Source organism: Streptopelia decaocto (assembly GCF_964273445.1).
Source record: "Streptopelia decaocto genome assembly, chromosome: 2".
NCBI lineage: Eukaryota > Metazoa > Chordata > Aves > Columbiformes > Columbidae > Streptopelia > Streptopelia decaocto.
Window position 1 is genome coordinate 23,753,326 of NC_138655.1, and position 71,662 is coordinate 23,824,987.

Here is a 71,662-nt window from a genome sequence, read left to right on the forward strand (position 1 = left end):
AATTCTTAAGAGTAGCAGAAAACTCAGCTGTAGCAGGTGGTAGAATAACTGCCTGCTGAGTTTTCTGCTACACTAATTGTCAGGACTTTGGACATTTTCAAGCCCAGCTGCCCAACAGGATAAACTAATACAACCCAATACTTCCAAGGTACAGTACAAGCTCTCTGGATTATAAGCAGTTATCTTGTCCAGAGCCTGAAAATGCAGTGGCTTAGTTCTTCCTTTCTATGCTTCTCTAGAAGACTATTTTCCTCTCCCATGTAATAATGCCAAGCTCCTACCTTGCTAGCTCCTACTTTCCCTTTTAAGGAGCTTTTCTAGTTGTTATTTTCCCCAGAGAGCTTAAGTGATCAAATGAAAACTAACAGAATGAATGGATAAAGCTGCAGCTTCGGAACAGACCCATGGCCTGAAATCTCTGCAAAAAGCGATTTAGGAAATACTTCCAGCTCTTTCAACCTAGCAGTGATGAATTAATAATTGACCATTAGCTTTTGGCACTGATTTGAAAGAGTTAAATTCCCAGGCTGCCTTTTCAGAGCAGGGTGGGGCATTGGGGAAGTCAGAGAGAGGAAAAAAAGGCACCTGAATGCCCTGAGAGGGAGCAGCAAAACCTTCTGCCAAGATCCCCTTGCTCTTCTACGCTGCAAACACTCCCCAGCTGAGGGTGTCCCGGTGCCTACAGAAGACACAACCCCCCGGCCACACACACCTGACGTGGGCTGACCAGCCCTGGCAGCTGTTCCCCCACTAGGAAGCGAGTGCCACGTCCCGGTTCTGCTCACATCTCCTCACAGCCACCCATCCCCACTGGTGTGACAGCACATGGCATGGCCAGTGACCAAGGCGTGAAGCCAGGGACATGGACATCCTCCCTGATTCAGAGTGGGCATCCTGGAATACATCCTTTGGGGGTTCGGGCACTGGGAGTGGGACCCTCTCTGGCCCCTGGTACAGAACACACAAGGTAAGTGCTTGCTTGCAGCACCATGTAGGGGCCCAAGAACTCCCCAGGGCTCAGGGAGAGTGGGGTCATCATTTCAGCCTCTCCCCACCCTCCTCTGAAGAGCTGCCTTCCAGCACCTGTTTGCTGCTGGCTCCTGATCCCTCTTCACCCTGTTGTTCAGCCTGCACTGCCCCAGCTTCCCCCACCAAGCTGTCCTTTCTGAGGAGGAACCGGGCAGAGAGCTGTACTGTTCTCTGCTAGAGCATTGCTGTTTTTTGTCAGCGGTGTTTCTGTCTCTGTCAGTGCTGACAATGTATTTGGGCAGCTGCAAAAGAGAGACTGAAGTGGCCCTTGAGAACTAGCAAGTTGAAGCATCTGCTAACAATAAAAATGAATTGGAGGTTGATTAAACCCTTTACCTTTTCCCTGCTTTTTGCTTCACAAACTAGGAGGCATGGGAGAATATTCAACATTCTTGGTTTTTGCTGCATAAGAGGCAAACCACTTTTTTACGATGCAAAGTATTGGTATAAATTGTGCATAAAATGGCTTGCAACTAACTGCTCTGCCTTGTCTGTGAGCAGCTCAGTAGCAGGTCATAGCCCTGGGAAGGTCCCAAAAACTTTCCCCTCTGGCTTCTGCATTTGCTACTGGGTGGATATCCGGATGAGAGGAGGCATGTCGCAGCCCCATGTTCTCAGAGGGAACGAAAACTCTGAATTCCTGTGCTCAGGTCCCTGGAGCAGCAGGACTCCTGACTGATGGTGCTTCTCAGGACCAGAGTTGGAACCTCTTATGGGAGACAGGAGTGTGGAGCCAGGGGTTGTTGTGGGTTTGGGAGTTAGGGCCCTGGGGCTGGAAATGATGGCAGGGCTGCTGGGGAAAGGCAGGAGCAGAGACCTCCCTCAGCATGGGGACACTCACCTGCCCGTCATGGTGGAGTTATCTGTTTGCAAAACATCCCAGCCCTGCTCCTGTACTTCTTGGGGTGGTTGCATGAGGATTATTGTGTTTTAAGCATGGTAGTTTTCTGGGAAGACCTGAATATTTTTTTTTTTGTGTTGCTTAAGTATCAGTGGGCAAGACTGGTTTTCTGTGCTTGCATTTACTTGTAGATTTAAGGCTTTGGAGCAGGTAATGGGTAACTATGGGTTGTGTTGCTGCCCACCTTCATTTTCCCTGTGCACTTTCATTTTCACATTTTTTAAAAACTATCAGAAACCATTTCCTCCAGTAAACAGGCTGTCTTGGCTGTGATTCAGCGTATCAGCCCAGTTTCAGCACTTCATGTGGAGGCTCCTTCCCTTTGCCTTTTCTTGAGGCCGTTTCATCCTCTCTGTTAGGTTTTGAAGAGGAGGTCTTTCTTTTTCACCTCTGCAAGGGACTATAACTGCACCAGTTCTCATTTGTCTGGAAACATCGAAGGAAAGCTGACTTGAATTGCTTTTGGGGAAGTATTTTTTGGCTCTTTCAGGCCCCACAACCCACAAGGATGTGAAAGAGTGAGATCCACTTTCAAGAGCCCCTGAAGATGAGGGGCTCAGCACAGCTGCCAATCACAGCTGCCTAATGCATGTGGGCATTGGAGACATTCACGTGGGACCTGCAGACCTGACACATACAGCATTAGGGAAATGTGTGGCACTAGAGTAAGCCTTAAATGATATCTGTAAACATGCAGCTCCCTGGAAGAAGTTAAAGTGTCTGTGTCCACATGGCCATGTGGTATAATGCCTCCTTGTGCTGGCATGACATTTCTTTGAGTTTTTTTGGTTGGGGTTATTCTCCTGCCAGGTCCCTGATTGGGCTAATTGGTGCTAGCTGTTGGTATGAGGGTAGCAGGGGAATGTGTGGTCATAGGAAAAAAAGGGTGGAGGTAGGACTTCTCCTTGGCATCTTGGTTGATGCTGTTTGGGGAACTGCAACTCTAAAATCAGCAGCACAAGATCCTCTGCTCCCACAGCCTTCCCTGTCTCAGTGTTGTGTTGTGTGTCATGGGACACAGGCGTGTTTAATGGTGCAATAAAATATGATTAAATACATACTTAGTTACCTGAAGTATTTCTTGACAATCTAAAATTATTGTAATATTTTTGGGTCTGCAGGAGTAATGAATGTAAGAAACCACCACATGTGGATTTGGTCTGCTTGATAGGAAGTGTCTGTAATTGCTTCGGTTTAATCCTTTTTTATTTCCCTCAGCACTTCTCAAAGGTTGTTTATTTATTTCCAATATTATTGTTGACGGACAAAAACATTTTGCTAGATTAGTTGAGAATATTAATGACAATATTGATCTTGGTTTGACTTCGTATTGGTGAAGGAAAAAAGAGCTGGGTGGAAAGTCAATGAAAGCTTGGGTGTAATACTGCTTCTATAACTCAGTAGTTCACATGGCTGTTGTGTGTAGTCACTGTGTGTAGTTGTTCAAGCGAGGAAGCTGAGCTGGAAGTTTGTTTCACTTCTGCTTCTTTTTCCTCCTTTGCCTTTCTCTTAATAAACTCGGAGTTGTTACTGGCTGCCCAAACACTCACCTCAAGAGATTGTTTTATTTCGTGGGCTGTGGTAATAAATCATTTCAGCTCTATATTTGAGGTTTAAAATGCTGACAGCTCCTTCAGATGGATTCGTGGCCTCTTGTCCCGTGACAATACATCACAGCCTGTCATAGGCCATACATGCAGGTGGTGAGTATGTGCAGCCAGGAAACCTGATACTTCGTGTGCTCTAATCAGGCTGCTATCAGGTGCAATGAGAAATCCCACAGATTAAACACATCACTGTGAGGTCTTTCTACACTGCCTTATATCATATACATGAATTCTAGATTTTGTGTGAAGTGCCAAAATGAAGGTTTTTAGCTTATTCTGTTCACGTTCATTCAGTGCTTCAACTCAACCCACCTTGCTAAAGGGTTGATGTCTAGTGTCACTGAGCCTCAGCAGGGTGAGGGCATGGTTTGGTCCCAGTTCCTTCCAGTGTCAGCACAGTCTCTGTTGGTATTTCTGCTGCCATGGGGACTGCTGTCCCTGTGCTGTGAGAGACCCAGCACAAGAGGGCAGGGAGCTGCCAGCATGGAGAGGGAGATTCTTTCTCCATTTCCCTTGGTTGAGGAAGCACCCCAGAAAGACTGAGGGTCTCTTCATCTGGCACTGCCACCAAAGAGTTGTCATGGTACATCCTACAAACATTCATCAGGAGATTTTAAGCACTTAAATAATTAAATTTCCAACCATGGTTTTCAGTCAGGAAAATCTCTATAGCAAGCCAAGGTCTCCACCATGCAAGTGCAGGTGGGAGCCCAAAGGGCAACATGGCCACAGCACATGTGGGTTTCAACTGGGCAGCCTTCCCCTGCAAGAAGCAACTACCAGATATTTTCAGGCTGTTAAACGCAAAGACAAACCCCCCTTTTTTCTTTTTCCACTTTGAGTGTTTCATAGGGTTCTTTTAATGCTATTTTCTTAGTCTCTGTGGGGTATCTCATACTACAGTCTGCTCCCTGATGGACTGCAGATGTTAACTGTTTCAGGTTAATTGGTAAACCAGTCCCCGAGCATGGGGAGAGTAGAGACAGACAAGCCTTCACCCAGCTCTCTGCTGCTCTACTGATTTGTGAAGACTATGGTGAAAAATTTTTCCTCTTTCCCTCTCAGCTCCTTATTCTAAAACTGTTCACTGAAAGCAAACAAGGATATCAAAACACTGTCTCTGTTTAATTGTGTTGTTTCACATATTTTTAGTTTCTTTTATCTTATGGGGAAATGTGCGTGGGAGAAAATGCATACTGTTTTCTTAGGGAGGAAATGTATGTTCTTTTCAGAGCTTATAAATCAAAAGTTAGGAAGAGGATTTTGTTCACGCTTTCAAGTACATTTTTTTGAATAGGTCATAGGGAATCCAAAGGTCAAAGCTAATCATGAAGAAGCATGGGTAATAGTTGCCGCTAGCACCGATGCACACTCTTCTGGTGTTGTCCCACAATCAGAAATCCAGCATCATTTCCATGTCTTAGTCACCATTTAATTAAACTCTACTAGGAAAGGATGTGTGGCTTTGGATCATAAATGCAGGACCGTCAGCTGGGCCACCTCTGCACCCAAGCTTTCAGGCTCTGCCACATCTGTAGGTCTGATCTGCTGGGAGTTGTGCTCTGATTAGCTTTAGTGTGAGCAAGAAGCTGACATGAGAAAGCAAAATAGAGCACTGGTTAGAAAGGGTCACTCATATCTTTTTTACAGCCTCATACATCCATTCTGCCTAGTGAAACATCAACTGTCCTGCAGATGTAAAGACCATGACATGTCTAGTGTGAGATGAGAACACAGTTTACATCAGCTGCTGTGTGGGAACTTATTAATTACTCAAAAGTATGGGATATAAGTACAGGAGAGCCTTACCCTTTGCATGCCCCCCATAAACACACCATAAGCATGTTTGTCTCATTTCAGCTCCTTATGAAATTTCCTTAGGGAAATGTAGCTTTTTACTTTCAGTCACTGCAAGCAGAGTGGATACCTCTGAATATAGTGGAGCTAGGGGATGGGGCAGCAACGCTGGAGCAGATGCCTGGGATGGGAAAGCAGCCCAAAGTTTGGAGTCAGCATGCTGCTCTCCTAGCCAGGCTAAAGACTGACCTGCTTATCTGGTTTCCACCAGGCGCTACTCTGGGTTCCAGAACAGCCTGATTTCCTAGTGCTGTGCTATTGTCAGGTGAGCAAAGCCCTTTTATTTAGGCTGATGATTCGCAGTTCATTTTGACCAAAGCAGACATGGTGGCTCTTCCTGGGTACCTCAGCCGGGACAACTGCCCTTGCAGGGCTGGGGCCGTGCTGAGCACCAGGTACAGCTCTGCCAAGTCTCTGTTCCCTGATTCTCACTGGGCTATTTTTCCCAAATCTCAGATTATTTTCAATGCTTCTCCTTCCAACAACTGCGATGGTAAAATGAGTTTTCAGTTTTTCTGAAGACATTAATGAACATATGCATTTGATTTGTTTTTAAATGATTAAGGTGACAGTGAGTTAAACAATAGCTTTGTAATTATGCTAATCTGTTTTAAGAGGTTTGAAAATGTTAATTTGGAAATTTCTGGGCAATAAGGAACATTACAATTCTTGTCATTTATCAGAAAGTAGGGTGCAGAAGACAAATGCAAGGAAACTTGAGTCACAAGTTATACATATCCTACCTAGTTCAGAAATTAGTTTTGCTTTGGACTTCTTCAAAATGGTATTTTACAGAAAGATTGGGGGCATAGTGCAGACTCAGATATCCAGTTCAGCCATTGACTACAGAACTTAAAACATAGGCGCTGCTCTTCAACACCATGATCCATAGCAGCAGAATCAGATTTAGTCTGGACCCAGCAGAGCAGGGTGAGTGCTAGTATTCCCTTAGTCAGCACTGAGTGGGAAAGACTGGGCTTGGGACAAGACTGAATCTCTACTCTGCTTTGGAGGTGCCTGGCTCAGTGCAGTACTTTTCGCCTCCCTGCCCCTAACTTGTAGACTGCTCTACAAATAATGGACTTTAAACTAAATTGGCCATGGCTACTGTGTTGGTTTTGGTGTTTCACAGCCATGCCTGGGAGTTGCAAGGTGATACAGGGTGAAAATCTGGCTGCTCAGGCAAACACCCATCTTGTCCTGAGATTTCATGAGGTTGCTGTGTGGACCTAGGACATCACCACCATCCAAAGAGGTGGTGTTGCTCCCATCTTGAAGCCGTGCTTCTGCTGCTTCATTTGCTGTAGCACTCATTTGTCTCTTTGATGAGGCAGTTTGTTTGGATAAATCAACAGGAAAATACCCATTGATATATTTTTTTAAACAAATGTTTCCCTTCTCATAAAATCTCAGCTGTGACACTATGGCCCCTTATGATTTTGTGACCCAAAGAAGACTTTATTGCTCTTCGAAGCTGAAGTATGACCTTTCTCTTCCTATGCTCTTGAAGTCTGCTTTGGGCATAAAAATAATGCATCTTACCCTTGCATGGCTCCAACAGTCTGCTGGATCTGAGTAACTCCTGTTTGAAGGAATCAAAAGAATCCAAATGACTCAAGTAGAAATTTGACCCAAATCAAAACCAAGGCTTTAGAAAGATGAGCAAACAGCAGACTGTGTGCTTCAGTTGTAAGGGAGATGAAGACCTTTGGCTCACCTAGTAACTGGAGGCTGCAATTATTCCATTTGGAGCTTTCATGACGTGTATAAACTGTTATGCTCATGTTTATAATGTCACCAGATTGTCCCAAAAGAATGGCATTCGTTAATGTGAACAGTTGGGAGATATGCTTTCCATTCCGTGACTAATCTGGACTTTGAAACATACTGCCAGCAACTTGGAAAGACAGCCAGTTGGTGTGCGAGCCAACGCCAGGCCTGGAGCAGCAATCCTAAGAAATGTGGCAGTGATATTTGCAGAGTGTGTTCTAAAGTAAATAGTCAATATCAAACTAAACAGATGTGTACTGCTTGATTTGAGGTCATAACAGTATAACCCCATTTTCCTCCTTGGTGTCCATGGTTGATTGACATCATCTAGGCTAGAAGCTTCAGTCTTGTTTGGTGATATGAACCGTTTTGCTCATAATGGGCAAATGAAGAGAGATTATGTAACTGTGATACAGAGAAATTGTGGGATTGCTGGAGTTTAACTCCTGGATGAGGGACGTAGTGACTCTCTGGCTATATGCCCTTCATATCCTGCTGTGTTCTGCAGAAACAACCCTGTGATGCAGAGGTCTATGGTGAATGCAAGGATTGGAGGAAACCCCTTAATGTGTGGGAACAACAACTCATAGCAAAGCAAATGTTGGCTCCTTGGACATGGCTTCTTCATTCTGACTGAGGTGAAGAAGTAACACAGAAGTACATCTCTACTTGTGGGCAAGCCCAGCTCTTGCTGAGACTTAATCCCCTAGATCCAAACCAGTTTCATGGGAGATAAAATCTCCACCAGAGTTTTAGACAACATATCCAATGACTTAACTGTCATCCTATTCAAAATAAAGTCATTTACCAGCTGATATGGGTTGCACTTGAAGCCTTTTTCTTCAACAACCAAGGATATCTCCACTGGGAGGACGTTCCTGTGAAAAACAACCAAAATATGGCATCTGTGTACGTAACAGATTTCTATCCAGATAGTTAACTCCCATTTAAAACCTATTTTAACTTTTTGGGGCTCCAACTTGGGAGTAAATTTATCATGACTTTATTTACTTGGTTTTATGACTCTAACCTACCATTCCTTAAAATTTCCCTTCTATTCTTGTGAGGGTTTTAGTTTTGGGGTTTTTGTTTGTTTTCTGCTTGGGCGTTGTCACAAGGTATTTTCACAAGGCATTTGTATTTATTGACTTCTAATGTCATTAATCTCTTTGCTTTGTTTCTCTCTCTTCTGGTGACAATCTTTTGCTCCCTGCGGTGACTAAAGCACCATGAATATTATCATTCAGTGTCTGTGTCATCATGCAGCAGTGACTCAGTCATCATGTCAAGATGATGGAGAGCAAAGCTTGTAGTGTCTGCAGAAGCTTCAGTCAAACAAATAATAGCAGCTTTTATCTGATCAAGACTAGCTCCATCTCTTGACTATTGTACTGGTTTTGGCTGGAGTTAATTTTCTTCATAGTAGCTTGTATGGTGCTATGTTTTGAATCTGTAATGAAAACAGTGTTGACAACAAGGGAATGTTTTAGTTGCTGCTGAACAGGGCTTGCACAGCATTGAGACATTTCTTGTTTCTCATGCTGACCCCCCAGCAAGTAGGCTGGGGGTGCACAAGAAGTTGGGAGGGGGCACAGCTGGGACAGCTGATCCCAAATGACCAAAGGAATATTCCACACCATATGATGTCATGCTCAGCATTCAAAGCTGGGGGAAGAAAGCAGAAGAGGGGACGTTTGGAGTTATGGCATTTCTATTCCCAAGTAACCATTATGGGTGATGGAGCGTGGTTTTCCTGGGGATGGCTGAACACCTGCCTGCCAATAAGAAGCAGTGAATGAATTCCTTGTTTTTCTTTGTTTGCATGTGTGTGTCTTTTGCTTTACCTATTAAACTCTCTTTATTTCAGCTCATGAGTTTTCATGCTTTTACCCTTCCGATTCTTTACCCCATGTTGCTGAGAGGAGTGAGTGAGCAACCGTGTGGGGCTGAGCTGCTGACTGGAGTTAAACCATAAAAACTACAGACCAGAGGCTACTTGGACAAACTAAAAAGCAATGTGTGACTTATAAAAGCATAGACATGATAGCATCTGACTCAGGAAAAGGGTGCTCAGTTCTCCTTAACTTTTTTTAATTCCTGAAAGGGAGTAGACAGAATTTATCTACATGATGGCATCTCTATATGAATCCCTGTCAAGAAGAAACTTCCTAACTATTATATCCTATACTAACTCTAAAATACCAGAAAAAAAGACACTAAGTTCTATATGGGAGAATCCACATAAGGTACAGTTGTTGAAAGATCAATAATACTCAAAACTGGGGAAAAAACTTGCCACCTTGTTACCTTTTTAAGTGTGACAGAGAACACAAAAAAGTGATAAAGGTACCTAAAAGGGATCATCCAGGTAAACTGATTTCAATTTTCTGCAACAAAAGGCAACTATATAGTAGATGGTTTGGATTCTTGTGAACTAGTCACCTCCTCTTTATGTCAACACCCACTATGAACTAGAAAATGATAACCAATATTGCAATTCAGGCTACAATTAGTAGTAAAAGATAAAAATGTACAACTGCAATGTGTCAGAGGGAGACAGCTGAGAAAACATGTACCTATTGCCTGTATCTCAGGCCTCTGCAAGAAATTTGCATATGACATCACTTATTTAAAGAGTTTATTTGCTGTCCCCAGATTTGTGTCTTACAGTTTTGATGAGAAACATCTGCAAAATAAATGCATCCAGTTGTGTGTTTGTCTATGTGCATCCATGTACATACATGTGAATATTTCAGAGAGTCCAAGACCTCCTGTTTTTAAATCATCACTGATAATCTAGCAGTTGTTTGTATTTAAAGGAATAGTGTTGCTAACCAGAAGGTTCTGCCTTCTGTAGTCCAGTCATTTTTTTGCATTAGGAACTATCTGTAAACGATTAACACTCTCTGTGGAAATGGAAGTAGGAGAGGCAAGTGTGTGAGGTGCAGGAAGGAAAGCAAGGAACTGATGTGCAGCACCCCTCCTCTGCAGGAAATGCAGACTGGAAGGGCCTTTGGGCTGCCCATTTCCCTACCATAAAATCAAGTACTTATTTTAACAGATGGATCAAACTTCATTCTAAATGCAGTCAGATCTTTCATTTTTTGCCTCCCCTCTTGTTGCTTCTGTTAGAAGTTGTTCTGAAATGCCACTGGCTTGGAAGTGTCCTCATTTCCAGCCTGTGTTTTCCCTTGCCTGCATGTGTGACACTGGGATTCAACAACTGAGCGTGTACACTCAGGTTGTGATGTGGAGAAGCGTTTTGTGTGCACATCAAAGTAAGGGTTAGTTATAGCTAACAGAGAATTAATTGAGACTGGATGGGAGACAAGCCTGCCTTTGTTGGAAAGTGATGCTGGAGAGGTACATGCTGGAGGAGGCACGTCATTCCTCTCATGAGCTCCTCTCAGCTGGAAAAGGGAGATTTTAATATAAAAGTTCTTTTTAGGATTTGGTGAACAATGTATTAAACTGGCTACATTGCTGTCAGGGTTTTGTGTATCTGATTTAAGTGGAATTAGAAATAGCTCTTGTGTACTCCAGCAAGACTTGTACTGCAATAACAAGAGGGAATGAGCTTGGTTTGGAGGCACGTTTGTGTGTCCATGCAGAGTGAGCCATTTCTCCAACAGTACTCTCTGAGCTTTGCCCTGCAACCTGTTGTAACATTTAACAGCACCGTGTACTCACTTGTTCAGATAGCTCCCTTTTGAGCTAGCCTGCCCTTCTGAGCACGGGCAGAGCTAGCTCCATCTCACAGGGCATGAACTGGTACGCTCCAGCTCCCCGTGAGCCCCATGTCCTATCCTCAGCTCTCGATTTAGGTGTCCAGGGAGCCACATGAAACAGGGAGAGGAGCAGCACAACCTCTCACTGTGTGCCAGGTTGTATCTTCTGGGAATTAGTACACCCAGGCTTTAAGTGGTCTGGCTTGAACCTTACTTTGTACACCAGGAGCTAGGTAGGCTCAAACAGGACCATCCAGAATATTTATCTGCTCCTGGACAGCAACAGAGGAATATTCCCAAGCCAACTGGCCGTTTTGTGGGAGAAGCTGTTCAGGCAGTGCTGACTTGACTCCTTGTATCTCCTGTAGGACCTGGAAACTGGTCAAAGTTTATAATCCTATTCTTGCTTTTCTGGGTATGTCATTTCAGTAGTTGCCATGGAGATGTTATGTGATGGTCCTTGAGAAAATCTTTCTATTAAGATGTTATCAGCTATGATTGAAATTTTTAGAGACTCTGTTATACAGTCATTGGGAATATTTTTTATTTGCAATCTAAATGGCAGTATTAAAACCATAAAATTATATTTGATTATGCAGCAAATATCCCAGGCTATTCACTGAGGAACAATGTAAAAATCCTTTCTGCCATTTCCACATTCTCCCATTTATTATTAATTTTGGGGTCTCATTGCCAGGGATAAGAAATTGGAATGTAGGGGTTTGGATATTTGGTTGTAACTTTTCAAAAAGGAAAAAATAAATACTGTTTATCATGCTTGTTAACATTATAGTGGATGGATAAGTTTGGATACAGCCTTAGCAAGCATATCAAAACTTACCTTAGTGTATTTTACAATTAATATTTTTTTGTATCAGTTTTCTATCTATTATGGACATTAATCAATCAGACTGATGGATATAAATAAGATCTCATGAAAACAATTAAAGCATGGAGCTGAACAGAAGTGGCCCACTTCTGTAGTTGCTTTATCTTGTCAAGTTCCCACATCTTCTGATAACTTATCAGGCTCTCCTTCCAGCCTTTACAAACTGCCCCTTTTCTGGAAAAAGATTTATTTTACATTTGTGAGGTAATGAAAGGTAAAACCTAGTAAAGGTAAGGATAGTGTAATATTCATGAGATAGGAACTTTATCAGCTGTGGTTTATAATCCAGCCTGGTGGTCTATGTAAAACCTACAAACTGTCTTGTCTCCTCTCAAACTTATCCTGATATAGCTACCAAGTTCTCTTTTCCTTCTGTTCCTAACAAAGGTAGTGCCAAATGTTTTAAGTCTCTCCTACTTGTATATTGAACAATGTCCTTTGTCTTTTACATCACAACAAACAAATAAAATGTATTTTCATTACATGTTCCAACAATGGCAATTGACCTTTTACTCTTATTTCATGTCTCCTTCAGTACTTCATATGGGCCTGAACCCATGTATGAGTGTGTGAATTGCACTACGAAAACCATTGAAACAAGGACCTTGTTTTCTTTACATATCTGTAAAGCGCTGAGTAAAGCCAGAGCTCTGTTAGTAATAATAGCTAAATGATAAGCCTCTTCTAATGCCACATGGTGGCTCTTTGAAATATATGGTTTTTGTTAAGGACTCTGAATTCCCCTTGCTTCAGTGTTAACTCAGAATTGGAAGCTTAGGAGACATTCTACCCTTTTTTTTTTTTAATAAGATCCACTGAGATCTGACAAAATCCTAATTACTGGAAATGACATGTAGTTTTTGAAGCAATACACATAATTATGTTCGTAGAGGACACCTTTAGATCACAAATAAATGCAGAAATAAAGAAAAATAGGAGGAAGAGTTTCACTAGCCTTGATGAGTGAGCTGACAACATATATTTGAAGTGGTTTCTTTCTGCTCATCATTTCAATTTATAGGCATAGCAAGTTTCCGTAGTGGCCATATACCTTTTAGTCAATGCAAGTTAGCTTAATTTTTCTAGGTTTTCATTTCACAGACCTGGCAACAGCAGTTCAATGTGCATTAGGAAAACACATATATAATATGGGTAAATTGCATCTCACTGTGTAACTGAGTCTCCAATGCAGATTTTAGTCTGCAAAGGATAAACTTATTAGAATTAGTGGCAAAGATTTAGATTTCAGCCTGGCTTTCATTTGCCATAAACCGCTTACTTTACTTTGACAGTAAAAAGAGACCTTGCATGTAAAATAACCCTTTAAAACACTGCCAGAATGATGTGAAAAGGTGCTAGGGTAAATAAACATCATGTCCTGCATGAGTGCTCGAAGAAGGACTGTACGCAGAATATGTCATACTGCTACTAATTTATTTTGAAAAGCAATATGTTGTTGGCAAATGGATGTCTCCTGATCCATCCTTCAAACCTCCCTTCCCCATGCCTGGGCTTGTCCGAGACCCTCACGTGGCTGGAATGGGGGATGCCAGTGAGTGCTGGGGGTGCCTTGCTTGGGAGGAATTTGCCACATTTTTAACTCATTCGCCCCAGCACCCTCTGTGCACGCCACTGTCACCACCAGCAAACCCTGCAAGGTCACTATTTAAAAACCCTTGCTGTAGCTTGTGAATTTTGATCCACCTTATTGTTAAACATTGGCAGGTGGCTTATAAAGAACATGACGCTAATGGAGTGTATTTTGGGAGGGTTCCTTCAAACCTGGAACTGTGCCTTGCCAGCCTCACAAATAGTTGTTTTAACGTGAACAAGGCAGTGAGGGAAGGGGGGCCAGAGGAAGGCATTCCTCAAGCTGACTTTGCCACTGAGGAAGATATTGGACGTCCACAGCTTCAGTCTGTGGTCTGTGTGCTCAGGGACTGTCTAGAAAGGACTGCAAAGCCAGGAAGTGACTTTCATGGGTTGTTTCAAACCATACTAAGATGGAGGAAATAAGTTTTCCAGAAAGTAAAAAAATAAACAAAAACAACCACTACAGAAATTTTAAGGCCAAGCTGTTTCTGTGACAAACCTCATGCATTTGAAAGCACTGGAAGAGTGCATCAACAGTTTGAAACCTCACGTCTGACCAAATGGCCTGTACATTTAGACAGATGTTTTGGTGATGAAGGGACTTGTAATTTATGCCTATAGTTCTGAATATTTAAGGCTTTTTTTCCTGTAGAAGTCCTTAGTTGAATGAAGCAGCACCATGGCTCTGAAGTTGTGTCTGCAACTGAATTCCCGCATGGAGATTTGTCTCAAGACACATGTGTGGGAAGTTCTGGAGTGCTGCAGATGATATCACAACTGGATATCACAACTGGAAATTCTGTGTTCAGAGAATATAATGTTTATTACTTATAAAACTGACTGTTCCACCAGTCCTCTAACCTCTAACGGATGTCGAATGGCAGACACAGCACAAATAATAAAGCCTTTTACATGACAAGAAAGGGAACAGAAGGGTTGTGGTAGCCTTCAGGGCAATACAACAAACATTTTGGATTGACAGGGTGATCTGTCTTCTGTTGCAGGTCATCTTTCACTCATGCATGGTTTGATTAGTCTGAGATATGGTATCCTATTTTTTTCTCTCCTGTTTTGAATTCTGCTGTATGTGATAGCTTTTGTGCATTAGAAATAACCAGCTGATTTAAGATGCGCTCTGATTTGCGAAATTTGCAATCCAGTTTTCCTCTTTATTGCATTTTTGTTCCCTATTGTTTTCTTTAATATTGGCGTGTCTGTGTCTGAACCTGTACAAGACAGTTTTGCCATGCTATAGCTGCATGGCGTTGCTATACTTTCATCTCATCTCCCTGAACAGATCCATGTGATATTTGACCTCCTTAGGGCATTGTACTCTGCTTTTAATCTTTAGGGGTTTGTCCAGCCCTGGGTTTGGAAGAATGGTGCTATCATCATATTAACCAGAGCTCATTAACACGTCAGTCTGGAGCAGGCAGTGCAGTATATATGCCAACAGCAGCACTCAGGTGAAACATGTGGCCATTACAATAAAATAACCTGAGCAATAAGGGTAAGTTTTGAGCCCAGACTGCCACTACAGATTTGCCTTGATCATACACACACAATGTTTTTCCTCATGTGCAGACACAGGAGTCTGACTAAGTTAGGCACAAGGGAGTGTCACCTCAACAGCTTTGTGTGTGTTTGTTGGGGCCCAGAAGGCACCCACAGCCATGCCTGTCCCTGCCCACCCCCAGGGCTCCCCACCCTGCCCCATGTCAGCTCCTGGGGCCATCAGTCTCTGCCCCAATGGTGCACCAGCAGGGCTGGTCTCCATCTCTCACAGCCCTGCCCTGCCCAGCCCTGGGTCCTGCTGAGACAAGCCCACTGCAGGCCCATGTCCCAGCCCAACCTCAGCTGAGGGAAATACTGATTTCAGTATTTGACAGGGAAGTACTGATACAATGGTCACATCTCAGCATTTCCCAGAAAATTAGGAGAAGACTGAGAAGTTTTTGACCCGTTTTCAGTTCCTGGCAACCTCTAACAGGAGGATTGACTTTTAGGAGATGGTTCCTGCTCAGACACAGGGTGGTCATTATGTTAGAAATTTCATATGTCCCACAAAGGAATCCCAGCCAAGCTCACAGGTACCTGGTGAAGCAACCATAGCAGTAGGAAAGCAGTCACTACTCTGGAGAGGACACCATTGGTGAAGGGCATTGGAAAACTTCCTGCTGGAGTCCCTGTCCATGCAGTGTGTAAAGCCATCAAAGGGGCATTTGATTCACAGTCTCTGGAGGCAGGTACTCAGGTCACCATCAATACCCATATATGGATCTGATTATGCATGGTTTTTTAGATGACAGATGGAACACATAGCCTCATCCTCTGCCCACCAGCTGCAGGCAAGTTTTATCTCCAGAGCTGGATGGAGATCCTCCTTTGGGCTGGCTCAAGACCAACCATATTTCCTCTCTGAGGTGCTGGTTTCCGCTCTGGGGTGCTGATTGCCTCCTGAGTCCTGCACAGTGTCTATGACCCCCGGCTGAAAGCTGGGAGTAAGGAGGTGCAAGGGACTATCCAGAGATGCAGCCACAGGGGTAGGGTCAGCCGGTGAAATGGAAAGAGTCCCAAAGACCGGGCTCTTCTCTGCTGGGAGCAGTGTAGATGTATCACAATTACTTATGTGAAGGCAATAAAATGATGGGGTAAAGGAGATGGCAGTTTCTGTTTTCTATTCCCTGCTGTCTCCTTCTTAAACCCTTCATGATGAGATTGACAAGGTCAGTTCTTCACCCCCTCACATGGAAGCTTGTCATTTAAAAAGAACAAGTCTTTAGGAGCAAGAAAACAATTTTGAATTAACTGCTGTTTTATTGAAGTTGCTGTGTGTGCAGAGGATGAGGAGAGTGCAATAATCCACTTGTGAAGCGGTCAGACTTTGTGCAAGATGTAGCACCACCAGCATCAAAGCCTCAGGAAAGAAAATCCACCCCTCTGCTCCTGCAGGGCCCTGGTGGGGGCCATTTGACAGCATTTTCCCCAGCGCATAATGAGGCTGCAAGGCTGTTCATGTCCCTGAAACAGTGCCTAATATCAGCAGAGACATCTGTGCCGAGGTGTGCTGAGATGTCTTGTCACACACTCCCCATTGCTCCAAGTGAGGGGTGTTCCCAGAGTATGGAATATATGCTGTGTGAGAACGTCCAGGACATGCTGAAGCAACCTCTGGAGGTTACTGGGGTGCAGGAGGACGCAAGATGTGCAAGACATCCAGTGGCCAGGCACCAGAGTGTATGGGCAAAACTCTTGAGTAATGCGTCTTCTTGGATGATTCTTGCACACAGGCCGTGGCACTGGTGCTTTATTACTTAGTACAGAGGGTGTATGAGCAAAGGGAGCCCACTCACCTCCTCCATTCCCCCCTCTGCATCCCCTTGTACCCATCAGTCAGATCCTGGTGACACCTGGCAGTTGGCCAAGCTCTTCACCCAGAGTGATTCTGTTGTCTACATCTTCTGCATCTAGGCCACTACAGAAATGCGTGAGCTGGAGAGAGTTTGATTCAGCTGTGTCCCTTAAATAAGAATATTGTCATCCCTATGTAATAAGGCTGTTGTTTTTCACACTTTTGGGGATGCTCTTTCCTAGCCCGGGAATTCTCTAGCCACAATGATAATTTCTCTTTATTATAATCTCCAAGGACTTGCTGGACCATATATTGCCTCTTTATAAATGTTGAGGGGCAACTGTCTCTGTGGCTGGCAGGCACTGCATGTTTGTAGGTGCCCAGGGACCTTATTGGAGAAGAGTCACAAAAGCTGAGGCTGTGAGTGCTGAGTTGGATGCCACTTTAGAGCTTGCAAGCAATAGTTATGCTGGGTTATATTACTGTGACCTTGTTTATAAAAACTCACTGACAGTATGTTTGTCTTCTCTACAAGCTAATGGGGGTCCTCACAGGATTATATGAGTGACCTTGAGTGGGTCTTGAATACACTTATGACAACATACACAGTGTTACAACATTTTGAAAGTAGAGACAGATTTACCATGTACCTGGTATTTGAGCTTGCTGAAACGGCATCTTTAAATGGCTGCTTTTCAAAATAATGAATCCTGCTTGAATGCTTTAAATTTCGGAGCCTCATAGAAAGTTTGCAATTCTTACTGAAAATTAGACAGACTGAGTAGAAAAGGATCTGTTGAAATGACACAATCCATTAACAAAACTGTCAGGAGACCTATGTTCCTGGCTGCCCTGTCAAATAGTAGATATGTTAACACATAAGATAATCGTGTTCCAATATGAACAGTTCGATTGCTGTTGATATTCCTTCTGGATTAGGTAATAAAACAGGTCCTTTTTTTTTGGAAAAGAAGAATACACATGTGTAGTGTTCAACTAAGACCTGTCTATTTTCTTTCATGAGATTTGAGAAGGTGTTCTACTGAAGGACAGCAAAACCACCTTCTGCACTGGGGATACCTTTCCATTCCCAGTTGTTTACTACTGAAACCCTAGTCAGCTGTACAGATATTGGTTTTTTTAATCAGTTTACTTAGTGCAGCGCGAACTCGGTGACAGCAGAATACAATAATTTGTTTTTGACTGGGTTACAATGTATTATCAGAAAACTACTGCTACATTGTTCTTCTTAAACTAATAAGAGATATTTTTGTATTTCATTGTTTTGTTATCTTACAGACTCAGCTCTTAGGAGTTGTACTTGCTGCTGCTGCAAATTTTCTGATTAGTGTCTCTTTGAACATACAGGTATGACATTATTTCTCTTTATTGTTGTTTATATTTAGCAAGTAATTTATATTACAATTTGTTTTTATGGTGAAATTCAAAATACAAGTTTTGTTGTATTTAATAAACATTCCCTCTCTTTATCCTGCTGTAGTTGTTGGCAGTAAGCTAGCTCTCAACCTGTTCTGTGCTATGATTCCCAAATGGGAACACCATAAAAACTCCTAAGTCCTTCCCCTCCTTGTAATGTGCCATGAGGAAATACCAGCTGTGACTGTACTAGAACAGGCTGCATTTCATTGGAAAAACTCTTGTTGGTCAAGTGGAAATTGTCTAGCCCATAACAATGAGGTTGTTCAGACTTCATATCTTTTGTCTGCTGAGGGCAGTGAGTGCCAAAGTCAATGCTTTGCCAAGGAATGTACAGACGCATGCAGGCGGACTTCTGCTGACTTGTAATCATTAACAGCATTTACCAGATTCGAGCTTTTAAAATGCTGTTTAGGAAAACCCAACAACTCTGCATTGCCATTTGACAGACAGTTTCAACTGCAATTTTTATTTATCCTTTAAAATAGGTTTTCCTCCATTTAGTAACAATATCTTATCAATATGAGTAATGACTTTCCCTAGATCTCAGTGTTTACTTACTCTCCTATGAAATGGACAGGTCAAATTTTATTATTCTCTCTCCCTTTCCCACCATGCAGTCAGTCTTCCCTCTAGCTAGATGTTAGCCCACCATTGGCGATGTATTTCAGCTGGATTATAAACAGCCTCCAGCTAAATACCATCCATACACATCATTACTATGCAAAGAAGGCAGATATCTGGAGAAAGAAATTGTAGGGGAATCACTGAGCTCACCCTCCTGTGTTTGTTGCGCATGTTTTCAATCACATGGTGCCCTCAAGGGTTACTCCTACAAGAATGTGGGAAGAAACCAGAGCTCAGAATTCAGTCAAGACCTTGTGCTATTTGGTTTTCAGTAGAAATTTGGATTCTTGATTTCACAATATTACTTAATATCCATTTCTCTTTGGGGCTTTTGTTTGTTTATAAAAACAAAACATGCAAAATCCAGGATGTTACTATGAATTGCTGGTCTGTGGCTCAGGGAAGTTCAATCTCCTTATGCTCCCTTTCTCCTTGGAGGCCTAATCTTCTTCATAGGATTTAATCCCCTGAACATGTTCCACAGCATGAAGCTGCAATAATGTGCTGTGTCCTCTCAACAAAAGGAACGACTGAGACTAAGGTATATCACTGATGTTACTCTTTGGCCCATACTGTCTAGTGTAGCCTACAGAGTAGGATGGGAGTGTAAGGAAAGTTGTTCACAACTTCCCTGGGGCTCTATAGGGATACTTCCAAAATGAAATATCAGGTGTTGGAGAAAGAGAGAAGAAAGAAAGAGAGAAAGAAAGAGAGAAAGAAAGAGAGAAAGAAAGAGAGAAAGAAAGAGAGAAAGAAAGAGAGAAAGAGAGAAGGAAGGAAAGGAAGGAAAGGAAGGAAAGGAAGGAAAGGAAGGAAAGGAAGGAAAGGAAGGAAGGAAGGAAAGGAAGGAAAGGAAGGAAAGGAAGGAAAGGAAGGAAGGAAGGAAGGAAGGAAGGAAGGAAGGAAGGAAGGAAGGAAGGAAGGAAGGAAGGAAGGAAGGAAGGAAGGAAGGAAGGAAGGAAGGAAGGAAGGAAGGAAGGAAGGAAGGAAGGAAGGAAGGAAGAAAGAAGAAAGAAAGAAAAGTATTTTACAACCACTTATACTACAAAAGTCATATCGTCTGGTTTTCAACTTTTTTGACCTATTTCCCTGTGCAGAGAGACTAGTGAGGAATCTGAGAAAGGAAACAATATTCTGCAGAACTAATGTGGTAAACATTACATCCTTCCCAATCATGACACCATCCTGACGGAGGCTGCCTTCTGTTTCAGAAGACCAAAGTGATCAAAGTCAAATTATCTTGTTAAATACAGGTTCTGGCTGTACAGCCAGACACTGACACACAACATATGTCAGTGTTAGCTTCTACATTTAAGAAACATTGACAAAGTACTACTTGAGTATGTATTATGCCTGTTGACACAGGTATAGCTTATTTTCCTTCCAAAAAATAAGGCTTTACCTGAGATATTCTTCTAAGGTCAAACAGAAGGTTGTAGGCAAATCCTGAATTCTACCTAAATTATTTAGAGTCCTCCCTACACCACATGGGATTAAGTGCTGGCTTTTTAATTTTGAAATTCTATTTCTGGCAAGGATATGTATGATGGAGCAGGAACACTGTGGTGTCTGGTCCACCTCTCCCAGTTCATTGCCACAGTTCTGATTCTGCCCCATCTGCCCCATCTCCTGCCTTTAAGTATTTCCAGATTCACAGCACAACTGCCGAGCTTTGCTTTGAGAGAAGAACAGGGCTATGTAGGGATGGTTAGGAAGCACTAGCTAGTATTCATGTAATATTTTTCAGATTTATTCAGCCATTTAATTTTTCAGTTATTTCCACTGTGGCTAAGGAAGCACGCATCTAAAGCAGCACTGAGTTAACACAAAGCAATGTGTCTCCAACAACAAGCTGAAAGCCATGTTTGAAAAGAAAACCTTGACGCACCTGGAATTTGAAGCTGACAGCCCCCTTAATTATTCCACTTCTGTCAAATAAGAGAACACAAAGGAAGTCTTTCTTTTCATGCCTGTTCCTAATAATTAATTTTCTAGAAATGCGCTCATCTCCGATTGGCTTGCCAAGCAGAGCCGAAGCCCTACTACATGAGCAGACTGTGGTGGTGTGGAATTACCCTCCTGGGGCTCGGAGAGGTGGGCAATTTCACAGCCTATGGATTTGCTCCCATTTCCCTTGTTGCTCCACTGGGATGTGTATCTGTCATAGGTGAGGAGGTTTGCCATTTCTTGCTTGGGTACGTATTTTAATTGAATGCTTGCTTGTGACCGGAGGAATAATAGCACAGGAAATGCAGCGGGAACACAAGGGAAAAAATGTTAATGTTGTGGCTTGAAAAGAAATTATTCATATAATTACTGGAGCTGACAGTTTAACACAAACCCTCTACTTAACTCTGAGACTCTTTTTGTATCTTTCTCCTTCCACACTTATTTCTATTGTGGCCTCTGGTCACTCTGTGCTGTGCTAGTTCTGCCAGTCAGTGACCCACTGCCATACTAGCCTTACCAGCTCTGTGAGCCCCTGAACCTGGGACTTCACATCCTGCTTACTGCACAGAGTTGTGGTCTGATCCTGAGTACCTACAATGTTTTCTATGTTACCATCACACCAAGTGGTTTCTGTTGGCTGTGCCTCTGATCCATGCTGGGCAAACTTGCTGGATGCTCTGTCCCCCCGTTGCTGGCAGATACCCACACACACTAGCATGCTCTTCAAGGTCTCCGTGGTGGCAGGGTTTGGCCTGGGCTACGTGCTGGAGTCACTTCCGCAGAATCATGTTCTTAGTAGATCCACAGCAATTTTTCTGTCATCCAATCATTATCTTCCCATTCACAGAGATTTTAGGAACCACACTCGGAGCAGATAATCTTTTCTGCTGATCCTGGTAGTTGTGTGTGTCCAAAAGGGTCTAGAAATTTCCTGAAATCTTTACTTTATTCATGAACCTTATCAAAGTTGTTAATTTCTTCTTTGATGTGCAGATTAATTTGACTTTAGCAGAAGTTCTATCCTTAGGACTCATTTGATGTGACCTTACTCTTTACTTCATAAGAGTTTTTTTGTAATTAAGGTATTTAGAGGACTACTTCAGATATGACATGTCTGTATCTTTACTAAACATACATTCTAAAATATGTTATGTTGTGCTAATGCAAAGCAGAGTGGACAGGGCGGTACTGTATGAAGACTGTGAAAACAGGAATACAGGTTACAGCTGTATCCCTTAATCCTGTCGCTTCATACCCACAGCTGAAACCTCCAGGGCCAAGATATCACAACGGTTCTGCATAGGCTGGAGCTCATTTGTTTTCTATTGACAAGTAACAACATTTCATGGTCTGTCTCTAGCTACCAGTTTCACACTTGAAAGTGACATTGCAGAGAGCAATTTTGCATGGGAAGGTAGAAAAGATTAATTATCTTCCGGGTGGCCTCCCGTCTGTAGGAAGGAGGCAGCCAGCCACATGTGGGTGTAATTTAGCAAAGAGATAGCGGGGGAAGGAAACTGCAGGCAATTTACTGTAACCTTTATTGTTAAACTACTGCAGAATTTTGGAGAATGAGATATAAAGCCACAGTAGTTCACCGCTGTGGGAAAGACTTCTCAAAGAAAGGGATGAGATATTACCTGAGATGAAAATGTAGATTAATATGACATATCCCAGTGTGATTTTGGTGGCAGTAGTTATATTTTTAACAACTGTAGACATTTCCAGATGTCTCTGAACATAAAGGCACATTGACCAATCTAATTTGTTGTCCAAACTGAATAAAATGCAAATATAGAGAACTAGAAAGAAAAAATGAAAAGCATTGGGAAGGGAAAAAATTAAATTGGTTATTAAACTGCTACAAAGAAGAGGTCACATCTAGTGTTGTTTTTTATCTGGGACGATTTGTTCTTTACCTTTGCAATATGTGAAGAAATGTTGCATCATCTGTTTACTCCATTCTCCCTTACTTGTAACAAATACCAAGAAACCTTTTTCCCAACTGTTGTATCTTATTTAAATTCTCATCCACTTCTTTTTTTTCTCTCTCTTTTTTTTTTTTTTTTTTTTTTTTTAACTGACCCAAAATACTTATCCTGGAAGACCCCAGAAATCACTTTAAGATCTTATATTCCATTCCCATATATATATCAGCTGACAGTATCCATTTCATAGCCCAAACAATAGAGAGATCTGAAATTTTATTTAGTCTAGCAAACATTCCCTTAAGGAAGGGAAAGTAAAAATGGTGTAGCCAGCCAATTACAACAATAACTTCCCAGTAACACTTCCTACTGCTAGATACTTTCCTGTCTTCTGCAATTAAAGCCAGAGATAGAGAGCACCTTTTAGTTTTAGAAGACTTCATCATTTAGGGCAGTGACAAACTGACCAAGACACCTGCATATCATCTGCTAACAACTTGGCAAAGCATAGTTTAGGCAGCAGGTCTTCCAGTTTAAAAGATTAAGAAATACATTTCTCATTAAGTTGTGACCTCTTTTAGGTGGTAGAGGGTGGCCTTTGCACAGTTTCTTGAGGTATTGTTGAATGTGTGTCTTTCATAAGTTAATTTTTTAAACGAAGAAATGAAGCAATTATTAACAAACTCCAATTATGTATCTGAACCCTAAATCCACTCTTCTGATAAACATTTTTTTCAAATTTGGTGTCAACACATCCCACCTGATAAGAGCCGACTCCCACTGGCATTGGGTACTCAGTACCTATGGTGTACTGAGAGGAAATGTGCTTCATGTTATGCCCAGTCACCCTGTCATTTAGGCATCTCTGAAGATCCATATCGCTCTGGGTCTGCATGGAAAGTTTCCTTTGCTTGGAACCCAGGGTTTTGGAGGAGGATCAGGCAGACTGGAATTTCTGCCCAGAATGGATTTGGGCTGTACCCATCATATATCTCCAGACCTCTGAGACGGGAAGCATCTCGGGTCTTAAAATAGATGGAGCCAACGTCTGTTATGCTCTGCTACCACATTTAACTGCATCCAACCGAATTTTGCACTTAACCCGGTATCAATTAACTAGTGAAAATTTTGTGCCTTATGCTCTTGAGCTGGCTGCTTCTGATGGCTGTTTTAGAAAGAATCCAGCACCACAGACCATGAATTGGCAGTAGACTTTACTTTTTTTTTTCTTAGAATTAAGCTACAAATACTATATTTTTCTTCTTACACAGTGGAAGTATTTCTGTGTGTGGTTGCAATGATGCAAGCTCTACATCTGTTCAGGGTTTAAAATAGTTTGAGAAGACAGCAGTTGTTTTCTTCAAGAAGAGAAATGGGAAATTTTTTAATTTAAAAATGGAGACGTAATACACATTTAATGTAATCATTAAAAAGCATTTTATACGTAAAAAATAAAAATCATGTGTTACATGTAGCTTGGGTAATTTTAGGCTGCTGTGGCTTTTAGCTCATTGTCTTGCTTTTGCCTGCACAAGTAACTTGGCAGGGCTGAAGGGATGAGGAGAGACCAGTGGTATCAGAGATCATTTCTTCTGCAGTTTTCATCATTCTGTGGAGAGTTGTTTTACACTTAACTCACTTAGACTGACACTGTTGAGATCCCTTTGCATTTTTATATGCTCCTTTTAAGTAGCTGTGGGGCAAGAAATTGCTTTAGGCTTTGAAAATTGATATCCCTGACAGTGCTTTAGGAAAAAGATTCTCAGATGTTCTTGCAGAAATGGATTTCTCTCACTCACTGTAATGTAACTTCTTTGTGGCCCAAGAAATTAGGATTTTGAGAACTTTGTTTCTAATGAGAACTGAGAAACATTCCCCAGACTATTCTTTAAAATCTGTATTTGTCTAGAAGATGCAACAAAAGGATCTTCAGGGTTCATCCTTCTCTCTGCAGTGTGTATGTCCTATAATCCAGTTTCCAGAGTTAAGCTTACCTTAATGGTCTCTCTTTTGAGCAATTCGCCTTATATTTGGCTTCCTTGTTTATTAGGATATTGGTATTAAGGATGGGGAAAAAAGCTTTTGTCCACCCCTTTTTCAAATTTACTAATACTAAGTACTAGTACTAAGTACTAATATTTAATCATGTTAGAAATGTTACATGTTCAGTGTGCAGGATAGCTATCAAGAGGTCATGCACCAACTGACTAAATACTATAGTATCTTCATACAGAGCTCTGGCCCTGAAGGAGACCCAAGTCCCATGAGGTCCAAAAGCACCCATCCTCCTCGTACCTGAATTCTCTCTTCTGCCTACCCCAAAATGACCCACAGTAGCTCAGCACACTGGTTTTCCTCAACCTCCTGCCCTCCCCTTGAGCAAGACCATACATCTGAGATGTAGGCAGGGTGAGATGAAGGAGGTTTCAAGCTAATAGTCTCGGGGAAGGGGTTCGCAGCCACGAATTGTCTATATGCAGACTCCACCATGGAGATTGTACTACAGGCACACAAAAACAGCTGTGATTTTTCTGTCGGTGCCTGCAGAGTGCACATGGACACACTCATCCCTATGCTTTGTGCATGGGCAGTCTGTGCTTCCTGTCCTTCTGTCCTCTCAGTAGCCCTTTGCATGGGAGAGAGATATTTTAGTCTGCCACAGGGCAAAGGGCACAGCTCCTTTCTCCAAACCAGCTCCTTTCCTTTTGAATGGGCTTAATAAAAATGCTTGGGCACTTAAAAAAATAAATAAATAAAAATCACACTATCCTTCAGCTAAACCACATTCCTCTCACAATCGTCAGCCTCATCAGTTCAGCCTTTTTTCTTGTCCTGCTCTTAGTGTGCAGCCTCTGGATTCCCAGTGGAAATACTGGTACTTGCCCAGGAAGACCTGCTGCCATTCTCTGCCCTCATTACCTCCTGCTCATTGGAGCTGCAGCGATCAAATGTGCTACCTGCATCATCTTCTCTCCAGATCTTCCTGACTCTGTGGCAGGCTACAATAGCTTGAGTTTGGGAATGGATTAAAGCATCTCCAAGTGCTTCTGTATTGGGATGGTCCTGAATCCCTTTGGTTTGGGAGGTAGACTGAGGGTCTGTCTGTATAAACATACTTTAAGATGTCATTTAAAATGTGACTGGCAGGAACTGCATCCTCATGGCTTGAGCACTGCTCAACAGATTTAGTGGAAAATCAACTGGGTGAGCTTAAACTGTTTCATTAGACAGAGGCAAACTCTAAAGTTGCATAGAACAGGTAAATGCTAGATCTCAAAGTGATTTTTTTTCTTGTTGCACAATCTGGGAGAGGTGCAAACATTAAACGGTAGTCTTTGAATAATGGCTAGTAGTCCTCCTTTGGTATTTCATCCAGACCACCAGTAAAATGGATACAGAAGTATTCTGCAGAATAAGTGGTTTTAAATGCCTTTACCTGACTGAATCAGTTAAGCTTATCAGAATGAAGATTTGAGTCAAATATTAAATTTTGTGGTTTTATTGGAAAACTATTGGATGAGACAGAAGCAGTAAAAGCAGTCTGTGCATTTATGAGGATAGCACTCATCTATTTAAAATAGTACATAAAGCTCACATAAGAACTTAAAAAGAGGGGAAGAAAGGATATGCTAACATTTGAAGTTATGAACTGTTATGAAAGGAATTATTTAACATAAAACCTGACAATAAAAATAGAGGTAAAAAGAGGAGATTCATAAATAACTTCAGTACCAGGAAAACAGCTTAATAATAAATTATACTTACTTGTGAAATAATTTTCGGTAGGAAAAATAAGTGATGGACATTCATTTGAGTTTTTTAAGGTTGGATTTGACAAAATACAGAAAATACACTCTACAGATCAGTATGTATTTTCTGTCTTTAACTTCTCCTGTTGTATATTATCCCTTTCTTAAAGAAACAAACAAGAAACAATCCTAACTGAAGTTTTCATGTGTAGGAGGCAGAGGAGTTGTTTTGTGAGATGGGTTCTCACCATTCAGTGTCTGCTAGTGGCAGAACCCACATGTCACACTACTCTTTATTTCTATCTGTGCTGGAGAAAACCTACATATGGAGGTAATCACACACGATCACTCTCCTAGGAGAATCAGCACCTGACTAAGCTATGTGTAGCAGCATCACGGCCCCCTCCCTTAAGGCACTTAATTGCATATCATGCAGAAAATGGACATTTTCTACCATTTTTTTCAGTTTACATTTAAAATCATATGCTTCAGTGAATACATATTCATTCAATAATGAATACAAACCAGACTATTTTATGCTAATGTATGAAAAGACAAGGTTGTTTCAACCTAAAAAATAAGCTCCTGAACAAACACTCTTTTTGCCATTTTCTACATTTTAATGTAGTGTCAAGTCATCATATTTTTCATTTGAAATACTAACTCTGTATTTCCAGATTGAAGAGTTTCATGAGCCTTCAGAAAGGCTCTGTCATATAGATACAGATATTTTACAGGGCCTATTTACCACTCAATTTGTGGACATTAATATAGGTATGAGTCGGTTAAGGCATGAAATGAACTCAAGGATTTCATTAGGGTGTATTCATTCTGTAATATTCAATCCTTAACAGATAATCTCCCAGATTTTGTGCCCCTCTCTGAATCTAGCAGGCTATCTGCCACCACTCTCAGTGGGAGCAGGATCTGTGCCTAGTTTTGAAAGTTTTACCTTAATAATTAATTAAAAAGCTACAAATATTCTGATGCACCAAAAGTATACAAGTCTTCTGGTATGACCAGGGATGCAGCCTTTACTTCAATGACTTACGGGCTGACAGTTAGGGCTTAGAGTTATGCACGTGTTTTATAGCTAAAATCACTGGTTCAAAACCAATGAGGCTTTAAAACAATGTTAAATTGCATGGTTTGCTGCTGAACTGTTGCCAGCTTACACTTCGACACCATTTTTAGTCTACATTTCTGTACTGTTGTATTCTATTGCTGACCAATTAAAAAAATACAGATTATTCCTCATTCTGACACTGATCTCAATCTCTATGACTGTCTATAGCTTAAAAAAACAAAAACAAAAACAAAAAAACAGGCAAACAAATGACCAGTTGCAAAGACACATTCATACTTTTCAGCACAGCAATTTCCCAGGTTCCTCAGTCTATTCATCTGTAGAGCTGAACTTAATGTTCAGTGATTTATTTCCCACATCAGTGTAGTGGTGTAGGAGGAGGGGGCACACAGCTTCTGTGACAGAGAGGGAACAAGGGGATCCTGGCGTGGGAAAGAGAAAATTTGGGCCAGGTGGCAGGAAATTAGACTCATGCTGTGGTCATGGGGCAAAATCATGGCGAAGGGGAAGCTGGCTAGGAGGAAAGTGTGAAGGTGTCACATCACTGGTGTTGAGGAGAAGTAGGAAGACAGGAGACACCTCACCTGTGGTCTGAGGGATGGTGAGGAAGGAGCGGAGAGTTTGGGGAGCTGAGCACAGGGGTTTCAGCAGGGCTGCAGTTAGAAACAGAATTTGGGATGCAGTAAGGTCTTTAAATCATATATCTAGTGGCTGTGGCCATATATCTAGCTGTGGCTCTGGCTGCCCGCTTACTCTCCGGCCAAGGATTCACAAGGTCCTAGGATAACTCAGCTTAGAAAGGACCTCAGGGGGTCCCTAATCCAAGCTCCTGCTCACAGCAGGGTCAGCTTGGAGGCCACCAGGCAGAGAGGAGATGGTGCAAGGGATGTGTTGGCCATCTAGCGTGTTGTCCTAAACTGCCTTTTCTGGAGGAGTTAATGTCTTAAGCATCTAAATGCACCTGAGACTGTGAGCTGAAGCCTAAAGGAGTTAAGGAAGAGGGGCTGAGCAGCTGCAAGGGCTGTGCCTTTCTCAGTGGGCTCCTGGGGTGCATGTTGGTGCCTTCCATTTGTCTTGCTGACCAGGGGGAGCTGCAAAGCCATCAGAAGGCAAAGCAAGTAAAGGCCAGCCTATGCTCCTGGGGATCACCACCTCCCTCAGAGCCCTCCTCCTCTGGCCCTGTGTTTCTAGTGAGCCACTGTCTTCCTCAGAACAATCTGTCCTTGGTTTCTTTGATTTAATCTGTTCTTTTAAAAGTCAAACTTGCAGAGCTTAAAACCTAGAAAATTTAGAAAATAAAAATAAAATTTAAATTTAGTGTGTAATAACAAGGTGCTCTCTTGGCTGTGATACTGTAACTTGCTTAAAAGTCAGCCCTGAAAGTAACAGCCAGAGTCTGCCAGGCTGCTCATCAGTCATGGATGTTCTCTAGCATCTCAGCAGTTCTGTGTAACTGTTCTCTGCTTCTTTGCTTAGATTTACCCCATTTGCTTTTCTTCTCCACATGAATGCAAATGAAGTGTTGGTGGCTTATCCACAGAGACTCTTGTCTTTTGTGTTCAGAGTCTCTCCTGGGGGTCACTCTCCCCACTTCCTTGTTGTACCTCCTCTCCTACTTCAGTTTTTCCTACAATCCCAGATGGCCTAATATATATTCTTAAATACCCTCCTATTTTTAGATTCCTCTACATATTACACATCATAAAGAGCATTAATTATACATACAGTCTGCTAAGCTCATGATCTCTTGTGCACTACCAGCTATCTCTGGAGAAAGAGCTTGCCACATTTGAATGCATTATTAAAGTGGATGACAGGCTGAGTGACAAGTTTCATTATCTAGATGCATACCAGTGCCTCCCTGTGCCCACTACCAGCTTCAGAGATTGTAATCCCCCCAAGCTGTCATTTGCCATCTCCAGAGAACTAGGCAGTAGAATTTTGGGACATATCTCACCCCAAACTGGATGCCAACACTGGAATTGAACCCTAAATTGCATTTACTAGATCTCCGCTGAATGCAGAGAGCCCAGACAAGGGGGTACTCACAAAAAATACACAACAAAACAAAACACTGAGTTATCTGTTCATGAAGCAGCAGGTCTTTGCTGTTGATTGCCTAGGTGGGTGAGCTGAGGTGGGGTTAGGGAGAGCTATGACAGCAAGGAAACAGAGCAGTAATTAATTCCTGCACTGTCTTGGGTTGCTGCTGCTTCTTTCCTGGTTTTTGTCCTATGTAGCTCTGCTATTACCAGTGTTGCCTGGATACCAGTGTTTTTTCTCCAGCAAAGCTGTCACTGAAACATTGAATAAAGAAAACCGTGTCAAGCAGCCTCCTTTCAGTGAGACATTTGCAGTTGAAGATTCTTTTTTTGCACTTATTTGTTTGCATAGATTTCCATCATTCTTCATATAGTTTAAATTTATGACTTCTACTATATCTGATTTTCTACTGACTGGATAACACGGACATGAATTCCAGTTCTCTGTTTACCTCTTGGTGTGAGCCTCTCTAGATGTATCTAGAGTATATATACTAGCTAACAACAAATTAAATTTTTCACCAGAACAATGGAGTTAATGAGGCAAAGATGGTTGCAAGAAGGTTGAACTGTGATTTCCAGAATAAACCAAAGATTTCACGCTGTAGGCAGGAACAGAGCTCTTATAACAGCATCTCATGATTTAGGTTCAATGGGTCCCTTCACTGTCCCTCCTGGGCAGTCTTGCTTTGAGGTTTCTAAATGAATCTAGCATTACCAATGCACCTCTCCCAAAGGCCTGTCCTCATATCTTTTACGCAGGAGCTATTCAGACTCTTTTGCTTCTCCTTAGAGGTAGATGCTCTAATGTTGTGTGCTGGAATAGAGCCATCTGTCCCAGGTGGCCAACAGTCTGACCTCTCTTAAGTCCAAACCCGTTCTTCCTTCTCCACCACATGTCCACACTGAGCTGCTTACCAGGAACCCTGGCCAGAGCACTGCTGCTGCTCACCACACACCCACTGCTGCCCATCCTGAAGAGGCAGGGTCAGGAGCTGGCACAGGGGAGATGTGAGAGCCAGGCAAGTGAAAGAGCTGCCCAGAGAACAGGAGGCCATTTCCAGGGCTCACTTCCATGTTTTTCCTTCTTTATACAAGTCCCTCCTAGAAGACCATGAGCAGTGCCCCTGTATGGTACATATGTTGATTCTTTAACCTGCTTGCTTGCAGACATCATGACCACTCTCTTAGTTCATACTAAACACTACGTTTTGCAGTAGCTTTCTTTCTTTTGATGATACTACTGCTACTTTACTTATAAGCCTCTAAAGAAGCGGGATTTTATCCATCTATCAGGCAATTTGCCTTGAGCAAGTAAGCTGGTAGCAAAATGGGGAGTGAAACAGTAAGGCTGATGAGTACCCAGCTTCCCTGACACTTCCACATATGACTGAATCAGAGCAGTTTAAGAAGCGTTGTGGGAGATGGAAAGGGTATCACATCTCTTCAACTACTCAGGAGCCTGCTGGGTGCGTTTAAAATCTTACAAAAACTGAGGGCTGGTTGGCTGCGGAATGGGCTCCTGGCTGGTTATATCACGGTATAGTGCAACAATAACAGCCGTGAGATATATTTAAACTTGGCCCAGGGCAGCTTTTTGCTACAGCACTTGATATTCTATCAAACAGAAAAAAAAGGTCTTTATATTTCTGTTCTAGGTAGTGCATTTATTTCTGTCTTATTCCTAAAGAAGACCATGAGGGCTGCTGATATATTGGGTAAGTAAGCGTTTGCTGACGTGGACATGTGTGTTGCCATATGCTTAGCAAGCTGTAACTCTCACGCAGCCCCCCACCTTCACACTCCCACTTTCCCGAGCAAGTGTTTTGAAGCAGATACTTTCAAAATTGGGAAGAAGTGACAAGAGAGAGAATCATCAATGCATGAGGAAAAGCCTGCATTCCCAAATCCTCTGCTCTTACAACCATAACTCATTCCTTATGTGTCCTTATTGCTCAAATTTATTTTAATTGTCTATTTTTGCCTCTGAGGTTGTATTTAGTATTATATTTATGATTGCAACACAATTTTAATAAAACCAATGAAGTTATTGAGCTATTCATTCAAATATAAGATCTTTTTTTTCTTACTGCATACACATTGCACAAAAATTCAAGCTCAATTAAAAGTGACAACTTCCCTTTTGGTATTAATTTTATCACTTCAAAGAACAAATAATCATGTTGTCAATGTTCTGTTGGGAAGCATGGTCCTCACTGTAAAAGCATCTCAATTTTTTGTCTATGATATCCAAGATTTTTTTGCATATCAAAACTTCCCTGCTTGAACAAAGTAATGGTGAGAGACAAGCATATTTCAGGGGCTGGGCTTTACTCAAACCATCTCAGCTGGAACAGGGCATGTGGTGTTGCTACACGGCACCTGGTATTTCTGTGGGGCTCCTAGCATCTAGGCTTGGTTGTCCATACTATAACAAGAACATCCTGGCTGTTCTCATGAGTGTTTTGGAGAGATCTGTTCAGTACTGTTCCAGGAATACCATACAATATTTATTTAGGTTTGAGATCCAAATTTGCCAGCTGAGCTGCTACATTCAGAATCCACCCTTCTTTGACTGATCATGTTTCCCTTAGAGCCTTAGACATCGTGTGTTGCTTTAACTAGTGTTCAGCACTGATTTATTTTATTTCTGAGAGTTCGACTTTGCAAAAAGGATTTAACAATGCTGCTACATTCCATAGGAATGAGCTGTATGATGGGAAATATGGTGATGTTTTTGCAAGCACATAAATATAGAATGGTTCTGCTTTTCCAAAGGAACTGTGTGTGATAGCTGTGCCAGCAAAATCCTCGGGATGTGCTTTGTTTTGTATTCCTGAGCCTTGTATTCCACACCATTTTTTTGGGTTTGCCAAGAATTTTAAAGATTACTTGAAAAAAAAATTGATTATCTAATATCTTCCTTAATCCAATACAGCTTATGAGCTCAGGATCGGCTCACTTCTGTCTTGATACCTCAGTGAACATCTGTGTTTGTCAGCTGGCTGTCCACAGGGCAGAACTTCCAGAATTTTATTAAAAGCACAATAATGCAAGTTCAACCTTGAAAAGGGGCCCTGGCAACCTGATGCTTGAACAGTCTTTTGCAAATCAGCATTTTATAAAACAGGTCATAGGTCTGCAAATACAACAGGGAGCGGCCAAAATGTTGGCTTCATGACAGCTTCACATAAGCATTGGACTGGAACATATCTGTTGCACTTAATGTTTCCAGGGCAGACCCATAGCTGGTGCAGATCTCTGTGGCCACATTGACTTTGGGAGAGTTGTGTTCATTCACACTGGTTAGTGATGTAGCTGTCTGCCTCAGGAAACCACTTGTCCTTTCAGTTTAGGATAAGTTTATGTGACCTGCTTTGTGCCTGTGAGAAATAGAGAGGATCAATTCTCCTTTGTCATGCACTTGGTACCAGAACTGAGAATATTTGAAAATGCATTGCTGAGTTGGAATTCTAATTCATGAGGATTTACTGACAGCTTTTTTCATACTTCCAAAATCCTTTGAGTCTTTTATTAAAGTTAGGCTAGATAAGACTCCAAATGCAAGGCAACCCAAGTACCTAAGCCCAAATCTGATTAAATGGATGTAAATTTTCTTCTGGAAACTATTTCCAAGTCAGCTGGAGAGCAAGGATGACCAGGATTAAGAAATATTTTATTACCAAAATAATGTATCCTTTTCTTTACAGGAGGAACACTGGCAGTAACAGGGACATACTTGTTGGTGACATTTGCTCCAAATACACCCCAAGAACTCACAGCAAGACGAGTACAGAATTACTTAGTGAGCTGGCCTTTTTTGGTATATTTGGTGAGTATCTGGTTTGTACTACTCCCTAAATCAGAAAAACTGGGGTGTTAGGGCCTTTTGCAGCATTATGAATTAGTGGCAGAAAATGCGCTCCTGAAAACAAATTGTGTGATTTTCATAGGAGAGAGAACAAGTCTCTGGGTCTTCGACCCAGTCCTCAAGCTGAAAATATGCTGAACCAAAAAATGTCTTTCAAACTACATGCTGGGCAAAGTCACAGTTGTGCAGGATTAACAAGAATGGAAAGATTTGGGGGTTTAGTGGGCTTGAGGAAAAACCTAAATATTGGCGTTGCTTATATTTCCTATATATGTGTTCATGGAACACCGTCTGCATGAACATCTAAGTTAGAGTGCTTTTCTGGAATGTGATGGATTTGTACTTTTAAAAATCAGGCTATATATGCTCTTTTTTTTCTTTCACATCACTCTATTTTGTCCCCACGTTGCTAAGCCTGGCTGAATGGAGCTCTGTGTGGAGTTGGGATGTGGAGAGGTGGTTGGCTTCACTGACACTCAGGTTAATCTGAACATGAGTTTGAATTCAAATACAAAATACCATTTTGATTAAAGTATCTGTATACAAACTTCAAATACCATACATCTTCTTTGATGTATTTAATTAGCATCAGAAACAGGACCAGAATGAGTAGAAGGAATTTCTCTCTTCCTCTGGAATGCTGAAAATTTGCTCCTCCAGCTGAATGTAAAAGAAACAGTGTAGGAACTTCAGAAGCAGTTGCTTTTTGCCCAGTAAAGCGATTCACTTGTGATAGATTATTAGTACTCAGGCTTTCCTCAGTAGGAGAGTTAGGAAACCACTAGGTAGATGATTTAATTTAACCTTAATCTTTTAGCCAACGTGCAGACTTTAAATACATCTAAGTAGCCGTGAGACTACTGATTAAGCAGAAAGTACATGCTACCACAAAAAATGTTGATCCGGAAATACGGTGATACAGCTCAATACAATAAATTAATGATCACGTGGCACAAATGACAACATGCACTTTCAATCAAGCAGTAGAGGGGTTTTTGAAGGTAATTCCAAAGAGTTTTGGGGTACTCAGTAAGGGTAGCTTCAGCCTTGACAAGAGCTTCAGCAAATCCATGTAACCAGCAGAGGGGAAGGGACTTCTTTGAGAGGGCGTTCAGAGCAAGGGGCTTGGTGCTTACTGGAGGACCCTCTCACTTTCCTACCAAGTATCCCCCTCTAACATGCAGTTCCACTATAGATACTAAAACAGTATGGCATTTTAGGCAATAATTTTAAATTGCTGACTCACCGATTTGTGTAGAGTTGGTGGAGGGACAAAACTTCCCATTCATGCCCAGTGACACCAGAAATTGCTGTGTCATAGTCTGTTCACATTTTCTTAAAACTAACAGGCTGCTGGAAAAGGGCTTTGTGTCATCTGAGGACGTTGCTGAGTTTGTTTCAGGAAAAAATAATAACACTGTTGAATGCTTAAGAAAACTGTGCTATATTCTTCTTAGGAGACATCATAAGGAGGTGGTAGGTGACCCCTGGACTTTCTTTCCCCTTTTTTCCCTGCCTCAGCCAGGATCCAATTTTACGTGTACAGCATGGGTTGCAGGGAAGGATGGAGCAAGTACACAGCAAATATCATTGACTCAACAGCATATCAAGCTTTCTTTGTTACATCTGCTTCCTGGATTCATCTGTTTTGAGCTTCCTCTGTCGAAAAAAGTGAGGAATGAAAGGCTCCACAAAAGCCTCTGAGATACCAGCCTGATTTCCTGGTATGCTGCTGGAAGTTCAAACAAACCATGCTGTAAACATTCTCTTTGGGCAGGGAACTAACTCTTCATAATTGTTTGTAAAATGCCTAGAACACGTTGGCTGCTGAGATATAAAAAAGCGCAGCAGAAGTTGCAGAACTTCCAGTACAAATATATAGCGAGGAGACAGTACAGCAGTATAATGCAGTCCAATAGTGTTTCTAAAAGTAGCCCTGAAGTGTGGTCTGCTGAGAAATATAATACAAAGCCCCAACAGTACAAAATGTTCTGTGTGGGTGTCAAACCATCCCCATGTGGCACTCCACTGGCATCAGAGGAGTTCTGCAGAAATAGCCTCTAGTTCCCACATGAGACAACTTTTGAGTCACCTTCTGAGACTTTGCTGTAGCATAATCATGTCTGAGCAAGAATGACTATCCTAGTCTGGTTTCTTTTTGTCTTTCGCTTATGTGCACTTTGAGTGACTACAGAAGACATCAATTATAGATGAAGCTCTCAGGTTTCCCTAAGCAGGAGCATAGTGAATATTGGGTTGTTAATATTTAATCTCTGTAAAATCAGGTTCAAAGCATTTCTGCTTTTCCTTCAAAGTGCCTAGAAGCCCCTCCTTGTTTATTGGTCCCTACGTTGCTGTATGTTCCAGAAAGACAGCTGAGGCAGACAATGTGGTATTTTCTTCTGCTGCCTTCTGGTAATGCTTAGAAACATGGAAAACATCATGATTATGAAAAAATGTTGATGAGATGTGGGCTTGAGGAGACTTCAGTAGAGATTAGTTATAATAGCAAAAATGATTGTAAGCAGGTCAAGTTCCTTCAATTCCTCTAAATAGAATATGTGAAGCTGATATAATCTACTCACTTCCCATTCCTGGATTTTGTATTTAACACTACCACAGCTATCAACCGTAACAGCGAGCACTATTTTGGGTAATTCTCAGGAGACAATCATAGGCAGCAACTGGGGCACGCCAGGAGAGTCCCTGTTTGCGTGAGGTCCTGTTAGGAGCTATGAACTCTGCTTGCTGCGTGACTCAATGTGGTGGCCTCTCCTTTGTCTGGTGACGAAAAGTGACCTGTTGGTGGGTCACTGAGCAGCACCATGGAAGAATAGTTTGGCTGCTGGGCAGCACAAGGTGAGAACTAATTGTTTGTATTTCATGCTTAGTGTGTGAGACTTCACAGAGCTGAGTAAACTTTAATAACAGCCCTGGAAAACAAAACCGGGTTTCTCCCCAGGTTTGACCACGGGACTGCCATCTCTGGCCCTACACCACTGCTGCTCTTGGGGCTTCCCCAGGAGGCAGAAGCAGCCAAGCACACAGGTCTGTGTTTCTCTTCCAGAGCTGCCATCAGAGACTCTTTTATGTCCTTTTGATGGTTTTGCTTGGCTGTTTCCTTTCAGAAGTGAGTCTTGATGAGTTTGTTTGCTTTTGGGCAGGAGGGGATCACAATGGAGCTTTATGGTGGCTTTAGCAAGAGAAAAGCTGATGACAGGATGAGGACTGCAGGGCTGATGGAAGAGCAAACAACAGTGACTTGGCTCAGTTGAGGTCGTGGTGCTCGGCACTACCTGCTGCTCTTGGGGTTGGAGAGAGCTGGAAGAGGGGCTGGAGCACGAAAGCTGGTGTGATGGAGCAGTATGAGCCAGCAGCTATCCCTGGGCTTGTTTTTGGATTATTGTTCTTGCATAGTTTGAAATTAAAGTGACAGGGCAGATGATGGTGATTCTGTCTATTGGCATGGTGATCAAAGTTGTCTAAGGGATATAAAATTAATCAATACATGAGGTGTAGCTGGCTGCCTACAGCAGGGCTGTCTTACGAGTTTCTGCACACTGTGTGGCAACCAGCCCAAGGGTCTGGGTGCTCAGGTTTGCACTGAGGGCGAAGAAGATCTCACAGTGCTGTGTCGTCTGGTACCATGGCCCCATCCCAGTCACACTATCCTGTATGCCAGTCCTGAACTGACATGTCATTGAAGAGGATACCTGGGACATCTCTGGAACTTCTTTCTTAGCCTGGGTATCTTTCCATGTGGGGAATATTTATTTAGCACAGCCTTCTTCTGTTCTGTTAGCAATTGTTCACTGTCAAAATAGCAACTGAAGCTATTTGGAGGCTGTTGTAGCTGCAGCCTGATAACACGATATTCCCATCTGGTCCTGAGATGTATTTGTCAGTGGCATGAAAAGTGAAGCTGCTACCTTCACTTCTCAAGTTCCCTCAAAACCCTACCATAGTTTTCCAGAGAGAGGCCAAGATGAACTCACATGTCTGCAGATCTTAACATGACTTCTGCCTTGGTTCCTGATTTAGATGTACCCAGTGCTACACTGTTGAGAAGAGCTGGGGAAGGTGGCCAAGTTACATACTATGAGACTGAGGCAAAGGCCTCTTTTCTACCAGCTAGTGGCCCAGCTTTTATCTTGGGGAGCAGAACTGGTGAGGAGGGAAGTTGCTCTGGAGGCAGGTGAGACCAGCACTCCACAAGAGACTGGAAAGATTATTAAGCAAGGATTAGTCCAGGAATGCATTTTTTTAGCCAGCGGTAAAATGCTTTTTACATTCAAAACATGAAAAAAAAAAAAAGGAAAGTAAAAATAGTTTGCTTTTTATTTTAATCTTGCAATAAATATTTGACATTTTTAAAAGAAAGCTGGTAGAAAAAAATCCAGATTTTTGTTTGCAATGTTCTGAGATGCAATTGTTTCTTGGTTGTCTTTGGGAGCAAGAGATGAGTGTGAAGGTAAATTAAAAAAATAATTAAAGCATAATTATGTTCTGCTCATATTTTTGAACACTACTAAACTGGGGGAGGTGTGAGTATGGTAGAGAATTTTAGTGACTGAATGTAGCGGATGACTGATTTCCTGCTGCAGTCACTCTCAAAAACGAGAAGTCGGTTATGTTACATTATATAACCACCACTAGTAACCACTCAGTTGCTTCTTTGGAGATTTCATCCATGCAAAACCCAGATCCTTTTGAGTCTAGTGCTGCCTGATGGCTAGTGTTGGCTTAAGAGTGGAGTGGCATTATAAAATATAAATCAGTATGTTGGTGACAAAACCAAGGAGGTAGACATAAGGTTTTTCTATTACTTGTTTTATTGGTAAAAAATGACAATAACCAGAGTCATTAATGATAACAATCTCATTTTCTGTCTTATTTCCCCCATTTGATTACTTTCTACCATGCACAAAGTTCTCTCTCTCCACACGGTCTCTAGGGCTACCAGGCTTCTGAGCACCTCTCAGTGCAGAGGTCCATAATCCCTGTTTTCCTTTGTCTTCTGGGCTTCACAAAAGCTTTTTGGCTCTTGCACTTACAGTTTTCTTTAGGCATAGAGGGGTGTTTGGGCAATGTGGGCAGGAGGGAGAATACCCATACTTTCAAGACAGAGGAAGGCAAGAGTTACTAAGGGAATCTGCAAAGAGACACATTAACAAGAAGTCAGTAAATTTAACTGTTTCTTATTTAGCTGTCAGATGTTATTGAAGGAGCAGGTTTGGACCATGCACAGTGTAGGTAAAGCTGCTTCAGCAGCTGCAGATGTCCTCCAGTGTGGTCTGCTAGTGTGTCACTGAATTTTCCAAGGTAAGCTTCTGACAGGTACCTGTGATTTAAGAACCAGCACATGCAATAAATGTTTTCTTCCTTGCGATGTATGGCAGAAAGTTTGAACAAAAAGACATTGTTTGGGAGAAGGGAAAAGAGGGTAGCAAAAATAAGCTTGCATGTCACAAAGAGTGACACTAGGAATACCATAGCTGGAAGGAGAGACTGTTGTTCCTTCAGGTAAGTTCTTTACTCCATAGGAATTATAAGTCTATAAGAATTATTGCAAATAAACATGGGCACATTTGCTGTCACATTAAAAAAGTTTTCTCAATGCTACCAGTGACAAAATACAACTAGAAGTGCAAAAAGAAAAACTAAAGAAATAAGAAAGACTTGAGGTTTAACATTTGCTATAATAGGAAGTACAAATGACAGCAATTGTTTGGTAGCTCAGTCAACTGGCAATAAAGTTAGTTTTTAGCAGAAGATGCTTAATAAAATAATCCTCCTCTGAAGTGTTAGAGCAGAGAAAATGAATGTGACATCTCAAAGACTTTGAATGAAGCATTTGTTACATAGTTTCACAGCTCTAACTTTCTTCCCTTTCCTTTTCAGATCTTAGAAATTATAATATTCTGCATTCTCCTCTATTTTTACAAAAGAAAGGCTGTGAAGCACATCGTGGTTTTGTTAATGATGGTAGCACTACTGGGTAAGAACATATTATTCACTTTAATGTTCCTGTCCATTACTTGATAACTCCTTGACATTCAGTCTCCCCAGTGAGTGTAGATGAGGGCCATTTCAAAGCAGCATGCTGATGGAGAATCATTGGTACATTTCACATTATTTTTACCATGGTCTCTTTTTGAAGAGAAAAGCTGATTATGATACATAGTTTCTATGCTTATTGCTGGGACTATCTCTTTTGACAGATTTCCTGAAGTGAATACGCTGTGCACAATGGTATTCTGTAGGGTTTTTTTAAATAACGCTTTAGCTTTAGATCCTGCGAAAGGGGACTATTTGAAACTGTTTTTTGAAGATCAGGCTAGCTGTGAAAATCAGTTCCTTAAGCATTCTGTAAGCAAATGCAGTGATGTGCCTGTTTGCATATGCAACATTTCATACTTTACCACCTTTCCAAAAGCATTGCAAGAACTTGGTGGGCCACTGAAGTTTGCCTTCTGATTAACACTGCCACAATCAATACCCAGGGAAACAAAGGAGATCATTTTATCAGGCAGCCGTCAATAAAGCTAAACTTGAATCAGTTTTGAAAGATGTCAGGAGGCTCTCTCTAAAGCTCTACTGTTTGCAGGCATATGTTAAGAATTTGCCACCACCCCATGTCTTCTCCCATCCTTGTCTTCTCACTTGTCCATGAAACTCTGATAGTACACCACATTTCTTTGGTTGAAGTGAAAGGTTCTTGAACTGTGCCGTTGAAATCAACAGGTGTATATTTTCACTGAGTTCAGTGGGCGCATTATCAGTCTGCAAAGACTTACAAAGCACCTTTCTGATGGAGTTGGTCATGAGTGTTTTGATAAAACAGAATTTCACTAAAGTTTTCTACTTACACAACTTGGATTTGACTGAATGTGAAAAACCCTCACAGGTTCACTAACCATCTTCCTTCAGATCCCTGACTGGTTTCTTACCCAGCTGAAAAGCTCAGACTTCCAGATCAACTTTTTTGGGACAGTCTCCCCATTTAAGTTTCCCAGTGTTAGGAACATTAGGATCTGTAGCTCTGCAGAAGCCCTGAAGGTTTTTCGTGCTGCCTGCATGAGGCAGAAATTGAAAAGTCCCAAAAAGCTTAGGTCCAACTGTTCAACTGCTCTTGGTTTGTAGGAGTGAAGTGTGAGTCCAGCCAGCCCTCAGCTCCCAGCAGAGAGTCCGGGAGCATTGGCAGACCTCGCTTGAGCTGCTCTTCAGCTTCCTACCCTGCCATGAGGAGTGTGAGGCACGGCACGCTCCTGAGCAACGAGCGGGGCCAGACTCCTTGTCACACAGCTGGAAGCCTGAAGATCCCCAGATGGGCTTCTGCACTTGACTGCTGCAGTTTTGGGCAGAACCACCATGATGGCTGCCTCAAGCAAGGTCAACACGTGGTTCTGGGACACCTGGGCCATTTGGCTGTGTAGCCCAGCGTACTTCTTTTGCCATGGAGCCTGCCAGCCCTGATGCCACCAGCGCCAAAGGGATGCGTGGAGCTGAACAGCAGCAGGGCTGTGAACCCGAGCCCCAGCAGGCACCGATTTCAGTTTGGTGGTCAGGCTGCAATTAACCAAAAATAACAATTTCATCTGGTGGCTGCTGGGGTTTTGGTGAGCATATGCAGCTTCAGGAAGAATGTGTCATTGTTTCTGTTCTATTAAAAAAGGCATAAACAAACAAATCCTGGTTCATGGGAACTTTTGAAATACTGAAAATTCCCTCAAGCAGCAAACCCAGAACTGTGGCTGGCTCCAGTTTCTGCAGCTGTCCTGCTGCCTGGCAGTCCCCACAAAGCTACGCTTAGAGTCTTCTGCTTGCTCTCTGACCTTTCTGCTGAGCGAAGCGATGGGGGCTGAGAGGGGCCCGGCAGCTCTGCTCCCAGCTGTCTGGCACATGTGCTGCCCCCGCATGGCCCTGCCTGCGGGAGGGGTGAACGAGGCTTGGGGTCTCTGTGCAGAAAATTCTCAGTGGCAGGTCATGCAAGAGGATTTCTGCCTTCTCTCAGACCTGCACAGATACGTTCCTGGTGCAGGGCTTGTACAGATGTAAATGGAATGTAGAAAGGTCTCTTTAAAAAGAGGGCAGCCTTTGTGCTTAGTTGGACATGAGAGCTACTCTAATCACAAAGAAAATATGGAGGTCATAATAAAATCTGCAAATGTTTTGCTTAGTACCACTTTGCAAGTCAATTTTGTGAGAATTATCTTACCTCATGTATATACTGGGAGCTATCATAGGTTTTGGGGAAAATATTTCAGATTTAAGTGGGATTTCTGAGTTTCCCGGCCTAACAGTCAGAAAATGACGTCATTTGTCATACTAGCCTTGGGGGGAGTCATTCTATCAGAGATAGGAAAACCATCTCCTAGGTTTTGAAACTTATTCCAGGGTTACTTTAACTAAAAAGATCATTACACTTTTCAAAAACAACCCAACCCAAACCAATAAAAAAAACCCAACCCTGATGCTTTATTTTCACATTTGTTAAAAATTTGAGGGGTGGAAACTGCCCTTTCATCAGAGACAATTTTTCAGCAATCTTTACCCTTAGTTGGACAATTCAAACTACTAATTTTTACCTGTAAATGTTCTTTTAAAATAATAACTCCTCCATGTTCGAATACAAATCTTACATTTTTTGTAGGCTGCTTGTTGGGGCTTGAGTGTATTTTCTGGCTTTTTAGAATATCATTAGCACCATTGCAGGCCAGGATTAGACCCCCTCTGCTCATTTTTACTGCTGTGTTTGTTAAAACACTCCACCTATTTCCATTACAGAGCAAGAAGTGAAGTACTAGGTGGAAAGGTTGTTGTGGAAAGATTGTCATGAAAACAGTGAATTTCATGATGGTGAACGGTATCAACACAGATGTATGCAACTCTTAAACTCCCTCTGAACTTTTGGACTTGCCATAAGAAAAATGCTTGCAATCAAAACCACAGGCATGAATCTGTTCTTCTTCCCCCACCTTTTCTCCCAACCCTTGGCCTGAACTTTTTGCGCAGTGCAGATCTTCTTGCCAATCTGGATTTTGCAGTTATGGGAGGCTGAATCAGACCACCGAAATCCAACACCTTTTGTCTCTGGAAGAGGCTGGAACTGGGTCCCAGCTGGGGGAGGGTGCTCCTGACGATTAGTTGCCTTTCTTCAAAGGTCATCTCCACATCATGACTCCTCTTATTTTTTTTGTTTCTTTTGAATTTGTTACATTTTACTTGCAGTAATCACAGCCTACTTGGGTTACCTTCAACAAAGCAAGAGCGCCCTCCAAAAGGAAATCTAAAGAAACACTTAGCTGAACTGTCAGCCCCTTTTCTAAAAGATGTGCATTGCATGACTTCTCTGAACTGGTGACATGTATTGAAACGGTTGTCTGAGATTTGTTTGTGGTGATGCAATGACAGTGATTAAATGGATTAAAAACACACTACTGAAATACTCTATTCTGTGAGCTAAATCCAGAAAATGGTCCTAAGAGCCTGGCGCTGAAATGAAATGCAGACCTCTGTGTTGGTTGTCTGCTCTCCGTACATAATCCGTGAGGAGAGTTAGATGCTTTGGGATGTGATCCCAGAAGTCAGCTTTGGCTGGCATTGGCCGAGTCCCATCCCAGCAGAGAAATCCTGAGGGTGAGGAGTTATTTTAGGCCATCAGTGCCACATGCAGGCTGCTACTAGGAGGTGTCCCAGCTGCTTTGCACAGAGAGACCTCTCAGACCTCTCCTGAATAATGCAACTTAGGCTCCAAATTAGCAGCTGGAGCTAAATAAAGTATGTCTGGTGGATGTGAAGGCTGTTGTACCATCTCCGACTGGTAGTCCAGTGTTTAGGGAACTGGACCAGGAGTGTGAAATGGATCCAGTTCTTTCCTCACCCTGAGCTCAACTGCTGTCACACACACAGATGCAGGCACACAGAAGTCCTACCTTGCAATATTTTATGTGCCTCTAACCTCAGCTACCCAGCTGAAAATGAGAAAACTTTGGGTAGATGCAGGATTGCAGACCTCATTGCTACAAGAACTTAAGAGCAAAACACAAAGCACACACGGAGCTAAGCCCACTCTGACATTAGACAGTAGCTTCACAAGCATTTATAAAATCACACACATGGTTTTAGGTGCCCAAATCCCACCTCAGTGTCTTTTTAGGTGATCAGACCTATGGGTCTGACCTGGTACCTTATCCTCTCTCACCTATGCGGAGGTCACTGCTGTTTATCCTGCCCTGCTAATCTCTCCCTTTCCCTTTCAGCATCCCTGACTGTCATTGCTGTAAAGGCTGTGGCCAGCATGATAACACTGTCTGCGAAGGGGAAAATGCAGCTAACTTATCCTGTTTTCTATATCATGATTGTTTTAATGGCAACTTCTTGTGCTTTCCAAGTCAAGTAAGTGAGATTGTACTTATCTCCTAACCTTCATACACATTTTATGTCAGTTTTATTTGGTACTGATATCAACTCCAGATACAAGTTGCACTGAAAGGCAGCAAATTCCTGGCAGAGTCTTGACAGGTGCATGAATTGCCTACAGTTGATTATATTGTTTATTTAGGCTTTATTTCTCAGTTTCTAATTGATTATTATAGATGCTACCTCCTCTCATTATCAACTTATACAAGGTCTTCTAGTTTTGACACAGGCCTTGAACTCATTAAATGAACGTTATGTTTATGTAAATTTGGGGGGTTTACTTTTAGAAATCTTCATTGCCGAATAATCAAAAGGCCACATTTGCCCTCATTGTGCATCTCTTTTCCCCAGCTTATGCCACTAGTCAGACTGAAGAAGAGAGTTTATCCCAACTTTCTCTCTGCCTCTGTTATATCTGCATGTTGCACTTTGCTACCCTGTAGGTCTGTACGTTTTTAGGAAATAGTTAACTTCTGGTGTGCAGGGGACATTGGAGTTTTCCCTGCTGGCCTCTGGCCTGTTAAGTGATAGTTTTATGCTGCCTTTGCAGATTGCTGGGGGTGGCAGCATAGTAAAATATGGCTTGCAGCTGAACAGAGAGTCCATTCCCTTTCTGCTGGTCCCTCTGCTTCAAGTGCTGATAGCATCATTCAATAATCTCATCTAGACTGCTCCAGTGCGAGCCTTGAGTGTTTACTTGCATGATTATGTTCCAGTAGAAGAGCCAACCCAGCTTTCTCGTGGCAGAACATACCATTCCCATGTGGAACCAGAAAGTCCGTGCATTATTATGCAGTGATTCTCCATAGCTGACTCAGGAACTCCCCTGTAACAGATTATAGAGTAATTTATGTCCAGCTTGTCTTTACTGGGAGAACAGCTCAGACCATTTAAAAAAGGAAATAAAAGCTTGGTAAATAGGAAGCTGCTGAATTGACCTCTCCTTGCCAGTTTTTTCTTTCTTTCTTTTGCTGGGTCAAAATTAAAACAGAAGCGAAATGTGCCCATTTTATTCCCTGGGCTCAATGTCTCTTCTCTCTTGGACACATTTTCCAACAGAGAGAGTGCTGTCAGTCTAAATTTTTCATTTTATTTGTTTCCTCTCTTATTTTATTTGACTGTTGTGCATTAGCTCAGAACAGCCTGTGCTGCAACATCCTTCTGGTTTCAATGCTGGGCCTTAGTATCACTGTTTTAGTCCCTAAGACCGAGTTTGTTGCAAATGAGAGAAAATAATGAGGTGTTTTCAATGACTTCAAAATCCTGACTATCCTGTGGATATGTAGGATTTCTTTATTTTTAAAGCACCATGGAGACTGTTCAACAGTTGCTAAAATAACCATGCAATTATTTTAATGGCTAAAACAGATCCAAGCTTGGATTTTTACTGTGCACATATATTGTACCAGTGAAACATTTAAGTATGGTTCTTTTTATAGGTTTTGAATACACTCTGCAGCCTCCTGATTTTTCTTTTTTGGTCTGAAATGCACCATTCACATATCTGTCGATATGTGAATATGTCGATCTGTCACATATCGAGTATCTGTCGGTGCATCCAAGAGTTCACACTCATGATTCATCACCCTGTGGGTAAATGTTGATAGCTGGGGTCTCCATACAAGTGCTTTGCCTTTTTCATCCCCGGATGCAGAGTGTGCAGGCTGCTTCATGTTCAACATTTCGGTCCTGCAGGTTTGTGTGCAGTGTATGCTCCTGTGGCCCAGCACACTCTTGCTCATCATTCTGGTGAGGGTTTGTGTTGCCTTTCTGAGAAGCACAGCAGAGTTTCCAACCTAAGGAGCACAGGCTTGGAACTACCTTCCTGGACTTTCCCAGCAGGACAGAGTGTGTCTGGGGTATGATCGCATGGATAAACATACAAATATGTGGTTTAGCCAAGTTGGATTGAGCAGTAGCAGCAGTGTGAACTTCAGCAAAGTGAAACAGTTCCTACGAGAACTCATGTGTTCATGTCTGTGCTGGAAATATATCCTTACACAATCTATTTAAATTAGAGCAACTTGTCCCAGGCTGCTCACAGGCAGCACTGCTTCCAAGAGCCGATGCAGGCCATAAGCAGTAATACCCTAGCATTCCTCTCTTATCCATGGCAGACAAAATTTTCCGTCAGTGGTTCAAAGCACTCTCCAATGACAACCTGTGGCCAGAAGAATCCACACCAACCTTCTTACTTTTGCCTGTTTGTACTCTGCAAAGTCAAAACCAGAAGGTAAACTCAATACACATATGCATCTGTCCAGGGCTACTTGCTGTTGTGGTAAACAAGTGGCCACATTTATTGTTAAACTGACATGAAGCGGCTTAATCTGACTTTAAGGGCAATGAACTTCCTGTAGGCATGAGACACAATAATGCTTATCTTCCAGGTTCCTGAGTCAAGCAATGCATCTGTACGAAGTGACAGCAGTCGTGCCCATTAATTTTGTATTCTTCACCATCAGTGCCATTATTTCAGGTTTGTTTCTGACCTTCTGCCTCTACACAACAATTTTCTAAACATCAGGTTTTCAAGAATTACTGCCTGTGAACAGGAAAACAAAACAGTCATGTTCGTCTTCACAAAAAGAAGTTTTTCCTAAGTGACAGGTGTTTAAGTTCTGAAAAATGAATAAGTTCAGCACTTTTGAAGCAAAACAAAAATAATCAAATTCTAGCATTTCCAGAATTGACAAGTACAGTTTACTGTGCCTTGCTGGCTTACTAGAAGAACCTGCATTTATCCCAGCCTAATCCTGACATCCAGTAAATGTGTTTACCATGTGCACACCAGCCTCTCCATATCCGAACTGGTAGAGCAATTTTAACAGCCTGGCAAACTACTCAAATGACAACCAGCTGTGTTTCATAGCAGTTAGTGTATATTCCATTTCAGAAGGTGGAATTCTAGGTTAAGTGAAGGAAATAAAATTACTCCAAAGACTTTTTAAGCATTTAACATTTTATTCTGGGTGAGAACTTTGAACTCAGCATTGTTAAAGAGGGACTGCAAATCTTGGAAATGGTGCGCAGCATAAGAACATGAGCTCGGAGGACGACTAAGATGCTGTATCAGCAACGAGCCAAAATGATCATGTTGTTAGAACATTTATGACTCATTTTAACACACACTGGGGGCTTTCCTGTCATTGCTGTGCAGGAGTTTCTCATGCAGAGCTGCCATTAATGAGAAGGGGAGTTAGCTTCATGCACAGATTGCCTCAGCACCTGTGTTAGAAGAGACCTACACTTTGTGACCAAGAGGAGGCTTGTGCCAAAATGGGGTTGTGCTCTTGTGACCATATGGGGAATTTGGCCTTGTGCCTCCTTAAAAGATCAAGTACCTATTCAGGAATGGCTTAATAGCTTTGAGACTGGATACACATGCATTTGCACCAGGTTAGTTAAACCAGTGTAGGGCTTAGAAGAACAACGTCTGCTGAATCTTGCTGAGGTGCTCGTAGAAGGTACCTCGTCTCATGATTCCCCCATTCCCAGTTACAGCCTTTGAAGATACAGTCACACATCAGCTGCACTGTTCAGGCTCTGTCATTTCTGAGCAAAACTATGCTCATCAGTGGTTTAAAGCTACTATAATATACTTGGCTGTGAATTGGGGCAGCTGAGATCCAGATACACATCTGGCTCTGTCACCTCCACTGCAGAGGTGCTAATTCCTGGAAGAGGGGTGACCAGAAAAAGCAAGTGATCCCTTCAGCCAGAAAGATTTGGTAAACTTGGCTGCTGGAGCCCTTAACTTGGTGTAAACATCAGGAACACAGCTAGTTATCGAAAGCCTGTTCCCAACATGGTCTGTTGGAGTGGCTTAACTAAATCCACAAAGAACATGTTATCTTATTGCTATGACTCTGCTTGTGAATAAGACCTTGGGTTTGACCTGCATAAAAATTGTTGCTGATAACGCAAAAAATACCTGCATCTGTGCAATTCCTAACACAGAAGATCCTCCAACCTGAGAAACTAAATCTCCAATCCCATGCAGTATCTTGAGAAAGCCCAGATAATAGAATATGGGCGCATAAAGTGAATCCATCACCATGTGTGTTAATACCTTATTTGGGATTTTTTTTTCTCCATTTGAGCATGACACTGTTCCTGACCCTCCCTGCTGTAATTCATGTCACTTGGAAGCTAGTCAAGATCTGCAATTCTTGTTTCTGTCACATTCCAGGGGTCATATTTTATCGGGAATTCCAAAGTGCAGCTTTGCTGAGCGTGTTCATGTTTCTGTTTGGGTAAGTGTATTGGCCTAAAATCTGCACCAACGTTTGTACAGAAACAGCATTGCCTTGTGGAATCCCTTCTTTTCTCAGTAAGAAGAAACCCGTCTTGTTATTAAAGTATTATGGAATAGCCATTATAGTAGGATAAAAAAACATTAAAGGAAAGATTGATGTCTGTGCTTTGGGAGTTTGGAGGCCTGGTTTTGAATCCAAATATGTAAAAATGTGAGACACTTATGAACTACTAATCTCATGATGGAATGAAAAACCAGCAGCATGTGTTCCTCCAGCAGGAAGGAGAAATCACTGCTCTGCACCAAAGATCATGTTGTGGGGGTGCTTTAATAACTGTGAGAAATCTCCTCCCATGTTGTTACCTTCCACTTGCGTGTCCGGATGGTCTTTGTTGCCACCAGGTATTAGCAATTATATGAGTTGCTTGCCTACGGGGCAGCACTCTGGTATCTCTCCCTCATCTTCCTGTGCCAAGAAAGACACAACATGCTGAGAAACTGTTAACAATAAATGTTTGAAGAAGGTCCTGGGTGTTGTGAGAGCAGAAACTTTCTTCTGCCCACAAGCACGGTTATAACTCTGGGGACAGATGACAGTTACTTGATATAGGGTGTGAGATGGTTAAACGCATCTCCCAGGACTGCTGGCGAGACACCTCTCACCACCGTGCTGTCAAACACGTGGGCTGATAGCTACGGATGTCTTCGTCCCCTGCAGCTGGACTGGAGTAGGTGCACACAACTGCTACCTTGTTTGACTGCAGAAAAAGTGGCAGAAAATGGAGATGAGCAAATTCAACCCATGTATTTGGCAGGCAGGAATTAGTGATTGTGTATCCAACACAGAACGGATAGAAGATTTATCCAAGCATAGCAGTTTCTCATTGCTCCTGGCTTACAGCTTGCCCCTGAGACACACACTCAGATGAGAAAAACAACGGAGATGTTGATTGTCTGCAGCTAGACTGAGTTGTTAATGAAATTGCAAATGCTAGAATGCTAGCTTAGATGCTCTGTGAAGATTTGCTCAGGGATTCAAATGTTGTGGTCTCACACTCACAGGCATTTGATTAGGTACATGTTACTGAAAGTCTAATTTTGCCTGCGGAGCCTTTGGAACTGATAATAAAGCTTCAGGAGGCAAAAACTAGACTGAAAGGGAGCCCAGGATGAATTTATAGAGCTGCCAGGAAGAAAAGTTTCTTTATAAACTGAGCAGCTTGGGTTTGGAAGTCCTTGAAAAAGAAACTTGGAAAGAAATTCTCATCTCAGATGCAGTGAACTGTTTCTAATGACACTATGCCACTGTTATTTTGCAGGTGTCTTCTATCTTTCCTTGGTGTATTTGTAATTGAAAGAAGTAAAAAAGAGGAGCATTTACATAGTCCTTTTATTGACTGTGGACATATTCCTGGTAAGTAGGGCTTTTTTTCTGTCTCTCTGTTTAAAAATGAGATATCAGATAATGAGATGATCTAGGAGAGTTGAGTCACAAATATGCTCTGGTCATATTTAATAAATATACTGTTCCCTTATTTTCTATGCCTGTTCCCAACAGATTTTTCAAAGAATCTTTCAGACTTTTTCCAAGCTATTGTTACAACCAGTCAAATGAAAACAATGATTACTGGAGCAAAGAATGTTTAAATGATGGATTGGTGGGGGATTTGTTTTATTAAAATTCTTCACAGAGTTGTTGTTTTTCCCTTCTCTCACACCATTTCCCTAGGACAAAAATTGACAGGCAAAGTACAACCAGATTATCACAGTTCACGCTATGGCACTTTGAATAATGAAGATAACCCGGTGAAAAGTCAAAGCTGAAAGAAGAAAGCACCTTGCATGCCAATCAACAGGAGAAATGCCACTGGAACAAGGATCAACAGCACCTTTTTCTTGGACATATTCAAATACATGTTGAACTCCTGTGTGTTGATGAGTCATGGTATTATTTAATCCTACTTAATTTATCCCATGGCTCTCCCAAATGTGTTCTGAAGATAAAGGAAACCTTAAGAAAAACTAAATAACCATTAATGAAACAGAACTTTCTTCTAGTGTCAATGCCTCTTGGGGATATTTTTAGAGTATTAATTGCTTTGAAAAGCAAACAGGCACAGGATGGGATTATAAAAATTCCCCTTTGAAACTCCCTAGGTCTGTATAGATGTTTAAAGCCAAAGGTGACAAATGAGAAGAATTTTCATAAGTGACTTCAAAGCATTTTGTTATATGTATAATACCTTTAAAAATATGTTCCTTCCTGTTCAGGAGTCAAAACCGTGTGCATATATACAGTATACACAAAGATGTACAGACAGTGTATAGGGGGAAAACTCTGGTTATCTTCTGCCATCAGATCAATTCTCTTATCTTCCAAGAAAACAAATATTTATGTGAGGAGGGGGATGGAGGAGAGCATTTGCCATGTACATAGTCAGGCACACACATGCACACATTTGTGGTACCCAGCCAAGGCAGAGCTAGGGAACCACACTTGACATTTTACATCTTCCCAGGAGAGTCCTGCACACTGCGCTGGACTGGGCTGGGCTACAATATCTGCTAGTATAGCCTGGGATTTAGCCTCTGTTTTCTGGAAAATGAGGTTTTAATAAAGAACCTGCAAAGTTCTCCAAAAGGAATGGAGTAGCCAGGCTCCCTCCCTTGATGTCTCTTTGAAAAATACTCCTAAAAAAGAAAAGCAGGACACCTCCTGCCTACTTCCTAAACCACTGGTAATCCTGGATGAGGGAAGGCTCACAGGATCACAAAGAGTCACAGTAACAGTACAATTTTTCCTTCATTAAGTTGTAGTGTCTCCACACTGATTTGAAGAGCCAGCAGTGGTGGGAACCGTGGCAATACAGGCTCTGTGTCCAGCTTTCTGTGTCCCCCAGTCCCAGCCTCCTGGCCAGAAAGCTTCTTCTGGACATTCACCATGGGTCCACCTACCCCTGCCTGGTAGCACAGATCTGCCTCAGCCACCACAGTGGGGGCCAGACACCTCCTTTGTACAAACAAGTGAAAAGTGCTCTTGAGAAGTGTCTGTGTTTTAGACAAGATAGTTCTTTCAGGTTTGAATTAATCTGCAGTATGGATAGGGGCCATGGGCTGTGTGTATTTTGTTCTGGGGGATATGAAGAAATCAGATCTCTTTTTTTTTCCCCCTAATAATTGTTTATTTCACTTCAAAGTAAGCACAGTTGAAGATCCGTAAGACAGTTTCATTTCAAACCCTACAAAACACACACAGAACTGTGGTTTTACCTATGCAGCAACATCCGGGGGGCTGGGGCGTGGGGCAGGGGGTTGTGGAGTTTTTTTCCAAGGTGGATCTTTTCCAGCTGGCATAGGACAAGACTCTGTGTCTGCACCTCACTTATACCAGCTGCTTGGCTGTGGCCTTCCTTTACCCTCTTACAGCTTGAGTTCAAGTTTCTGAAGCTTAAAATTAAAAACAAACAAAACTAAGGACATTCTTTTTGTATGCTTTCTCCAGGGAACAAGGGCATGCCTCTATCTTTCTTTTGCAAGTCAAATTTAAGCCACTTTCAAAGTCTCAAGTGAGAGTATGTGCTAAGGATGGAAATATGAGCCTTACAGTTCTCCATTTTGTGACCTGAGAAACAAATGGGTGAAAGGATTTGGGTTTATTTCTTTTTTAAATTATTGGCCTTGGGCATCTTTCTGATAGCTGTTTCCATGATTCTGACGGGCTGGAGGACATAATAAGGGTTACCATGTATAGTATTTTCTCTTAAAAGCAGGAAATCAAAAATAAAAATCTTTGACAAAAGTTAGTATTTATTTTAAACTACTGTATTTCTTCTTGAACAACATTTCTTTTCTCCCTATGGGTTTATAAAAAAAATATACGGTTAAAATGTTTCCTGTAAATTTGAATGTATTGAAATTAATGTATGGAGCAAAACACTGGTGAGAATTATGTGCAATTAAAACTTGTGATTTGACAAGATTTTTGACATGTGAGCATATTCCAACTAATTAATGTATTCTAAGACTGGAAAAACTCAGTGACGAGAATTTATTGCTGCTCTGCCAAGAAAGCAACATGATTTGTTTCAAGAATCAGTTTCTAATCCACATCATTTTCAGATTCTACTTGCGATATTTAGGTTGCAAACACCACAGGCAAATGCCTGCTAAAAGAAAAGCCTTTTCACTGGAACACACACACACACACACACACACATCAAAATAATCTCTGGAGCCCATCTCTTTAATAATGAGTTATTTGCTTGCAGTGTTTTTCCTGACATCAAAAATGTGGGCCAGACATAAGCTGCAAAACTTGCACCTGCAAACTGAGCTTTCTTGAACAGATCCTCCGTGGGCTCTGAGGAAATCAAACCACGGGAAGATGTGGTGGCCAGGCAGTGGCTCGTGTGGTCCCCAGGCTCCAGCTCGGGATGTTTGACAGACCAGAACCAGCAGGACTCGTTCAGCACTTGTTCCATGGCTGGTCATGGTGTGGTAAGAGATGAAGTATTAACTGGCCATGGGCCTGGAAATGGGAGCTCTGGAGGCCATTTTAATTTTTGCCATAAAATATTAGGATGCATTTACCAAATGGTTTCAGCTGGTTAAAAAATACATTAATTTTGGACTGGATTGCATTTTTGCCCATGGTAGGGGCCTGGCATTCTGGCAGGCTTATTGCCTGCTCCTTACTACAGCCCAGCTTTTGGTGGACTCACGTTTTGCGTTTAAGGACAGTGGTCACCTAAAACTAAAGGAAAGAGGACATTACAGGGGCTTGAGCTTCTATGCTTTGAACCTCTGGTTTCATGTGCCTGGTGAGTTGCTTGAATGGTTCAGTGTTGCTAAAATTCTCACCTTCTTTTTCCTTGCTGAGAGGTCCTGCATGGTCTGTGGCTCTCTGTGAGTCTGTTCTGATCACCCACCCTGCCAAAACCATCTGCTTTCTTCTCCTTGCTGCTCTCTCACTCTGAGCTGAGACAACCAGGCTGACTGGAGCATTGGATGGGAAGGAGGGGAAAAGGAGGAGGGGGAGTGAGCCCTCTCTTCTTTAGGGAGAAGCATTACATGACTTCTCTCCTTCTTAGGAGCTTCAACGTACAGCAAGCATCCTGCTGAGCTCACTCCTCATCTGTCACCGAGTCCCAAAGGCAGCAGTTGAGAGCTTCCTGAAGCACTTTTAAGTGCCTGACTCCTGATGCAAAACCCTGAGCCAGACTCACTGGGCTGTGCATAGTGAGTGTTGAGGGGCTCCACAGGGGCTAAGATGGGCATCTTGTGGCTGAAGTAGTGTCCTAAGTTCAGGCAGAAGCCTAGACGTGTGTCTGACTATACATACAACTTGTGCTAAGGACTAATTTTTTCTTTTCATCGTCTGTTTGCTATAAGGTGAATAAACAGTGCTGGAAGAATGGACTGGGACCAAAAGTCTTCTGAACACTAAATGGTCTCTCCTTGTAATCTTTCCTTCCAACCCACCTTATGCAGGATCGTTGGTGGCTTGCAGAGAAAAATATTGCCTCTGATAATACTGGTGTGCAGATGATTAGACTGAACTGTCATTCAGTTTGCCCTTTTGTTACTGTTCTCTGAGGTTTGTCCTTTTACTTGTTTAAATTAGTTTTATTCCTTTTGGAGAAATCGGGTAGACCGTGTTAGCAACTAGCTCAAAGGAGAGAGAGGCTAATTACCATAATTATTATTGGAAGATCAAGCTGGAAGATTTACAACCTGGGTCCACTTGAGGAGAAAAAGACAGGGAAATGTTTAGTGCTCTGGATTCTCAGAAGTCTGAGAAATCCTGTATTAGCAGTGTTTCAGGGTTCTGTGGTAGAATTAGGGACATCAGTGAAGAAACAGCGATTCTATATATTTTTAAAGTGGTTTTAGTTTAGCTTTTTTTTGGTTACTGTTTGTTTTTTTAACTGATTTGGAATTGTAGGATGACTATTTGCTGCATAGAGAAGCGGAGAGGGAACAAGACATTCCCTTGGCAGGTGGGAGATGTTTCAACTTTTTGAAGCTGGGAGAAGTGTAGAGGCACCTTCCAAGCACTCTGAGTGAAGTAACCATTGAGTTATAACATATAAAGAGGCAGCACTGGAAAATGCATCACTACCTATTAAGCAGTCATGACCATTTAGGAAAGATCCTTGTCCTCTTGTGTTAAATCTGTTCAGAGCACATGTGAGGGATCTGGCTCTTTAGTTTGCACATGAACATATTTTTGAAACATGCTGAAACAGACTCTGGGGTCTGGGACCCTTGAGCGTCCTATCAATGCCTCTTTGGCATGTACTGTCTCCCATGCAGAGATCTTGCCAGGTCCTCTCTGTGTGGAAATTAGACTGTGTAGTGGGTACACACCACAGGCTTACTCTGAGAAGAAGATACAGTACTGCTGGGACCTTCCCATGAGCTGGAAAGTGTTTATAGGGTACTGCCCTACAAGGAAGTTGCACAAGCCTGCAGTCTTTTATTATGTTCCCTTTACTTTGTGATTCCCACTGGAGTAAGCCAGAGCAGTTTTGGGAATACACAGAAGTGAAATTATTGGCACCTCAGGAACTTGCAGGCACAACGGATGGACCCTAAATAAAGGGTTAGGTGGCTGCTGAGTGGGTTTCCTATTTAATCTAAATCCCAGATTTTCAGTTAGGCACCTAAAGTTTGTCTAAGCCTTTGAGGTAGAAAGTGCATTTAATAGTTCATAGAATAGTTTGGGTTGGAAGGGATGTTCAAAGGTCATCTAGTCCAAACCCCCTGCGATAAGCAGGGACATATTCAGCTAGATCAGGTTGCTCAGAGCCACTTCCAGCCTGGCATCTCCAGGGATGGGGCATCTACCACTCCTCGGGGCAACCTGTGCCAGTGTTTTACCACCCTCATTGCAAATAATTTCTTCCTCATGTCTAGCCTGAATCTCCCCTCCTTTAGTTTAAAACCATTACCCCTTGTCCTGTTGTAACACACCCTGCTAAAAAGTCTGTCCACATCTTTCTTATAGGTCCCTTCTATAGACCAAGCTCCTTTTGATGCAGCCCAAGATAAAATGGGCCTTCTGGGCTGCAAGTACACATCGCTGGCTCATGTCCAGATTTTCATCCACCAATACCCCAAAGTCCTTCTTGACCAGGCTGCTCTCAATCCCTTCATCCCCCTGCCTGTATTGATACTGGGAGTTACCCCAAACCATATGCAGGACCTTGCATTTGGCCTTGTTGAAATTCATGAGGTTGCATAGGCCACTTCTCGAGCTTGTCCAGGTCCCTCTGGATGGCATCCTGTCTCTCAGACATGTCAACTGCACCACTCAGTTTGGTGTCATCCACAAACTTGCTGAGGGTGCACTCAATCCCACTGTCTATGTCATTGATGAAGATATTCAACAGTACCAGTCCCAGTACAGACACCTGAGGGACACCACTTGTTACTGGTGTTCATCCACTCTAATACAGAATGGTCTCTCAGACTCCTTGTTGACAGTGTCAACAATGCAGTTGTTGAGAATTTTCAAAATAGAGCTACTGTAAAGGAATTATTAAACAGGAGGATCTAACACTGTTTTACATGAAGTCAATCTATCACTGAAGCCCATGGTTCTAGTACCTTAAACATGAAAAATGGCCTGTGGCCATTGATGAAGGAGCCAATTTCTTTACTTTGCTAGATCACATTGGGAAAAATAGAAATGATTGATTTAAGCCTCCAGCACAAACATGTGCTTGCCAGCTCTCCAGTTGGAGATTTCCACTCTTGGAATAGGCATTGCCTTGCCTAGATGAAAACTTTGGAGTCTGCTGCCAGGTCTTCTGCCAGATTCATTAAGCTGGTTGAAAGAACAGCACCGTCATTTGTCTTTTGTTTGATAGCTGGTGGGCATAAATCCAGAGCAGCATGAACACAAGAACAAGACTTTTCTCTCCATTTGAAAAAAAAAAAAAATTAAATGTTCTTCTTGAGTTATAATATCATGTGTACCAGGCACAGAGCTTTATGCTGTCTGGTGCTCTCTAATGCCCTCAGCCAAGAGTAAGAGAGAAAGCTGGCATGGCAGTTCTTACCTGTCACTGCAGGTTACTGCTGGTAATGCATTGTATGGCAGTAGAGTACAACAGCAAAGTATTTGAGCTTCTATTCCATTTTCCAAGAACAGTTGTTCTGTGTTTTACAAGGGAAAGGAGATGAGGAATATTATTTACTATTACTGAGCATTGCAGTTACCCATGTGTTTATTTTTTCCAGACATTATTTAACATTTAACTAGCAAGCACATCCTGACAATACTGACTGGATGCAGGGTGCATGGATGTGCTGCGGGATTCAATGCAATGGTGTGAATAACAGCAAGTTGTTGATATGAGAAGGCATCTCAGTGTCATCTGGTTTGGCCTTCTGCATGGCTCCGGTCAGGCAACCTCCCCCAAGAACTTCACTGTGAATCTTTTGGCCCATCTACAGAAGGCGGCACCCCGTCCTCTCCTACGAGTCAAAGCAGAGGATGCACTAATGCCATTAGTAATTTGTACTAGCAATGAGTCATTGTTTCCTCTTGAACTGTGCCTTATGTCTATTTTAATTTGTCTGGATTTAGCTTGCAGCTATTTGTCTTTTGCCAGTGATTTTAAGCACTCAGCAAGTCCCTCTAGTAAAATACAGTAAGATGACCTGGGCTTTTCTCTAAGCCAAACAGACGGACTTTTTAAGTCTCTCACCATCAGACATTGCTGTCAGCCCTCAAAGTGTTTTCTGTGGTTGTTTTCTTCTCTCTCTCAGTTTTTTCAGTGTCTGCAATTGGCCAAATACAGAGTAAAAATCAGATCCTAGCAGCACTGAAGAAGTAGCACAGAACTGGACCAGACACAGCATGCTGTGGTTGGGTACCCAGCTTCCCCTTCTTCCCCAGTCTGCAGCTCCACACCTAGATCAGCTGCCATCTCTCCACAGAGGTGCCTGTGATTTCTGGTTTGACACTAATCTAACACTGGCTGTTTTGCACACCCAGACATGCAGCAGTCTCGATTGTTCTCAGTAATTTGACTTCTGACTCATTGCTGAGTTTGGCGATGGTCTAAAGAGTAGGTGCCGCTGGTCAGAGGTCCCCAGGTGACCCAGCGCAGCAGGAGACCCTGAAACCCTCTGGCCCAGGGGCTGGCACAGACAGGGTGGCACCTGGCAGTAGTAGCAAGCAACCTCACTGAGCTGCCCTTTCTCCACCGCCCAAGGGATTTGAGAGCTCAGCCCAGATTTGAGAGGAAGGTGACTCATGCAGTGATTGTTCAAGGTGCAGCAAATAAATAGGCTCTGGGAGGGGTGCCTGGGTGTGGGGAGACCCTGCCCTGGTCAGTTGGTCTCTCATCAAGGATGGTGATGGTACACCAGGGAGGAAAAGACCCTGATATTTGTCATATACAACAGAAAGGCTTCTGCTCCCTCTGCCCCTTGCTGCTTACAGCCTCACAGCAAGGATGTGTTTTGAAATAAACAGTTTGGGCATCTCCCCTCTGAGAGGACACAAGCACCTGCTAATGCTGAGTGGGGCTTCCAAACCCCAAAGAGCAGCGGATTTGCCTGTCAGCCCTGGCCTCTTTGGCTCACTCAGGTGATCAGGCTGTGGATGTCACCACCCTGAGGTGCCCAAGGCTCCTCACGGGGTCCTGCTTCAGGGTCAACTCTGTGCTTCTGGTCCTGCTTCTTGTCCTGCTTGCACAGGGGATGAGTGCTCCCCAGCCCTTTGGGGGATCTAGGTTTTGAAATGCATTCATGTTGGAGAGAACTTTGTGCTGCATTTACAGCCCTAGGTCCCGTGTGACACCACAGAGTAGGCACAGCTGTTTTGCTGATGCCCTTGCTCTGTGAATAGTCTCAGTGCTTTAGGTGTTTGGGGTGGTTTTTCTTAATAATTTCAAATTAACAGATCAGTTATATCACCTCAATTAGCCTGAGGTAATTTGTGATTTTTTTTTTTTTTTCTTAAAAGGCTGCTTTTAATAGTGAAGGCTTTGCAAATAAAAGGCCACGCTGGAGCAGTCTGAATGTGATTACAGTGACTCATGTTTTTAATGGCTTTTTTTTAAATCTCAAAAATGGCTTTTTTCCAAGCAAAATCCTACAAGGCCTCATATAACAAACAAGGGTTACTGCTCTTTTCCACACATAACATGAAAAATATCCTTGAGCAGAGTGAACTGCAGCCCATCTGCTGTAGCTTGGCCTAGCACACAGTGCAGCTCCCTGACCATTACGCATGGCTCTTGGTAAAGCAAACCACCTGCTTCCTGCACGAGGTCCCGCCTTGAGCCTCCCCAATGCTTCTCCGAGGAGGAAACCCATCCAAAATGCTGACGAGGGATGACAACCTTGGCATTCCCTTTCACTGCATTTGTTCTTTTGCCATTTGTTTTTCGCTCAAGTGCTCTGTGGACTTTCGTCTTCTTTTCCATCCAGACTAGAAAAAGGCAGGCTGCACCAGAGATAAACAGACTCTGACTTTCCTGTTTATTGCCCTCCCTTGTTCTCCAGCTGCAGTCAGCAAAGTCTTCATTTGGGAACCCAAAAGGGCACCATTGAAAGGGAAGGAAAAGGAGAGAGAGAAGTCTTGGGGCAGTTTTGCCAAGGAGTGATCTGAACGTAAGCCCCCTCCTCCCTGATTCAGGATCTGATGCTGCAGACACTTAACCCAGCTGAGCCTTTCATGAATGCTACTTATGTCAAACAAGTACTCACATGAATTCCAGAAATATCCTGGACATGTACTCCCCAGACACTTTACCTAGACACTTACAGCACAGACAAAACATAATTTTGCAAAGGCTGTGCTGAGTAAAAAATGGCGTTTCCCTCAGCTGCTTGCCATCATGCTCCACAGCTCTACCAGCTGAAGGGACTAGAGCCCACACTATTACACAGCATGCACTGAGCATCCTTGTGTTGCCTTCACTGCGGATGAAGGGAGACCTCCACTAATCTCACCATCATTGCTCAAAGCAAATTAGGGACCATTCACATAACCTCATGCATCAGCTCCACTGGGAGGGTGTCCTGCAGTCCTGGGCTGTGAAGGTGGCCATGGCTTCAAAGGATACAACACTTTACAAAACAAATGGCTTCCTATGGCCTAACTGAGTTCAGAGCACGCATGTGGAGTTCAAAAGTCTCAGTCAAAATCCTTCCCCAGTCTGAACTGGAGACCACTAGCTCTGTGTTCAGGAACTGGAAGAACTGAGCTATTGGGGGATGAGGACTTGGGCTGCTGCAGTCTGGAGGGTGCTGTGGTGGCATTTCAAATGGATGTCAGGACAAGATGCTTCTTTTCTCCTATATTAAAAATAAGGTAAATTCAATGCTGTTGTTTTGCTAAGAAATAAACAATTTTTACTACCTTTTTCTGTGAAGGAGTTTAACCATATTGTTAAATTGACTGATTACAAATAACTGTCAGTGGCACTCTGAGGTAAACATTTCATATGAAAAATTTCAGCTCAGGTGGTAGAAATTTGGCCGAGTTTTATGATCAACTCAAAATGAGATCTTACAGCAGAGAATGAAGCAATGCTGCCAGCCGTGCCTGAGATGGGGCCATTTGCCTTCTTGAAACAGTGTTATTTGGAGGAAATAGTGTTTGTGGATATGTCTGGTTAACTGAGTATCTGTGTAGCATAGATTAGTATCTCACTGGTAGCAGCCCTATCATGTGTTCATCAGCATGCAACATGCTGTGCCACTCAATGCTCAGAGTGCACCTGGTTTTACTTCTTTCTTAGACACTGAAGTTGTGAAACATGCAGTAAATATCATTAGAACTGGAAAAAATACTTATTTGCCATGCATAGATAAGTCTTCTAATGCAAAATAAAATCACAGCTTTAAAACGTATCATTGTTAACTGTTGGCCAAAACAAAATCATAGCTTAGGAATGTATCATGTCTGGCTGGCCAAAACGCAAGCCTACGTTAACCTGTTTTGTCATACTGAATAGTGGCTTTAAATGCACCAAGCCATGTAGGCTGCAGTTGGGGCTGCATAAAACAGGGTAAAATGTGCAACTCACACTGAAGTAAAGCAGCGGTCAAGATGATCTCAACACCAACATACAAGAATACAGTTGTGCTAAAAAACGATGGGACCATTTTCTGCTCTACAAGATGCTCCTTACTCTGTTTCAGCAAATGTTGGTGCTCATAGATTGCAGAAGTCACAACAGGTACCAGAGTCTCTGTGCTTTCCTTCAGCTGCCTAACAGATAACAATCAAACTGCTGGGTGAGCTGGGGGGTTACTGGGAAGCATCAGCCCCTTGTCTTGACCCAGCACTTAGACTGTACCACAGCACAGGTAAGAGACAACCTTGTATTCCTGTGTGCCTGTGGATATGGTAATGTTCTGACTCCTTTTTTTCAAAGAATCAAGTTCTGGCGAAGTAGGTACAGCCATAAAACCTAGCCTCCTCCTCTCTGGGGCGAATCCTATTGATTCTCCTCTGTTCCCTGAATTTGCCTTTCAAGGCAGGACCTTGGGGTATTTCTGTTCCCTGTGATGGAAGAGGCATCAGAGCTGTCAGCAGTCAGGACACCAGTTTGACAACTCCGACACATCTGTGTTTTGCATCTTCTGCTTGTAGTCTTGTCCTGGATCCTTCTGTGTCAGCTCTGCTTGCACCGTTCATTGGGTGCTCAGCAGCACCTGGGGAGTGGCTGTGGTTATGGCTGCAGTACAAATAATTCACTAAGACAAGAGGCAGCATGAACACAAGAATAAATAGCCTTAAAATGCATCTGGAATTAAAAAGTTTCCAGCAAGCTCTGGTAGAAGTAAGCTCTGGAACAAGGCTCCAACAAGCTTTCCAGTAGAAACAGCAGGAGCAAGAAACCTAACTAGTCTTAAGATGAAGTCTTATGATCTCTGATGGCACAGAAGCCTCTGATGTGGAGGTCTCTCCTCATCTTATGCTTCACAACCTGATGTAGCTGTAGCATTCAGACCAGGCTTCCTGCAACTTTAAAGCCGCAATGTGCACTTCAGTGCATAGTAGAGGGCACCTCTTCTCTGTACAGCGGAGCTGTGAGGAAAGGACAAAAGACTTGCATTTGAGCTAAGGCTGTGCAGTAGCTGAAATATTACAGGAGCAAAGTTTATACTAGAAAAACCAACCCAGCCTACTGCGGCAGTGGTATTAATAGTAAGGTCTCCAGCAGCGTCTGAGGTGTTCTCCAGGAAACACAAGGAGCAGAGCAAGATAATATGAAACTGCTGGTTTTTATTACTAGCACTGTTGCATCTTGTATGCTTTGTTCATAAGCACCCGATGGAAGGTGGAAGCCTGATGCAGCAACCTGTCATGGGCTCTAAAGAATACAGACAATGCATGAAGCAGATATTTTGTGTCTTCTCAAACAAGTAAGATAGTGGACACACTGCTCCAAGGCAATGCTTCTTCACGCTTTTTAAACCAAAGATCCCTGAACTTTCTGGAGGAATAAGCTGCAGGCTGCATGAGCGTTCTTAATGCAGTGGTCTTCATGAGTAATCAACTAAAAATGAGGCCACCCTTTAAAAACTGTGACAACATGTGGGTAGTTTTGGGTAGTGGGAGAGAGTGGGGAGACTCACTTTGTTTTGGAGTGATCTCATAAACCATTCTCTAAAGTCTTTTAGATTTCAAGTGGTTCCCAGAGCACAGGTTGAGAAATATTGTCCCACAGACACAATAGCAGCTGAGAGCAGAACTACATTTTCCCCCAAAGCTGCCGAGCTCATGAGGGACTGCTCAGAGAGCAGGGGGTGGTTAGGCCTCTCCATTGTGATTCATAGCTCTAATTTACAGTGAAACAGAAAATAGCACTCTAATTGTTGTCACAGCAAAGGAAATGTTTAAACCCCAATTTACCAATAAACCCCAAAACACGCAAAAGCGTTACATGCTGTTTTTCTGCAAGCATGTGTGGGAAGTCAGAGATAAAAGATCTTCTGGGTATTCCCATGAAATGGAGTATAAAATCAGAGGTGACACATTCAATGTCTTGTATGTTCTAACCGATGTCAGTGAAGATCAAAAGAGGCAAGAACTAAAAGGGAGTATAGATTTTAAAGGAAAGTTGCATCAGCAGTCACCAGTGTAAGAACATCCCAAGGAAGAAAGGTAGGAGGTCTCTAGAAGATATGGACAGTAAATACACCGATCCCTGAAAAGAACCAGGTTTTCTAAAGAGTTTATTTAATTTTCTAGGTTGAAGAATATCCTTTTAGGAGTCTGGAAACATTTTCTGAGTGAATGAGAGATGCCTCAGAGATGAGATGTAAAAGGGTAGTCTGACTAAAATCAGTACTTCCCCCCTCATCAAATTTCTTTTGGAATAGTAATAAAATGTAAATATTAAGGAGTCTCCTTTTGGTACTTACAGTGGTCTTGCTTTTCTGTTCCTTTTGAGGACAACTTCAGAAATATACCTCTTTTTCTTTGTTAGTAAGAGAGCAATAAAATTACAGTCATCTGAAAAATATTGGCATTAGCTCTGAAAAGGGATAATGCAGAAGTATGTCAAAGAAAAAAAAAAAAAGGAAAATTAAATTTTTGTTATAGTCTGTTTAAGATAACTGAATTTCTCTAAGTGAGTAGCACACTTATCACCATGAATGTCAAAATTGCCAAGGGTAACCTTCATTAAGTCTCTTTAAAAGTCAACCATCAACACCCACGTGGTTCATACTCTGTACAGCAAAACCAATAATAAAATCAGTAGGTGTAATAATCACTGTTGTTCCTTTTCCCCATCACTTTCTTTCTTTGTATAAGTAAGTGTGTGTGTGTGTAGATCAGACATAAGTCTAGCAAAGAACAGGACTTACTTGTCTCTGTACATATCTTGCACTGATGACTCAAAAACATATTATTCTGAAAAACGGAGAACTCTTCCTTCTCCCGTATCACCCCCCTACAGAAATAACTTTCTTTTCCCTGTTTTCCCTGCCCAAATCAACACTTAAAACATTTGAGGACTAAAACATGACTAAACCTAAACATTTTCACTTGGAGCAAATGTTTTCCAGCAAGATTGGGTGGTCAACTGTAGAGATCATTTGACTTCTATGAAGTTATTTGCAAAGGGAAAAAAAGGATTGTCGTAAGTGATGTCACTTTTTTTCAAAGATTACTTTCTTGATAATGTTATACAATAAAACCTTAATAGCTGGTTTATCGGCCAGCTCCACAAGACAAACAGAAGAACTACACATGAGAAAAAGTGAACAAATTGGCCTGGCCAAGGAAAGCTTCCCTAAGATAATTAAAAACACCTTGTGCCTGCACTGTGAGAAAGAACACAGTTTTCAAAATGTTTATCTTAAAGCTAAAATACAAGTCCCAAGACTGAGTTTGAAAAGCAGCTGAAAAATATCTGGCCTTGGTAAGGAGCTGCCAAGCAGCTGGGGGTAGGTGGGCCAGGCTGTGCCAGCCACACGGGTGAGACTGGGACCAGTGGGTCAGCTGGGATGGTCCCAGGAGGAGATGAGCAGGGACCTCCTTCACCTCCTTTCTGTTCAGCTTCACATCTCAGAGAGACACATTCCCCCAGTCTCAAAGGCACATCCTCAGCCAGTTGCCTCACAGTCCCTCCTCACATGAGGCTTCCCATTAATTTCCCCAGGACCTTTAGCCTCCCTGTTTCTCCCTTTCAGTTCCTCCATCCTTCTGCACCTGCAGGTGACCATGCGGCAGCATCGCACAGCTTCTCTGGCTCTCCTACACCTTCTCCAGACTGCCCCACCATGGGGCTATGCGAAATATCACTTCTTGGCCAACACGTCCTTCTCCTTCTGTTGCTTCTCTTCATGTTGGCATTGTGCAGAGTATTTAGGCAATGGTTTGTATGAAAACCTAGGGTGAGAACACACGTTGACATCATAGTAAAAAAGCTTTGGTTATAACCTCACTTTCAGTCCCTAACTGAAGGAAAATATTGCCTCCAGGTTTCCCAGCATCATGGCTACTTGCAGCGTGGTGGTTTTGTGTCTTCTGGAACATTTCCTTCACAAGAAGAAATGAACCAAAGTTCAGTCATTACCGCATGAGCCAGGAGTGAAGAAAAAAGCCATCTCCTCATTATAAAAATACACTCAGACCTTTACCCTGCCTTCCCCTGCCCTCCAAACAAGACTTCAAAGCAAAAGGCAGCCTCAGACAGTGATGTTTGCTATAGAAAGCCCTTCACGGAGTGTAGCACAGGGCTGGGTCCCAGAGGAAATGTGTGTTGTTGATTTGACAGTTAGAAGGATTTGGAGATCACCTAAAGCACATGTGTGGTGGGGCATTACCCATCAAACCTGCACCTGGTGCACTTCTGTGCAGCAAACATCCACATGCAGGACTGCAGTCTCCAGAAATAAATGGCCTGAGGAAGCTGAGGGTTTGGAGAGAATGACAAATCCTATGCCCAGGGTGAGCTCCTGCAGATCACAAAATTGTACACTAGTGCTCTCCCCTGTAAGCCTCAGCCCAGCGCTTTTGGCCATCCCTTGGCTGCAGACGAGGGCTTCACCAAAGCTGGTGGGCCAGCTCCTGCTCGCCATTTAAGTTCTTCTGCTAGTGCCATCTGCAGAGGTTGTTGGGCTACAAAAACGCAGTATGCTCCCAAGGAAAATGCACACAAGCTGCACATCTAACTAGAGAATGCGGTCACAGTGGGATTATGGTTTTGCAGACCCATTTCTCTGAGAACTAGGGAATAATAGGACGCAATAAACAACACACGGGTACAGTACGTGCTGGCCATCTCTTCAAAGAAACATGCACAGAAGAGTGACATCTTTGGTCAGGGATCATCCCTTACTTATGTCTCTTACTTTCTTTTGGCTAAGAGTGGCATCTCAGCAAATACCTGATGTGTCCTCACTGCATTTCGTGCTACTAAATGGTTTTGTTGAGCCAGGAGGTGGCACAGAGGCACAGAAGCCCTGATCTCTTGCAGGGCCTCTGAGATGTGACATCAGATCTACCAGGAATAGCATGCAGCATCCAAGGGGAAAAGATTAAAACAACGCACTTGCAAAAAAAAAAATTGTTGAGAAAAAGTCTCAGACCCAGTGGCAAGAGTTTCAGAGGCTGAGAACCCCATGTTGGATATCCTCCAATACTGAACTACTCAACTTATAAAAGATGTGCAACATCAGATAGCACCAGAGATGCACCCAGGTCGTTATCCTGTCTCTGGCTACAACCAGGTGGTGCAGACCGAAGGGCAGGAACACTGTCTCCAGTAATTGCACAGTGGGCGAAAGTGTTGATGGCCTCCTCATCAAGAGTCAAGGAGTCAAGACTTTTAGGAACACAGTTTTCTAGGATGAACACAGTGTTGCCACATTGAAACAGGAAGGAAAAAAACCAAAAGGCAGGCAGAGAAAATACCACCAAATTGTAAGGGTAAAAACCAGGGCAACATCTCCATGTGCTTATACCCTTCCACTAACAAGTTAAAGTTCCATTAAAGCCAGTTTTGAGCCTTGAAGCCCCTTGACACATGAGCAACCTTGCAGACATCTGAAGTTAAGAAGCTATCTTGTTTGCTGCATGATTAACAGCTAAGGCTTAGGCAGAATCATTACAGCTACAACAGTTATGTGGCACTTACTTGCACAGGCAAAGTAAAACATAAATATGAAGCTGATAATTTCAGCAGTATGCTGAAGGTCTGTAGCAATATGGGAAAAGGCCAAAGTGGATGGTGGCAAATAGTGGGGAAAAGGTCATGAGAAAAAAATGAGGGAAGTAAATTGTCTTAGCAGAAAAACAGGGCATGACCCTCCCATTTGGCAAAGTTACAGAAATCTTAACCTTTGGAAATGTGATTAGTTCATTGCTGTTGGAAAGTTGGCTGGAAAGGCAAAGACTCGGGACTGACTCAGTTCTAGGGTTTCTGCTGTGCTAAGCACAGTAACACACGAACACACCTCCCCGCTCGGCGGCACGCTCGTAAGGAACAGTCACTAAACACTGTGTTATTCCTAATATTTTGCTACCCTAGGCAACCAACCACTGACTCCACTCGGCATGACACAGCCTGGAAGAACCAGATAGTCTAGAATCAATTTGCTACTCTAGTTGAGTTTGATTTTATGATCTTAACACTTGTCATTTTGGGAAGGAAGAAAACATTCACTGTTCCCAGGGTATGTAATGCTACTGGGAAGCCATAAATTTTAATTCAGTGCTTTATTTCCCTGGTGAAGAGATGTTGTTCATATGTTCTGTCACAGTTGGTGGTTCCTCTCTTCTTTTTTCCTTTTGGTTGCTTGTCCCTTCATTAAGTTGGAACACGCTCAGAAGCATGACAGCTTTTGTTTCTATCAATGATGGATGTTATAGTGAGAGTTTTGGGCTGATTTCCTTGGACCAGGAATTGTTTCACATGAGTTTTTCTGCTGGATGAGCTGGCACTCCTTGTTCCCTCTCCAAGCTCTGCCAATCACTATTTTTCTTCCTGCAGCAACCAGCTTGAATTTGAAGTTTCAGGAAATAGAGAGTGATGGTTTTATTTCTTAGAGGAAAGAAACCAATTCACAGTGCATGCTGGTGCCAAAAAGAGACTTTGGGGAGAGACGTGCCCTGCAAGTTTATTCAAGGGTATTTCAGGGCTTGAAAATGGAAACAGAAAAGTTTATTAAAAATATTTGTATTTTTAAATTTTCATTTAATATTTTAATTTGTTGGAAAACCATACTCCTATAGAATTTTCTTAAGATACATTGCTTCACATTTTGGGAAAAAAATACTGAGATGTCTAAGGCTCAGAAAATGTCTGGTTTTCATTTGTCCCCGTCATATCTTCCTCTTGAAAAAAATTTACCATGGCAAAGCCTGAAGGTGCATACAGAAATAAAGACCAGTTAATTGAAGGGTACCTAATGCAGTCTATGAAAGAAGACACGTGATATCCTAAAGGAAAGAAATTTTAATGATAGTAATTGATGTTCAAAGGGGAATTTTTTAAGAGTTTTCTATAATTTTCTGTTATAGGATAAAAGTATATCATGTCCGTGAGGTCAAAACCCTGTTTAGCTCCTGTTTGAGAAGGAGACTCAAACTTTAGTCAGCAGGTTGGCTGAAGCTTTCATTATTTTTCAATACTGAGTGTTCTTAACATTTTGAGGATTGAAAAGGAAGAAACAGAAACGGCAACTTGTATATTTTTCTCCAAGTCTAGGTCCCCATAGACTAATTTATATTCTAGAAAATATGCAAATTAATTTTACAAATGGATCTGGATAAGAATCAGTTTTAAATGGTCATCAATTTAATGACCTTGCAGATAGAAGAGGTCACCTCTCTTGCTTCTTAATAAACTCTGAAATCTAGCTGACATGTGGAGTTCACTGTTGTAAATGGTGAAAGGGAAGTTATTATTCTTGGTAAGGTTTTTTGTTCCCATCCCTGAAGACCAGATGAAACCTGACTACTGTCCCGGGACTTCAAGTTATCGTCTTTGTAGTCCCTGGAGTTAACTTAATAGCCTGGGATCTTGACTGTAGAAAACATTTGGAGAAAAATGAATCTATGCTCTATTTCCTGCATATTTTTGATAGCTGCTTGGCCAGACTAACAGCATCGCTCCTTATACTATGGAACAGTAATCTTTCAGCTTTTGAAGGCCCTTTACAGAGGGAAATCTAAATTAAATAAAAGCCAGTATTTCAAAATGAAGGCAAAGATTTACTCAGAGGAGGACCAAAATGGAATTTAAAACACAGATACAGTATAAATGTGGCCTTTCCCTCTTCTGTGGTGTCTGTTACACTGGAACAGGAAAGTTGTCAAAAAATAAACCATTCAACACCAAATGGAGAGGGCACTGGTTATGAACTCCTGGAGACAACTCAGCAGACGAACTGGTGGAAGGATTTGACAAGCACCAGAGCAAGGGCTGCAGACCCAACCCCCGCCAGGCTGCGGTTCCCTTTGTGGTGCTGCTGGCTTGAAATGTCTGAACTCTTAACAAGCATTTTAAATACTGAAAGAGATCTATTACTTGAGACACACGCTAATGCCATTAATTTATTATAACTAACTCTTCGTTTGATGCACTTTAATGTAAAGTGTAGATGCTATACGAAATAATCCCAAGGCTACAGAATTATATTTTTTAAAAAATAAAGAGCTCCAATATTGTGAGAAATTAAGTAGAAAAAAAATCAAAGCAGACAGCAAGTGGATGACCACTGCTGTTTACACAGCAGTAATTTCAACAGGCTGCAAGGATGCCCTCCACTAAGAAAAAGGAACAGAACTTGAGGTATTTTTACAAGTTAAAATAGAAAATAATATTCAAATTATTTTTCTAAATAGAAAACTCAAGTTTCAAACCATAGTGCTTTTACCAGGAGAGATTAAAAACATCTCTTACTTCAGAGGTTTTGATTTTAAAGCTGTCAAGGCTCTTTTGCTCCTCAGGCAATCAAATAAAATTATTTTCTCCAAGGCAAGAAGCAATTTAAATGTGAGTTCATTAGGAAGCCTCTTACCATGTGTATAATGTGTGGTTGCCCATGTGCAAACACTTGCACAGCAACAGCTTGGAACATTAGTGAGCTCCAGCTTCACACCAGCGTGCTGGACAACAAACAGGGGTTGATGGCGTATGATGTGAGAAACGAGCCTTCAGGCAGCGAATTGCTGTTTTCTGGATATTTCTGTTTTTGTTGGACAACTTAAAGTGTAGGCAAAAAAAACCCCACATTTTTTCTTTTCCTTTCCTTTCTTTTTTTTTCCTATTTTTTTAGACACACTCCTCCAGCATCAAAGGACTCCAGAGCTCTGCCAACAGCATGGGAAGGACAAGCTTCCAGAGTTTCTGACAAAGAGCTGCTCTTGCGTTGCTCCAGGAGCAATTTCCAGAGAGGTTGTTTCCTCAGGCCCAGCAGCAGGTTTGGGGACACTTGAGGGCCTATGGACATCCACAGTTTTGTGGCTGCCATTTTATAAGTTGTGCCACTGTGTGCTACCTCTAGGCACAGAGGTTCTTAAAGACACTAACAGAAACTACAGCTATTTAAAAAAAAAAAATTACCCTCATGCTTATGAATCATTAACACCTCAAAATACAGTAGCTCAGGGAAAGTCTTAAAAGGACTAATAGAAATTACAAGTAATTCTCTTTTATACTATTTTTGATGTACTAATGCTTATTTTCATCTGCTTCTCTTTGAAAAAAAAATCTGATTAGAGTTTTTAACCAATTTAATACATTTTTGTGATTTCATTTGGAACCCACTTGATATATTTGCCAACTCATTTACAAGAATTATTGCGTTGTAAAAATATTCAGAAAAGCTGGTTGCAATTGATTCTTGTAAGATATTTTGTCTTACAAGAAAATTAATTATCTATCATTAACCCTTTCATCCCTGCTGGTCTGTATGAAAACCAATTCCACGTGCATCTTAAAAAAAAAATCACTGTGTTAAGCAACTACCTATCTGGAAAGTGTATTTTTAATTGCAGATTTACAGTTTGCTCCTCTGTGCATGCACTTTGAATTTTTTGAGTGCTAAGGAAAAGTAACAGACTCCAAAATGTGTGGTTCCTTTTCCTCACCCAGTTGAACCCATTCTGAGCAATTGGCTTTGCCCATGAGTGAAGCTGCCTTAGGTACAACCTGTTACAACCCAGGTAAATTTGCAGGAGCATATGTGTGATATAACAAAGATAGTCTCTCTTCCTGTGCAGAGGATATATATTTACCATTAATTACAACTGTAGACATGTAGGATGCATCACTACAGCCACAGTTAGAACAACTGAGGTGTCTCAAGAGGGGAGCAGGAGGTGGTTTATTTCTGAGTGACAAAGCTCTAAATAACTCAGGTTTTGCCTGCCTGGATTTGCTTTCACTTCACCTTTTTGCTACAAGACAAAAAAAAAAAATCCTATATTACCCAGTGTGACAAACAAAGAACAACAACTAAGCAAACAAACAAAATCCCCCAGAAAATAACATGTGAGTGAGCCTTGATGGGCACACAGACTTACAGATGCATGAGCTCTCCCATCTGCCACAATCATGGTATTCTTTTTAAAATAAAACCTTTCCTAGGCTAAGAAACAGATTCTGAGAGAAGGACTGAGGTGAAAAACAAACAAACAAACAAACAAACAAACAGCCTTTGTCATCCTGGTTATTTGTATTTGATCTTGAAATGAAATATTGAGTAGCACCATCCTTTCCAGAAATTACAGCAAATCCTCATATATTTGGATCAATAAATTTGAGCTGCTCTCTTCCTTCAGACTGCTTTTTCATTCTCTGCTTTATTCTTGCTGTGTCCTGGATGCCTTTTTGATTTGTTTCATAAGTTCTGGGTTTAGCTGTGCAAGGCTATCAGATTAGCAGCATTGCTGTGAGCACATGACCAAAAGCAGCAAAAATGTGTCAAACAAGCTGATGCTGGTAGATGTCACGCACATCTTGGAGTGCCTATTTTTTATCATTACGTGTAGGCATTTTTCCTACTATAGAAGAAACCGTACTTTAAGAAGAGATCCAATGCAAAGAGGTTTTGTCTATTCTGTTGTCACCTTGCCTACTTTTCAAATTACCTTGAACTCATTACTTTGTCCAGGGGCAAGCAGGCTGCGATTCTCAAAGCTGCCACAGAATGGTTTCAGCCCATCTTCTCTGTCCTTTCTCCGAGATCTCACTATTCAGTACAAGTTTATATGCTCTTGCAGGGATTTGATGAGACCAGTGTTCACAAAGAAGAATTTTAGTACAGCTGAGTCAAATCTGCAAGAGGTAAACTGTGGGTGCTATTTAGATGGTTGACCTCTGTGAAGAGCATTTAGAAGCACAGGACATTGGGGTTGGGTTTTTCTGCACGTTGTATTTTTGCAAAATAAAACAATGCTATTCTTGCTTTTCTACTTTTCTCAGTCTCAGTGCTTCAGAAACCTGCCTTTGGTAGTTCATTGCCCCAAGCTCTGTTCCAACTGCCTACCTCACATGGACATGTAAATGGATCAGGTTTGACGTATCTGCCTCTTCCCAATTTAGAGCACTGAACAAAAACTGTCATGCTGCATTTGATTACCCTCTGCCTGTGTGTGCCATGATCCCCCAAGGCTTCCACCTCCATCGAGCAGTCTGTCACCTCGCCAAGTATTTTCCCAGATTTGTTTCAGCAAGCCCAGCTGCCTTTCTGCCAGGTAACCTCTTCCATTACTTACATGCTGCTAAACAAAACAATTGCCCTGAATGTTTTTAACAAACACACAACAATCTGGCCACGGTCCCACCTCACCTCATTTCACAGAGTAATCACCACCCTCTTTTGCAACCTGGATTTTCTGGATTTGCAATAATAAAGAATGTGCATTTCAAAGCCCCAAGACCCTCATCTTGGTAGGTCTATTCTTCACCATGCCTGTCTCAACAATAGCAGGCAACTACCATGTAAGTTATGGTTCAGGCTGGGAAAAGACCTTTCACCAGGTGAGTCACCACTGATTCAGCTGCTCCAAGGGAGCCAAGGGTAGAGCTACGGGAGCAGCATGGTAGCAGTCGAGCTCTTCGCAGGGCT

General features: G+C 42.2%; 1 protein-coding gene across 1 annotated transcript; it reads left to right on the top strand.

Annotated features, from left to right (window-relative positions):
* Positions 1–862: 862 nt before the first annotated feature.
* NIPAL2 (NIPA like domain containing 2) lies at positions 863–49,921 on the top strand (the record flags this gene model as incomplete). The annotated part of the gene is made up of 11 exons (XM_082044872.1): positions 863–967; positions 18,026–18,094; positions 20,786–20,957; positions 31,205–31,264; positions 33,257–33,378; positions 39,319–39,415; positions 43,680–43,815; positions 46,230–46,318; positions 48,032–48,095; positions 49,417–49,511; positions 49,827–49,921. 11 exons carry the CDS (start codon positions 863–865, stop codon positions 49,919–49,921), a joined length of 1,104 nt encoding a protein of 367 aa, XP_081900998.1.
* Positions 49,922–71,662: the final 21,741 nt, after the last annotated feature.